Source organism: Lactuca serriola, chromosome 6 (genome assembly GCF_051521515.1).
Source record: "Lactuca serriola cultivar US96UC23 chromosome 6, Lser_US96UC23_V15, whole genome shotgun sequence".
Taxonomy (NCBI): Eukaryota; Viridiplantae; Streptophyta; class Magnoliopsida; order Asterales; family Asteraceae; genus Lactuca; species Lactuca serriola.
The window spans coordinates 189,180,818-189,252,906 of NC_136413.1; positions in this window are offsets into that span (position 1 = coordinate 189,180,818).

Genomic DNA, 72,089 nt, shown 5'->3' on the forward strand with positions numbered 1-72,089 from the left:
GGGTTCTTTTAAGTCTATGCATTTCATAAGGTTTAAAATCTTGCTTGATTAAGTCATCGGAATGGATAAAGTTTGAAACTTGATCCACTAAGACCATTGTGTAATTCTGATATAAGATTTGGAGGTTCTAGATTTAATGGATTAAGTCCTTAAAGTGAGAGGTTGTTAAGGCAGATATCACAGTGTGACCTGATGTAGTCACGATGCGATTTTGCCATTTTTTGTTCTCGACGTGATTAGTCATGGGTCATGGCGTAAAGGTCGTTGACCATTAACTTTTTACTAGTTTGACTTTTGGGTCATAGTTTGAGGTTTTATAGACTAAAGTTTAGCTTGTGTTTGGTTTAAGCGGTCCAAGTAACTGATTATTTGGGACTTCGGGTAGTCAGATTCAGGTATGGAATCCAGGTGGAGTTTATCACTATATTATATATTGTAGTACATGCCCTCCGTATGCTAGGATGGGTTGTGTTGTAGTATGATGTTAGGCAAGTAGACTAGTTTAGTTAGTTGCCTGTTGTGTTGGATTATTTGTCTATATCCCTATTTTATATATATATATATATATATATATATATATATATATATATATATATATATATATATATATATATATATATATATATATCAAAGTTGTAAAAAATGTTCGACGATACCTAGTCGATGGACAACGGTTAAGGAATTAATCGGCTAGGCGGAGATTAATCGGGGACCATTAATTTATAGTTTGTTGAATTTAAAAAAAAATTAAATATGACTAATAGCTTATTAAACTTCGTAATATCATAAAAAAATAGGTTAACGTGATTAATACAACATTAATCATATGTCAGATAGTTTCTATTGAGAGAGAAATTATTTAAGGTGTTAAAATTTCATTGTTTTATATTATTTCACTCATTATGTATGATGGGATTAATCGCTAGGCCCCCTCTAGCCGGTCGAGTAGCGCCTAGGGATTAACCAAGACCTAGTCGATCGAGTCCGCTTCCCTTGAGGCGGTCCAGTCTTATGCTTGAGGCTAAGATACTCGGGCGAACTAGCCTTATGCTGAAGTTCAGGAGTTGACCAAATTTATGTTGGAGGAAAAAAGGGCGCATACTGTCTATATGATGAAGGCCAAAGGGAAGCGGACCAACTTTGTACTGAAGGATAATTTTTGTGTGTTGATTTTTATATTGTTGTATATGATATTTTAGGGAACTCTCTAATCTTCATGTTTACAGTTGTGAATAAAATGTTTTTCAGGCACTTCATCAGATCGTGGACAGGCGAAGACATGACTGTACACACTTCAACAATTTGATGATTTGAGATTCCATGATGCTTTTCTTTATAACTTTGATTTTTAGGTATGGTTTATGTACAAATGGTTTTTTCTTTATTATAACGTTATGAAAGGGGTGTTATTCTAATTTAAAATGAAAAAAATTGGTTTGAAAAATGGAGCATTACAAAATTATTTTGGAATTAATTAAATAGTTTTACTTAATCAAATGGATTGAATATTAATTAATTCATCAGTAATTAATCGGAATAGTCTAGAAAGTCCCAAAAATGTATATTGGATTGATATTATCCTAGAGATAAAAGGATATAGACTAATTCATATAAGGATAAGGATTATCCTTAGAGATATGAATTAAACTAGAGACTATAAATCGGATGCTAGGGGTCAAATCCTGACTACGTTTATAGCCTCCAGAAAACGTCCAACCTACCCTCCATCTTTTTCCATATGGATGGAAACTATAAACCTTATAGGGTTATTGGAATTTTTGTTCCAAACCTCCTATTTCCTAAGGAGTTGACTTAGATGACCTTTTGGATGTGTTTGGCTCCCTTGTGTCAGAGCTGCTTGTTTTTTCTATCGTGACCGACTTTCTTTACATGATCTTTCTTTCCTCTACAAGTGGCTGTTTGTTCGATCCTCTATTGGCATGCACATTTGTTGGAGAAGGGTTATGTTTTGTTGGTTGAGATGGTGTCATTATTGGCTAGGTGGTACTTGGTGACTCCACTGCATTTTGGGTGAATGTTAGGATTAAACTAATCGGACTAAATGGTGAGTCTGATGAGGGACACATGCTTGTTGCTTATATTGTATTTTTATTTCAGATGGTGTCAATGATGCTATGTAGCTTCATGAACGGTTGGTAGGTAAGTTAATGAGCTTGCCCGATGGTACTACAAAGGAAGTTGCACTGCAAAATAAGTAAACACTAGGTTATGGATCACTACCAAGGGAGGGGCCCCAATATTGCTCTCTGATGTCTGAGTTAGATATCGACAATTAATAACTCTTAATTGTGTGGCATTTTCCAATTATCAGAACCAACTAAAATTTTTTCTTTATGCTTTAAGTTATTTTGTTGCGGAAAACCCTAATTTAATTAAAACAATTTGAGATACCGTACATTATTTCATTTTATTAAAACACAATGATGTAACCACTAATATCAAATCATATGTTACAACGTAAAAATAAAAAGGTCTTGAAATACTATGACATACACATCTCTTATTTCACTCGACATCCTCACTAGATTCCAGCAGCCTTAGTTCCACTACTTGTGATGCATAAAAATTGAGTGGGTCAGGTTTGGGAAACCTGATGAGATGCATAGGGCTTTCAAGCCCATAATATTTCGATGATAATAAATCATAATATCATTCCTGCAAAAACATTCATTGAAATATAGTATGGTATATGAAACCTGACATAATTATTCTTAGGACAATCTACCCAACCCATCTAATTCTCACGAATCCTAAATTAACGATTATTTGGAGAAATCACCCAACCTGATGAATCGTTTGAGCAACTGCATGACTACACAAATAGGGGAGTCCTAGGTCAGTGTTTGTCATATAAAGACCAATGTTCATAGATATTGATAAATATGGCATCTCATTTTATCTACGTGTGTGGGTTATAAGTCCACACTAGCAACGTAATTCACTAGACCAACTAGAATAGTCAAGTGGTGTCATCTATGACAACCCGAAATTTCTATCTTGTACAGCCATACAATTCAATCAAAGTCAGACTAGTTTCTGTTATCTTTTCAGCACTGTTAAGGATCTGTTTGAGAGTTTCTGAGCCTAGTGTAATGTATGGATGGATGCTAGGATGAGTTAGCTTAAGATCAGGAGGATAAATTCGAACCAGAAAATCACTCACAAGGTGTTCACGGCCGCAACCTAGGTTCATGGCCATGAACTACCTCCTATATATATAAGAGTGACCTCTTTTCTCCTCACTTCTCCTCCTCTCAACCGTGAACACCCCATTCTCTCTGAAAAAGCTTCGACCGTGAACACTCTAAAGTTCCAAAAACATAAGTGTTTCAACCTTAAACTTGTTACACTTGAAAGGTTACTAGATCCTAGCCTTGATTTCTCATGATTCATCATCGCCTTCATGAACTTGAAGGGATCACGGTTGTGAACCCTTCATAGGTTCATTGGGCCATGAACAACTCATGAGGCCGTGAACCTCATGAGGCCGTGAACTCTATAAGGCCGCAAACCCATCCTTGGGTGGCCGTGAAACCCTTCCAAGCTTCCATTAGTGAGCCTAACACTTCATTTAGGGTGTTTCCTACAATCTTAGGTGGTTTCCTATACTAATTAGGAGTTATAACCACTAATTGAATACACATATATGTGAATATATGCCTTATAGGATCCAACTGTGCTTCAAAACTTCAATTGTGAATTCAAGCATCCTATATCTATCTTACCTTATGTGATTAATAACTATCAAACAAGTAGATTTCTTATACTTCAAAACTGTGTTATCAAACAAACTATTTCAAAAACCTTTTTATAAACTGACATCAAGTCATTTGTAGCCATTCAAATGGTTAAAATTCCTTATATGTTAAAACTCTTTTATACGCTAAACTCTTTATCAAATTCTTTTAAACTTATATATTGTCAAAATCATGTCTATATAGATATAGTTATATAAATAAGGTTGAAAGGGATTAGGACTGATAACTCACTTTATTTCTTGCTCCTTGTTTGGTTGTGGACTTAGGGTATTCGGTTGTTTGTCCGAGTGTCGTTTGAATCATAGTTATATATTATGTATATGTGTATAGATATAAAAGTTCTTACATCAGTTCAACACCTTTGGGTAGCAAAGGTGTACAAACATACTCAGTCATTCAAACAACATTACTAGTAAACTATAATAGGTATAGTTTAGAGGACTACTACTCACTATTTCTAGTACAATGAAACATACAAGAGTCAGTTCATACATGATTCAGTTCAAACATACTATAATAAGAAACAAAGAGAACATACAATGCACTATACAAAGAGAACATACAATACACTATACAAAGAGAACATACAATACACTAGAACAGGGAGAACATATAATACTAATACAAGAACACTATAACATTAATGTGAGCCACTGCTTCATGGCATGGCAATATATTGTTGTGTCACATTTTGTAACCAGAGTCTCCTGGAGGGAGAGAGTGAATTTGTGTATAGATCTATACGAGATTGCCCATCCTACACCTTGCTGCTAGCTACAATGGGACCTGCAGGTCTACGGGTGACGAATGTCATACCATTTCGATGTCTTCGAACATCGTGTTTTACTAGTCAATCAAGTATGGTTACAACCATATCACATTTTACCTTAAATAAACAATTGGTTTAAGGTAGTTAGTACAACGGTAGTTGCTATATACAATACTACAAGTACATCTTTATTATTTTCCCATTACATTCAAATTGTGATGTTCTCACATAAACGGTAATGTAAACTATATTTTTGGTAAATGATAGTCAGTCTTTGGGAAAAACACTCACTTTTACAAAAGAACAAACATACAGAACAATCGTGTCTTAGTAGAAGACTACATTTCAGTTAAAGTAGAAAATATAGGATATTCTAGGAGATACAAACATTTACAAAAAACACTTACAACATTTACAAACACTTTCATTCAACTTATACAACAACTGACATTAAATACTTATGAACTCACCAGCTTAAATGCTGATCTACTCTTTTAAAACAACTTGTATTCTCAGGTCACCAATAGACATGTACACTGGACTAGGTTTTGAGAAGACGGAGCACATTCGAGACTTGTCTTTTATTTTGATTCATATTTTGGTGTCTTTCAAACTATACACAGAACATAATTGTATTAAATTATACTATTAATGCAATGGATGATGTTGTTGCTTGTTTACTATTATGCATTGATATGATACTGTACATGACGTCCTCCGCCCCCGAACGTTTCCGCCACTCTGGTTTGCGGGTGCGACAGATTGGTATCATAGCTCTGTTTATAGTGAATTGAGTATATCAACCCATAAAAGATATACAATTATAAACACATCGGGATTAAAATACTCTGACCAAGAGTTTATACTTTTAAATAATAAGATATTTAACCGAAATATACATACCTGCATTCATACTAGAATCAGTGTCATTGAGTATATCAACCCATAAAAGATATACAATTATGAACACATCGGGATTAAAATACTTTGACCAAGAGTTTATACTTTTAAATAATAAGATATTTAACCGAAATATACATACCTGCATTCATACTAGAATCAGTGTCATTCTAGGACAGAACAAAAGTATTGTGGTTGTTTGACAACACAAGTAGGCTTGGGGGCATATAATCAGATCTGGGAGTGATATAGCCTGATCAACTATATCTTTCCGAGAAGTGATTAACATGTGCCTAGGAATGGTTATGGTGTTGCAGCAAGTCTAAAAACTTACCAACACTACTATAATGAAAACATTAGAACAAAACATAATCTTAAAATACTATAGGAGTATTTTGTGTCACTATAGTTACTTATGTGCTAACTAAAAAGGTCTTTATTAGTATGTCAATAGTTGCTGAGTGGATACGCTAAAGTTATATGTGAATAAGGTGTCACAGACTTAGAATCTGTGATCTTTGCTTTACTTCCTGTTCCTTGTTTGGTTGTGGACTTAGAGTTAGGATCACTTATTCGAAGGTCTATCTTGTTTTGGTTACATATGACTGGTATGCACTATGCAAATATTGGAGTAACCGGTAAGGATCGTCTTATAATTATCTTAAGTAGTACGTCTATTAACTATTTCTTTTACCCATATTCTCGCGTAGATAACATGGTTGGATTCCATCCCCACGACGACCCATATTTTCCCAACCAAGGCAGTGGAGGATGACTCGATGTAGAGCCAAAAGAGAGTCATGCAATTCAATTAGATGATGACTTCGCAGAGAACTTCCCGAAGGATTCTAACTCCGAGCCACAAGTCAATGATCTACCCCTGGTAGCTCTAATCCTAAATCCTAACCCTTGTTCGGCTTTTCAAGGCCAAACGCCTCTGTGGGCGAAAAACTTGGGAAGATGGAGTCAAGAGCAGGGTCAACCCATACCATACAACGGAGATATAAGCTTTTATAATCTGAGCGAGGGAGGCTCATCAGACAGAGTCCTACCTATTCTGGTTCGTAGGGTTGCTAGAAATGACAAACAGGGTAGGGCAGACATCAACCGAATCATGGAAGTTGATGCCGATGCGGGAGTCAATATAGTCCGCATTTTCCATCTACAAGCTGCTCATGGAAGAAGTCTAGACCTCAATGTGTCCCTTCAGAGAGAACTTACTGCAACCCATGCTGAAGTCAGAGAACTTCGAGCACGCCAGGCAACGTTCGAAAGGCGTATGCTGGACATGGAACGTCACCAGGAAGAAGCAAAGGCTCATTCGAGCGGTTCACGTCGCAAGTAGAGTTTACTCTACTTTGTCATTTGGATATATTTAGGTCTATGTATAGACACTAGTATTAATTTCCCGCTTATTCTGAAGACCTTGAACTTTTAGTCTGTTAGGTCTATTTGCTGTCAAAATTTTCTTGTTTTGGTTTGATGTAAGACCTACTTCTAGGTCATTTTCCCCGAACTTAATAAATCTTTAATGCCAATATTATTGACAGACATCTAATTTATGGGAAATCTTTATTCAAATGCATTCATCATTCTACTGTTAGATCTCTATTTCAATCATACTCTCATTTGTTTTGTTGGACTATGGAGATTTAGTGCATGTATTACTCTCACTGTACTCACAATTGATTCTTACTATCATTTTCATCTTTGTAAACTTTTAGTTGAAATATGCCTCCATGCTGAACACCAAGACGCAATCCTCCGATAACTCCTATGCAACCACCAACTCCTCCACAATACAATCCTGCATCAATCCAAGCTGCAGTGGCTGCGACAGCCTTAGCCCAATTTAGTGCTAGTGGTACTAGCGGAAGTGGAACAACAAATCATTCCACTGAAGGTGATTCTACAGTGTGCTCTAGAGAGTGCTCGTATAAGGATTTCACCAAATGCAAGCCCAGGATCTTTAACGGGGCTGGTGGAATCATTGCCCTCTCACAATGGCTTGAGAAAATGGAATCGATCTTTGAGATCTGTTCCTGTCCGGAAGGGAGCAAAGTTAAATTTGCTACCTGCCCCTTGAAGGACCGAGCTCTGACATGGTCGAATAGCCATGTCAAGTAACTAACTCTAATAGCGGCTAATGCAATGGGCTGGGAAGCTCTGGAGGAGCTCATTATCGAGGAGTACTACCCGAGGGGAGAAGTTCAGAAACTTGAACAGGAACTCAGGAGCCTAACCATGAAGGGCTCCGACATAGTGGCCTATACTACCAGATTCAGTGATCTGGTGGCACTATATCCAGGAATGGTCCCTACTGAGGGAAAGAAAATAGAGAGGTATATATGGGGGCTGGTGCCTCCATTTCAGGGGAATGTCTTAGCTTCAAACCCCACTACCTTCGACAGTGCCAAGTGATTGGCACAACGGCTCATTGATCATGGAGTCCGTACCCCGACAACAATAACAACCCTAGCCATCTCAAAACCATCCAAAGCCGCTGACAACAAGCAGAAATTCTGGGATAACAAGAAGAAAAACGCGGCATAGAACTCTACTAAAAAGCAGCAGGTCGTGGCTGTTCATGCTGCGATAACACATTACTGCTACTGAGCCGATGAAGCAATATGCGTGAAGCTTTCCTAAGTGCAACAAATGCGGCTTCCACCACACTTGACCCTGCCGGGAAATGCAGTGCGCTAACTGCAAAAAGAAAGGGCACGCTGCCATTTCTACAAGTCTCCGGCAAGGCCAATCAACCAAGTCCCCGACATTGGTGTGGGCCAGGCCTGCTACGTGTGTGGCGAGGTAGGCCACTACAAGAGGAACTGCCCAAAGTCAGGGAATGACGAAGGCGTGGTAAGGGTTTTGGCTATAGGCCACGAGGAAGTAGTAGCCGACCCTACAGTGGTCACTGATACATTTCTCCTTGATAACTCATATGCATGCATACTGTTTGATAGTGGAGAGGAGAGGAGTTTTGTGAACCAGAAATTTGCTCACTTGCTTAAACAACAATCATGTGCACTAAAGGAACCATTCACTGTAAAATTGGCTAACGAAAAGACAAAGAGCGCTAGCTGTATTTACATAGGATGTACTCTAACTCTAGATAGCCATTCATTTCCAATCGACCTCATGTCGGTCTCAATTTAAAGTTTCGACGTGATTGTCGACATGGATTGGTTGAGTTCTCATCTTGCTGACATCATGTGTTATGAGAAAGCCGTTTGTCTAAATTTACCATCTAGCGAAACCCTGATGATCCACGGTCACAAACCTGACACGAACCTTCGTATCATCTCGAGCATACAAGCTCAGAAGTACTTCCAAAAGGAATGTCACACATTCCTTGCTCATGTTGTCGATATGAGCCAAGAGACAAAAAACATAAAGAACATCCCATAAGTACGCGAATTTCTCGACATCTTTCTAGAGTAACTGATGGGTTTTGGCCATATGAACATACCTATGTGCACATGCAAACCCTAATGCTTGGATCTAGGTTTCTCTAATTAAACATGCTTTGAATCCAAGACTTCTAATGACTAATTAGGTATAAGAACAATACAAAATCAGATCTAGAAGTTTACCTTTGAATCTCTTGTTTGATCTTGTTGTCTTGGAGCTCTAGAGTCACAATTGTCACTCCTCTAATGGCTTACAAACACCAACTAGCAAGGAGGATGATTTGAGAGAGAGGAGAGGGATTAGAAATCGGCCAGGGTTACTTTACTTTAGAAGAGATGCCGGTGTCCCTTGCCCTAGGGGTCTATTTATACTTGTAAGGCTCCAAGGATAATGCCTTGGACGAATTTGAGGCTATCCCAGGCCCTAGAATTCGTCCAACCTCGATCCCTAAAGGATTTACAGCCCAAAGTGTAACTATCAAACAATTGACAGTTTATACCCTCTTATTTAATTAATCTCTTTAAGTCACCAAATTAATACTAATTAATCTATGACTTATATTAATCAAATAACAATATTATTATTCCTTATATTATTCTCATAATATATTAATAATATCTATTCTCTCATGATAAATCATCCTATCAAGTTGCTATGGTGAAGGCAACCCAAAAGGACCATGCACAATCGGGTCAAATACTTGCCTAATATAGTTGCAGCCTTAGACACTATTCCAACAGTCTCCCACTTGGATAAGTCTAGTAACTATATGCACAAGTACAATTCGATTTGCAATCGTAGCTCTCAAAGACGCTGTCAAACTCTGATCTAATCAATCTTGTCCTTTAGATAAGGGATTGTACAGTCCTCTGTTAGATATCATGCTGACAATTCTATGGAATGATTAGTCAAGCATTTAGGTTTCTCGATCTCTGATTTATTTGACATAGAACTTAATCGAACACATCAATTCAATTCTGACCGGGCCCGGCACATAAGTCAAATCAAATCATCGAGCGGACGAGATATCGCTTTTACCCTCTTAGGATAAAAGTTACAGATAAACTTCGACTTATATGCATTTACTTATTCATTAATCAACTATACACAACAATGCGTTTTATAACATCGAGTTACCAATGCGTTTTCGCATTATCAATGTACAATCAATTAACAAATAACAAACCATATATCTAGGTTTTAAGACTATATGATATTATCGTCTTGCGATCACCCTTTTTTTTCGTATTCCATAAGGCGATTCCAGCAAGCGCGGGTTTGTTCCAATGCTCAAAACTAATTCATAAGCACTCATGAACGTTGCAGCAACCCTTTGCTATGTCTAATACCATTTAGACAATCTACACACCAATTCATGACAATCTTCATTCATATCTACTTCCAACATATGAACGATTGTGGACAATTTGAATAATTCGATTATTCTTAATAAACTCAATTATTCTGGAAGTCAAAACATGCAAAGAGAAACAATAGTTAAACAATTAACATAAGACAGTAACATTACTCATAAATAAAACTCCTTTATTTAATCATCAAATGTTAATTACATTTATCTATTACACGTTTCTAATACTATCTAATCTATGCTAATATCATCCTTCAGCCCAATACTCCTAGCATGCTGCAAGTGCTTAACCCTACTCAGTCCCTTCGTAAGCGGATCTGTTGGGTTATCTTCTGATGATATCCTCTTCACTACGAGTTGTCCTTCTTCTACGCAATGTCTAATGAAATGATATTTTCTGTCGATATGTCGAGATCTACCATGATCCCTCGGTTCCTTGGTCAAGGCAACCGCTCCTTCATTATCACAAAAAATCTCCATGGGCTCCTTTATGGCAGGTACAACTCCAAGATCACCAATGAAGTTCTTCAACCATATTGCCTCCTTCGACGCTTCGCTCACTACAATGTACTCTGATTCGCACGTTGAATCAGCTACGGTTTCTTGTTTGGAACTTTTCCAAGTCACTGCTCCTCCATTCAGGGTAAAGACCCAGCCCGACTGCGAACGGTAGTTGTCCCTCTCGGTTTGAAAGTTGGCGTCACTATACCCTCGCACCTTCAAGTCATCACTCCCTCCGAGGACTAAGAACCATTCCTTTGTCCTCCGAAGGTACTTAAGGATATTCTTCACCGCAATCCAATGGGCTCTGCCAGGGTTCCCTTTATATCTACTAACCATGCTCAAAGCAAAGACTACATCAGGGCGAGTACAAGTCATAGCGTACATGATTGAGCCAACCGCGGAAGCGTATGGAACTCGGCTCATTTCAGCTATCTCAGCTTCGGTACTCGGACTTTGAGTCTTACTCAACTTGGCATTACTTTGTATTGGTAATTCTCCCTTCTTCGATTTTTCCATACTAAAACATTTTAGTACCTTCTCTAAGTAAGTGTTCTGACTAAGTCCTATTAGTCTTTTACTTCTTTCTCTCACTATCCTTATTCCCAAAATGTAAGAAGCCTCTCCGAGGTCCTTCATAGCGAAGCACTTCCCGAGCCAGGACTTAACCTCCTGCAGAGTCGGGATGTCGTTTCCTATGAGTAATATGTCATCAACATATAGAACGAGGAAGCTTACTATACTCCCACTAGCTTTGACATATACACACGATTCATCTTCGCTTCGTATAAATCCAAACTCTTTGAGTTTCTCATCGAAGCAAAGATTCCATCTGCGAGACGCTTGCTTCAGTCCATAAATGGACTTCTCAAGCTTACACACTCTATTCGGATGCTTCGGATCCACAAACCCCTCTGGCTGAGCCATGTAAACATCCTTAGCCAACTTTCCGTTAAGGAAAATGGTCTTGACATCCATTTTCCAAATCTCAAAATCATGAAATGCGGCAATAGCTAGCATCACTCTAATAGATTTTATCTTCGCAACTGGTGAGAAGGTCTCATCATAGTCAACTCCGGGAGTTTGAGTAAAGCCCTTCGTGACCAATCGCGCTTTATATGTGTGTACGTTTCCATCCACGTCGGTCTTCTTCTTGAAGATCCATTTGCACCCAACGGTCTTACGTCCGGGCACATTATCAACCAAATTCCAAACTTGGTTATCATACATGGATTGGATCTCGCTATCCATTGCCTCTTTCCATTTTGCAGACTCTGGGCCTGCCATGGCTTCCTTATAGCTATTAGGTTCATCAAGGTTTATTAGTGTACCATCACTAATATACGTGTCCCCTTCGGTAGTAATATGAAAACCATAAAACTGGGGTTGAACTCTAACTCTTTCAGAACGTCTAAGAGGTAAGGACTCGTCAATCGGTTCAACCGGAGTTTCCTCCTCGGGTTGAGTGCCAGCGGTAGAGGTTCCTTCATCTATCGACTCTTGAATCTCTTCAAGCTCGATTTGCCTCCCAATGTCTCCTTGGGAGTTCTCGCTCTCGGAAAACTCCTCTCCTCGCAACAAAGACAACATTGTCCTTCGGTCTATAGAAGAGATATCCAAAGGATTTCTGCGGGTAGCCGATGAAAATACATCGCTCACTACGAGGTTCGAGCTTGTCGTGAGTATCTCGTCTTACGAAAGCCTCGCAACGCCAAACCTTGATATGTGCTAACGAGGGAGCTTTCCCTGTCCACATCTCGTGAGGTGTTTTGGCAACCTTCTTAGTAGGGACTCGGTTAAGGATATGGGCGGCAGTCTCTAAGGCATACCCCCAAAAAGAGATTGATAGTGAAGCACGACTCATCATAGAGCGAACCATATCCAATAAGGTTCGATTACGCCTTTCTGCCACACCATTCAACTGCGGTGTCCTAGGAGGCGTCAATTGTGAAACTATTCCACACTCTTTGAGATAATCGTGGAATTCAAGACTTAGGTACTCTCCTCCTCGATCGGATCGAAGCATCTTGATTTTCCTGCCCAATTGATTATCCACTTCATTCTTGAACTCTTTGAACTTTTCAAAAGTTTCTGACTTTTTCTTGATTAAATAGATATACCCATATCTACTATAGTCATCGGTAAAAGTCACGTAGAAGCGGTTCCCATCCTTCGTGGTTGATCTAAACGGTCCACATACATCGGTATGTATTAGGTCCAATAGACCCTCACCCCTTTCACAAGAACCAACGAAGGGTGACTTAGTCATCTTTCCAAGCAAACAAGACTCGCATGTGTCATCTTCCCTAAGGTCGAATGATTCCAACACTCCATCCTTTTGGAGTTTGGCTATGCGTTTCTTGTTGACATGTCCAAGACGACAATGCCACAAGGATGCTTTATCCATACTATTGTAAGAATATATGTTCAAAACATCATTTCCTAAGTTATCAACAATCATAAAAGTTTCATAAATTCCATTACACGGTATTGCTTCAAAATAAAAGACACCATTTAGATAAGCCAAAATAGAACCATTCTAATTATTAAAAGAAAATCTAAAACCTTGTCTAAACAAACCATGAAATGAAATGATGTTTCTAGCCATTTCTGGCGAATAGCAACAATTGTTCAAATCTAAACTTAAACCATTCCTAAGCACTAAAGAATACACTCCAATCTTGGTCACAGGCGACGATCTTTTGTTCCCCATGATTAGATTAATCCTTCCATGCTCCACATCCCTATTTCTTCTTAGTCCCTGCACATTAGAACAAATGTGGTAACCATAACCGGTATCAAGAACCCAAGAAATAGTATGAGATGAATCGTTAGATTTAATTGTGTATATACCTACGAAAGACGGCTTGATCTTTCCTTCCTTGATGGCTTGCAGGTACTCTAGGCAGCTTCTCTTCCAATGTCCTATCTTGTGGCAGTGGTGGCACTCTGCCTCCTTTGGGTTGGGGCAGGGCTTAGCAGGATCAACTTTGGTCCCACTAGAAGAGGCACCATCTCGGGCTTTAACCTTGCGATGGTTCTTAGACGAAGCCTTCCTCTTCTTTCCCTTTCCTTGTCCAATAGCCAAAACAGGAGCAGCGGGTGGATTGGGAGTTGGTGCAACAGACTTGTCCTTGAATTTGCTCTCAGCGACCCTCAAGAGACCTTGGAGTTTGCTTAGGGTGATCTCCTCTTTGTTCATGTGGTAGGTCATCCTTAATTGATTGTAGCTTGGAGGCAAAGAGTGAAGCACCATGTCGATCGCCAAGTCTTCCCCAAAGTCAACATTCAACTTGCGAAGACGGTTGACATACCTTTGCATCTTTTGCAGGTGCACGGTAAGAGACTCTCCATGACCCATCTTATCGGAAATCATGTTAGTGAAAATCTCATAACGCTCTTGTCTCGTGTTTTGGTGGTATCTCTCTAATAAGTCTTGATGCATCTCGTACGGGTTCATGTCCTCATAGGAATTTTGGAATTCGGAGTTCATAGTGGCTATCATGATGCAATGTACCTTCGTTGCATCACGCTTGTGAGTTTCAAAAGCGGTCATTCCATCCGGAGTAGCGATTTCAGGGTTGATTTTCTCGAGGTTCTCATCGAGGACATACTCCTTATCCTCATAGCGAGTAATAGTGCGAATGTATCTTATCTATTCGCTAAAGTTCGTCCCATCGAAGGTGACCTTTTGACAAAGGCTCATCAATGTGAATGAACTAGCAGCAGCTTTGTTCCTTTTCTACATCTACAAATAGAAAGGACAAAGATAGATTAGAATATGAATCCATAATTATCACCCAATAAGAAAAATTAGGGCTAGGATCCAACAACAATATTTACATATTAGAAAAGGGATGCCGTAATCTAATATGCAAACAATTTGAAGGTAAGTGAATGACGATTCACTAATTCTCCACTACAAAAACATAACTTTAAGTTCTAAATGTATTCGAGAATTCCTAGGTTTAGATGAGATTCATTGAAACTTTTCAATGGCATGTTTAAATCTCGATATGCCCATCTTGTTTGTGACTGGGATACCGAGGATCACAAAGCGGGTGTGAATTACCATGCAAATTCACATGGTGCCTTCATTGTAACGATCACCTATTTGATGTGCCGGTAAACCACACACGCTCCATCGAACTATGACAAACAATGAATCACCCTTTGCCACCTTTGCTTAGAACCAATTAGTGTGCCGATAAACCACACACGCTCCACTAACTTCTTAGCAAGGATGCAAAGTGTAATTTCATGGGATTGCATCAATTCACTTTTCCTAAAGTAACTAAGATTGGGAAATTTAAAAAACATGTAGTTACTTTGTATTTCATATTATACTTTTAATGAGAGGATGAGGTTGCCCTATCCTACCCGTTCGGCTAACGACCCTCCACCGATCAAGCAAGCAGTGGGTGTGAGTGTACACCCATTAAGTGCCATTTTATAGGCCGCAACCTTATATCGACCTTATAGATCGGCTTCGTGAATGAGGCCTACTAACGGTAAGACTAGCATTTTAGTTATACATATATATATATATATATATATATATATATATATATATATATATATATATATATATATGTATATATATATATATGTATATATATATACATATATATATATACATATATATATATATATATATATATATATATATGTATGTATATATATATATACATATATATATATATATATATATATATATTAATCTTGTAATATTATATTAGTATAGGGTTGTATTTTAAACTTGTAAAATTCTAGGGTTTGAAATTTAAATTGTCTAAATTAAACTTTTAATCACAAAGCATAAATTTCAAAACTTGAGGACAAGTTTTAAACATTTAAAACATGGAGGATCAAATAACAAATAATCTTAATTAACAATTAATTCCATAATTATCTATATTTGATTTATTTAAAGATTACTTGCAAAATAATTTACCAATTTAATCAAAATAATTTATTCATTATCACATAAGGAAATTAAATATTTTATTAATTGATAAATATCTTTAATTAGATCAAGATTATAGTCATATATATCAAAAAATCGGATTAGGGTTGATCTAATATGATAAAGGCAAGTTTCCATAAGATAAATATCAAAAAATCCTGAATTTGGCCCTTCCTGACGCTCGGACTCGCCGAGTGCCCAACTGGACTCGCCGAGTCAGGCCAACTCGCCGAGTCCATGACTCAGACACATAAAATTCGAATTTTTCAAGCAAGATTCAAACAAACAAGCAACAATATAATAGAAACCAATCTAGGCTCTGATACCACTGATGGGTTTTGGCCATATGAACATACCTATGTGCACATGCAAACCCTAATGCTTGGATCTAGGTTTCTCTAATTAAACATGCTTTGAATCCAAGACTTCTAATGACTAATTAGGTATAAGAACAATACAAAATCAGATCTAGAAGTTTACCTTTGAATCTCTTGTTTGATCTTGTTGTCTTGGAGCTCTAGAGTCACAATTGTCACTCCTCTAATGGCTTACAAACACCAACTAGCAAGGAGGATGATTTGAGAGAGAGGAGAGGGATTAGAAATCGGCCAGGGTTACTTTACTTTAGAAGAGAAGCCGGTGTCCCTTGCCCTAGGGGTCTATTTATACTTGTAAGGCTCCTAGGGTTTCACCCTTAAACCCTAGTTAGATAATCTTTCCTTAAAGCAATCCAAATCCTTTCCATGATAATGCCTTGGACGAATTTGAGGCTATCCCAAGCCCTAGAATTCGTCCAACCTCGATCCCTAAAGGATTTACAGCCCAAAGTGTAACTATCAAACAATTGACAGTTTATACCCTCTTATTTAATTAATCTCTTTAAGTCACCAAATTAATACTAATTAATCTATGACTTATATTAATCAAATAACAATATTATTATTCCTTATATTATTCTCATAATATATTAATAATATCTATTCTCTCATGATAAATCATCTTATCAAGTTGCTATGGTGAAGGCAACCCAAAAGGAACATGCACAATCGGGTCAAATACTTGCCTAATATAGTTGCAGCCTTAGACACTATTTCAACAGTAACTACCAGTATTACCACCACAGCGTCAAGTCGAGTTTAGAAACGACTTAGTTCCAGGGGCTACCCCAGTAGCCAAATCGCCCTATCGTCTAGCACCAGTTGAGATGCAGGAACTATCCGGTCAACTTAACGAATTGCTCAGAAAGGGATTTATTAGACCAAGCTTCTCACCCTAGGTAGCACCGGTCTTGTTCGTAAAGAAGAAAGACAGATCATTCTGTATCTGCATCAACTACAGAGAACTGAACAAACTTACCGTCAAAAATCGTTACCCTCTGCCTCGCATAGACGATTTGTTCGACCAACTATAGGGGCGAATTATTTTTCAAAGATTGATCTGAGATCCAGGTATCACCAGTTACGAGTGCTAGAAGAGGATGTTCCCAAGACATCCTTCTGAGCTCGTTATGGACACTATGAGTTTATACTGATGCCTTTCGGATTGACCAATGCGCGCATAATATTCATGGACTTAATGAATAGGGTGTGTCGTCCTTACTTGGATCATTTCATCATTGTGTTCATCGATGACATACTTATCTACTCTCGAAGTAAGGAGGAGCATAGTCAACACCTACGACATATCTTAGAAACGTTACGATCAGAGAAGCTCTACGCGAAGTTCTCTAAATGCGAATTTTGGATTCGAAGAGTCAAATTCTTGGGTCACGTTGTTAGTGAAGAGGGAATTCACATGGACCCTTCTAAAATAAAGGCTATTGAGAATTGGTTAGCACCGAAGACGCCAATAGAAATTCATCAATTTCTAGGTCTCACTGGATACTACCGCAGATTCATTCAGAACTTGTCTAGGATCGCGAAACCGCTTACAACATTGACCCAAAAAGGCGTGGCCTTTGACTGGGAAAAGAAATAAGAGAAAGTGTTCCAAATGCTAAAATAAGCCTTATGCACCGCACCGATACTATCCCTCCCCGAAGGGATAGAAGATTTCGTGGTTTATTGCGATGCATCCAACCAAGGGCTTGGCTGTGCTCTTATGCAACGAGGAAAGGTCATCGCATATTCCTCAAGACAGCTAAAGAAACATGAAGTCAACTACACCACACACAATCTTGTGTTAGGAGCAGTGGTATTTGCTCTGAAGATCTAGAGACACTACCTGTATGGTACAACGAGCACTATCTTTACAGGCCACAAGAGCCTTCAACGCATATTCGACCAGAAGGAGCTCAATATGAGACAACGACGGTGGGTCGAGCTACTCAATGACTACGAATTCCAAATTTGTTATCATCCCGGCAAAGCCAATGTAGTAGTTGACGCCCTAAGTCAGAAAGAATACTCTGGTCGTAGAGTCAAATCATTGACTATGACTATCTGTTCACATCTGTCCACACAAATTAAAGAGGCTCAACTTGAAGCCTTGAAACCTAAAAATGTGGCAGGTGAATCCCTAAGAGGGATGGATAAAAACTTAGAAGTCAAGGGTGGCGGAGCCTTATATCTCATGGATCGGATCTGGACACCAAGGCACTGTGGTTTCAGAGACTTGGTCATGACCGAAGTGCACAACACTCGATATTCTGCCCACCAAGGTTCAGATAAGATGTATCTAGATCTAAAAAAGTTATAGTGGTGGCCTAACATGAAAGCAGAGATTGCTACCTTCTTGAGCAAGTGCTTTACTTGCGCCAAGGTTAAGGTCGAATACTAGAAACCCTCAGGTTTACTTCAACAACCTGAGATACCTGAATGGAAGTGGGAGCGGATCACGATGGACTTCATAACTGAGTTGCCCAAGACAACGGGAACCAAAAACTACACGGGCATAGCTATGACCCAGTAAATTCTTTTTCTCTGGTTATCTGACGTCGCAGGGCCTCGCTAAAGTGACTGGGAACTAGGGAGTAAAAGGGAACAAGTGGTATGAAGAATTCCAGAGAGAATTTGAAGGAATTGTGTGGAAAATGAATAAGAGGACTAAGGTTATATATAGGCCCGAAAATGGCACGCGCGTAGCGCCGCGCAGGCGGTCAGATCCGATGAAGTGGCTTCTTCCTAGTGTGTCACATGGTGAGATTCGGGTGGGGCAACATAGCTATGTCGGTGCGTGCTGCGCAGGCTGTCTGTGCGCTCAGAAACTTAATTTTCTTAGAAAATTCATATATTTTTCAGACAAGCTCCGTTTTGATGTTCTTATCTCCAAACGCAGCTATCGACGAGATATACAACTTTCATTTAGACTCCTTCAGCTAATTCTCAATTTATTTTTAAAGATATGTTTTTAACAGGCTTAGACTTCTAAAATCCTTATAAAAATCATTACTTTCGCATATGATATCCGTTCTCGACTGTCTTTATATAGACAGATAGGTATTGATGATATCTTCAATTCTCATTTTAGATTATTTTTCCTAACAATCGACTGAATATAATCTCGATTTTTGAGCCATATATTGCTAGGCTGAAACTTCGAAAAATCATAACTACCGTGTTGGTTAAACCTTCTTTGTGTTTTTGTGTAGCCGTTATGTATGGGTTAACCCCATACACCATCATTATCTATAACTAGTAAAACCTAAGATCCTAGGGTGCATGTACACATAGGGATTGTTTTAATTATTCGTTGTGTAGATCTAGTGTGTATAAATTGCAACATAACTCAACAATAGTGAAAGTGAATACTTTCATGATGAAATGGACTCAATCTTATCCGATGACTTATTGGTTGAGCAACAATTGTTTTTATTCAAGATCAAATATAGTCGCATATGTAGTTGTAAGAGATGGTAATAACACACTAAACCCCAAGTGTATCCTTATCATATTTAAATCAGACATAATATATCATGGTACCCATCATCGCTATGAGATTTTATGACCTAAAAGAACTTAAGCTATTGTTAAGAAATTATGTTATTGCTAATAACCTACGTATGAAAAATGGATACAACTAGATTGTTAGTTAGGTGTTATAATAATGAAAAATAGGTTTCATGTCCTTTTAGATTATAGGAAACTTGAATGAGTAAAGAAAAATCCTTCATGATTAAATCCTTAATTGTATAACATAACAATTATTGGGTGTGGTGGCCCAAAATTGGCTTGGCTTCGCCAGAAGGCCTCATCTCTAAAAGTGTGGCTTGTGAGGCATCCCTCTCACAGATAAATGTATTTAGATTTTGACGCATTCGTAGAATTCATTCTTTTCCTCTCCACAAATACCGATATCTATCCTTAGATAGATGCACTAGAAAGTACTAGGACCGATAGGTCAAAAATGGATTTGTGCCGCAGGTGTCGAACGATCTCTCTGAGTCTCGGTTGCAGTACTTGTATATGAAATACATTGAAATACCATGAAATCAAAAGAGGGAAACACGCAAACAAATCAACTGAGGCTTAGAAGATAACTATGATGGAACCCTCAATTTTAGGTCAATTGCCACATATGCATTTTACTAATGACATTTTGGAAAACCCCATAATAGTTATAAAAAATTGAAATATGAAATTAAAAAAAAAATGAACAAGGTTAGTGTTGAGCAGTGTGGAAATGCAAATAAATATACATCAAATGAGATTTTAGGGACCTTGATTTCATGCTAGGAAAAATTAAAGAGTTATGGTGGGATTTGAGGTCTAATACACGATCAACAGTGAACTATATTTATTGTTTTTGAAGTATAGTTACATAGGTGATCTATTACCAAAACAATGACAAAATTTCAAAACCAAATAAACCACATATTCATTATAATTTACAAACCAATACCTTTGATACCATTACACACACACAAAAAAAAAAAAAAAAAAAAAAAAAAAAAAAAAAAAAAAAAACCTAATATCATGATTTGATAGAAGACTTTAATTACAGACAAATTAAATATAAAACACCCAACATATATGAGTAAACAAACGAATTCATGCTTATTTGATCCAATTATCTTTTAAAATTCAAAGACTACTTTTCAATTTTCATTTTGTACATTTTCAACTCATTTTCCACAGTGGTTAATAATTTAGGAGGGTAATAAGGTTTTAACTTTATCCATATTATGTTATTAAGTTTTTTTTTTATTTTTTGTGTACATATTACACCCATATAGTTGTATATAATCGTTTAAAAAAGGTAATAAGATTTTAATTTTGTGTCGTTAAGGTCTTTTTTTTTGTACACTTTACACCAGCCAGAGATGGGCAACCCTGCCAGGGGCTGCCGCCCATTAGACCTCGCTCCCAGGAGCGCTGTCCCCGGACTCCCATTCGTTCAGGGGCTTCATCCATAAATGACAGTCTATTTTTAATTTTGAATAAACTTAAACAAATGTACACTACACACCTTCCTTATTTGTTTAATATTTATCAAGATTGATTTTTGGTTGACAAGTCAACTCATTACACTTAAATACAATTAGTGAAACAAATCACCAACAAAGAATTAGTCCTTCTTATGGAAATTTATGCAATTCCTTTTTCACTAAACTTTGATAAAAAAAAAAAGGAATATCTTCAATAGTTAGTCAATACAATTCGAACTTTCAAGGACACAAGACATATATAAAGAAGATTTGAGGCATCATCCAATATCCATCGTAGTTGAAAAATGTATGATGGATGCTTAGGTTATAAAAAAGAAAGAGGGAAAAGAAACTATTAGTTCATGTTTACAAGTTCCCACATTATTTTATATTTTTATTGGGATAGTTGTCCACACTACTTTTAGTGTGTGTCCATCGTAAGCATTAACCCTTTTATTCCCGATAACAACAATGTTTTTTGAACATCTAAATAAGTTTAATAATATAATTTATAAAGAATAAAGTTGAATAGTATTATTTAAACAAAATTAAAATTTTATCATCCACATAAGACATTTTCCTTAGGTTGACTCATAATTTATCCCATGTTAACTATTAATAAGGAGACGTGCCACCCTACTCGTGCTCTTGGTGTGGGCCTCCATGCTTGTAGTTCTTTAATAACAAGACACAAAATTCCCAAACAGGAAATTGGATACATAAGAAGAACAATTGAAGTTGCTAGTCAAGAAATCTATACTCTAAGATTCTATTTCCAATAACATGAGATATTTGTTTCAAATTTTAGTAGGTGCCATCACTTGTGTTTAAGCGTCACATTCATTAGATAAGACATCTTTAATTGTCTTGTTGTAATCAACATTTGAAATGTATCCTATTAAAATACAAAACAATATCATGAAAAATATAAAATATATATGTATATATAAATGAATGATGATTTGCAGTGAATAATACATCCCTAACATGGGAAAAAAATGTGGTGAAGAATCTTGCCTTCGTAGACAACCAACCACATCTTCCACATGTAATAATACATACATATCTTTTTGGTTAACAAAGATCCAAGGGTAGGTCGACTTGCGGATCTTTGAATAAGATATTGTTGATATGAAGGCTCATCATCATGTCCATTCACAATCAACAAATGAAGGATGTTTTTTTCTTGAAATTCGTGGTTTTGTATTTTATTTTTACTTTTTATTAGTTAATTTATTCATATAAGAATAAGGGTTCATCCTCCTCGCCTCAATTTGAACATGATAACTACCTCTTCCTAAGTAGATGTTGATGTCGGCGGACTCAAACAATCTTTTGAAGTGGGGAACAAAAGTTGAGGGTTGATTGTTTGTCGATGGATGATTACATTAAAACTCTTATAAAATACTTAGATAAATTACATCATTTATCTTTGTTTTTATTGATAGAAAAACATTTTTATATATTTTGTATGATAAAATTATAATAAAAAAATCTATTTTTATTATAATACTTTTTAGGTAGGAATAGGGGTGAACACACGAGGGTATGGCCGAATTCATTGGAAACGAAATAGGTTACATCGGTTCTTAAGAGATTGGACCTGTTTTCGGAACCAGTTCTGATTGCGGATACCCAATTTCAAGAGGATGTTAACTTTTTTTATTAAAAAAATAAATAAATAGCTAGCTATTACAAATTAATAAATAAATTGTATTTTTCTAGAAACGACAAATGACATTAAAAAAAGCACCACGATTAGCAACCGACTAAAACGTGGGCAAAAAATTGGTAAGAGTTACAAAGAGAACGGAGAAACACTCCAATCCACCAAACTATGATTGGCTAAACCACCACTATATTTACACGAAGTAAAAGAATCATACATGACATTGTTGGCTACCTTGGTGGAAGAGAAAAAGATAAGTTCTTCAATACCTACACCAAGTAAAAGAATCATATATGATATTGTTGGCTACCTTGGTGGAAGAGAAAAAGATAAGTTCTTCAATACCTTGTTGCACTCCTTCAATATACACCCTACCAGACGATAAGTAATTGTGATGAATTTCTTGCATTTCCTTGGGCAATTACCCTATTTGGGCATTTGGCTGCAAAGTCGATTAGATCAGAGGCATCGTAGAAGCTCTAAGAGTAAATTACACTTATTGTCATTTGTGTAGGTGTTAAAATGCACGTTCAATCCCTATTTTCAAAAAATTAACTCGAACCATCCATCGTGATTTTAATTACTACACTTTTCATCCCTCTAGACACAAAACGAATATTTTGCCCTTATTTATTTATTTATTATTTTTCTTTTATTTATTTATTTATTATTTTTAGATTAAAAAGAAAATAAAAAACCAATAAATATCCACATCCCAACCCTTCACCCCTCCGTTCACCTCCTTCCCTTTCCGAGCTTCGTTTCTTTCTTTTTTTTTTTTTTTTTTTTTTTTTTTTTTTTTTTTTTTTTTTTTTTTCTATCACCGCTATAACTCGATTTTCAAACACCACCATCAACATCCCCTTTAACCTCCATCGACCACCACCAAGTGTTTAAATGGGAGCTACCTTGCTTATCTTTACAATTTCCCTACTTTCCCTCTTTACAAGATTATCCTTCTCTCTCTCTCTCTCTCTCTCTCTCTCTCTCTCTCTCTCCCTCTCCCTCTCTCTCTCTCTCTAAAAAAAAAAAACCACCAGGTGAACACATCCATTGTTTCCAGTCACCCTCAACACCTCCATTGTTTTCGATCTCTCTAACACCTCCACCAGGGCCAGAACTTCCACCACCATCCTAACTATCACCTACTACTTTGGACCAACTGTTTTTCCATGAAAACCCAAATAGAAATACCCCTTTTTAATAAACACAAATCAAAGCAAAACGAGAAAACCTATGAGGTATTGTTCGTATTGATCTGATAGCAGAGTAGATCTATGTGTAAAAGACAGGGGAAGAAAAATACGGTTACATGTTGTGATATCCGTTGCTTCGGTTTTCGATCGGACATCTCCCTCACTCAAACCTCAAAGAACGGTGACAATAGGAATATAGGGGATTCCCAGAGATTCTGGTGGTTTCTTTAGGGCCGGGGGGGGGGGGGGTGGTCGTGGCTTGGATTTCTACACATAAAGAGAGGGGGAAGAGTTTCCGGAAGTGGTCATGGTGGTGGCCGGATTTTAACTTGAAGGGGTGTGCTCTGGTGGTGGTTGTCCGAAAGTGGTTCTTGGGTAGTTCTTCTTATATGGTTAAGAGAAAAGGGAGGAAGAGAGCTGATCAATAAAAAGGAACCATTTCGGTGGGTGGTGTGGGGGTGTTGGGTTATGAACGTGGGGCCGTATTTTTTTATTTTATTTTTGAATTAAGAATAACAATAATAACTTTAAATTAATTGGAAAAGAAATACAAAAAAGACATAACAGTCATTTTATGTCTCATAAGGGATGAAGCATGCTTAACAATTGTGTTTCTCCGCCATTAACCACGTCTATCACTTTGATACCAAATGTAAGGTATTAAACTAGTAATACCTTGATTCCCAAGACCAAACAAAGGCTTTTATTGCTATAAATCTAAACTAACGAATACATGTCCTTATTTAAACTAATGAAATCATTAACTAAACCAATATATAATACTTGTTAAGCAAGTTGACAACTTCCTAATCTAAATCAAATACTTACAATAAAAAGGATTTTTTTTTCCAAAATACCCCTGCACTCATAAATCCGATTATCCCATCTCGAGTCTCGACCTTTCCCGGACACCGGATCTTCACCTCAGTCACATCCAAGTCTTCTATCACCCCATTTTAATTGGCGACAACAAATGTAACATGGCATCACGTTGGATACGTTCATTACCATCTAGACTTTTCTCGGATTCACGACCTTTCTCATCCAGATCCAAAGCCATCTGATTTGAACTTTCACCGCCATAATGTCCACACTGTGTTGTTTCTCCAATCTCTTCCTTTGTACCGATCACCTTTGCTCAAAGAGGCATCTCCACTGACCAAGAAAACAAAGCCACCTGCTTAACTGTTTTCTTTCAATCATGCCAAACGAATTGAATCCAAAGCCACCTGCTTTGATGGGTCCTTCCTGCTCGCTTTTCATGCACCTACGTCGGTATCCCCTTATCACGAAAAAGTTTAACATTCTGTTGGATAAGGTGTCTAAGTCCATAACTATTTCTGGTATGTACTTGACCCGACCCGACATGGTCCATTTGGGTTGCATGGCACCATGCAATTGGATAGACTAAATGAGAGAAATAACACTTGTGGTTTATTAATATATTATAAGTTCTAATATATTGATAGTATTATTTAATTAGTTTGATCAAGAATTAATTTAGAATTAATTAAGTGATCAAAAGATAACTAATTAAATATATGGGTTGATTATGTAAATCATCCATAACTTGTATGGTGGGCTAAGAGGCTCCATGTATTATCAAGTTGGGTTAAACCAATAGGATGCTCCATGGGAGTTACAAACCCATGGGTCATGGAAATGAAGATCAATGACACATTAGGGTTTACATGGTGTAACCCTAGATGTGTCAACACTATATAAGGAACCTATTCTCCACCAAAATCGGCTACACAAGAACAAGTGAGGGCTAGGCCAATTTTTCAAGTGTGCATTCTCTCAAAAAGTTTACTCCTTTGCATTTGGTGTTGTGTGAAGCATTTGAGGCATCACACTTGGGGTGCTAGGCTCACAAGGTTTCAAGGATCATAATCAATAACAAGGTAAGTTATTCTATCTTTCATTCAAGTTAAAAATGTTCCCCATGTATGCTAGATAGGAATATAACCTTGGAATTCAACTTTGCATGATAATTAGACAAACATAGATCCAAGGTTATTAGGGTTGCATGTACACTTAAGAAGTGATAGAATGCTCAAAACCCATCAGTGGTATCAGAGCCTAGGCTTGTTTGTTGATTTTTTGTGCAAACTGCTTGAAAAAATCGTTTTGCTGTTTTTTGCTCGTATGAACTCGCCAAGTCCATGGGGGGACTCGACGAGTCCATGAACAAATGCAAGCTACTCGTCGAGTATGTTCTTGCACTCGACGAGTAGAGGCTGCAGTTTTCAGAATTTCGACATTTGTTGCTGGAAATGGACTAGAAACATTACCCTAAACTGTTTTGGTGTTTTTAAAACTTGTTTTACATGGTGTAATGTCTATGCTAATCCATTTACAATGGCAATTATCAAAATTACAAGTTTTTTAAGTGTAATTTTTGATTCTTGAAAGTGTTCATATTCATGTTCTTGAATTTATGAAGATTAGATGATCATAGGAATTGTTTGTAACCTTCATGGTAGTTTAATTCATGATCATAATGTGTTTTAATGGAGTCCATAACTTGTCCTCAAGTTATGGAAAACCAAAAGTCTCACTTTTATTAAAGCCATTAAAAGAACACAAGAGTTATAAAAATGAAGAGTCTTCATTTTTATTACTCAATTAACTCATAAGTTATAAGAAATGTAAAGTTTTGGAAGTTTGCAAAACTTGCCCTCAAGTTTTGCAACAAGTAAAGTCTTGATTAAAACTTTAGTTCCAACCCTTAGAATTTTAAAAGTTAAAATTCAACCCTTATACTTTATAATATTATAAGTTAATAATATATATATGTTTAAGATCAAGTCGTCTTACCGCTAGTACGCCTCATTCACGAAGCCGGTCTATAAGGGGGGTATAAGGTTGTTGCCTATAAAATGGCAACTTAATGGGTGTCCACTCTCACCCACCGCTTCCTTGATCGGTGTAGGGTCGTTAGTCGAACGGGTAAGACGAGGACTTATAAATTCTCATTAAAAGTATGATGAATATTATAAAGTTACTTTAGGAAAAATGTGAATAAGGTGCTTATCCATGAAATTACACTTTACACTTTGTTTAAGTCGTTGGTGGAGCGTGTGTGGTTAACCGGCACACTAAATTGGACTTAACAAGGTAGGTAAAGGGTGACTTAAGGTTTATCATAGTATCGGTGGAGCATGTGTGGTTTACCGGCACATCAATTGAGTGATAAACATTAAGGGTACCAAGTGATTTGCATGGTTACTTCACACCTCGTTTTGTGATCCTCGGTATCCCAGTCACAAAACTTGGAGGGCACACTCGAGATTGAAACATGCCTTTGAAAAGTTCATTGAATCTCAAAAGAATCTAGGAATTTATAAGAACCAATTAAAAACCTAGTATTTATATTTCGTTTTTCAAGGTGGAAATTGGTGAATCGTCATTCACCTACCTTTCAAATATGTTATAGCTTGGATTACGACATACCTCTTCTAAGTTATAATATATTGTGATTGGATCCTAACCTTAATATTACATTTGGGTGTTTTATTAAGGACTCTCTTAATATCAATACTAATCTTGTTCTCTTCTTTCAGATGTCTTCAAACAATGCTGCTTCTGGCTCTAATCCTAATGGCTCCTTTACCCTTATGAACTTGTGTGGGAAAGTCACTTTTGATGGATCCAAATTCAATGAATGGATCAGAAACATCAGGATGATTACCCGCTACGAGGACAAAGAATATGTCCTTGACAAGGAGCTTAAGGAGATTGATGAGACCACTACAACTCCTCAGGAGATCGCTGACTTCCAGGCACATGAAAGGGATGCTACAAAAGTGGCATGCATCATGTTGGCCACCATGACAACGGAACTCCAAAAGTCCTATGAGGACTTCTACCCTTTTGAAATGCACCAAGATCTTATGGAAAGATACCATCAAAGTGCACGACAAGAGAGGTATGAAATCATTTTCTCCATGACAACAACCATGATGAAGGACGGGGAATCTGTTACGAGCCACATGCAAAAAATGCAAACGTATGTGGATCGATTGCTGAAGCTTAATGTGAACTTCCCTGAGGAGCTTGCAATAGATATCATTTTGCACTCCTTACCATCGTGCTATGATCAATTCCGCATGACATATCACATGAATAAGGAAGAGGTCACACTCAGCAAACTTCAGGGACTCCTCAAGACAGTAGAAATAGGTCTTAAGGGTAAGTCGGTTGTTAACACTCCTACTCCAAACTCCGCCCCGGTTTTGGCAATCGGGAAAGGTCGAGGGAAGAAGAGGAAGAGCTCTTCGAAGGGTACCAAGGCTAGGACCCTTGATGGCTCTTCTTCAAGTGGAACCAAGAAAGGTTTCGTCACTCCTTCTTCTGACCCAAAAGAGGCTAAATGCTTTTATTGCCATGAAAAGTCACATTGGAAGCGGAACTGCCCAAAGTACCAGCAAGATGTGAAGGATGGGAAAGTTAAACCCAACCATGCAGGTATTTACACTATCTTATCTAATAACTCACCCCATTCTAACTCTTGGGTCCTTGATACCGGTTGTGGTATTCATATATGTTCTAATTTGCAGGGACTAAGAAAAAGTGAGAATGTGGAGCATGGAAGAATAAACTTAATCATGGGGAATAGGAAAGCTTTACTTGTCACCAAGTTTGGAGTTTATACTTTATCGCTAAGTAGTGGGTTTAGTTTAGATTTGAATAAATGTTGTTATTCGCCAGAAATGGTAAGAAATATTATTTCCTTTCATGCATTGTATAAACAAGGTTTCACCTTTTCATTTGATAATGAAGTTGGTTCGATTAATGCTTTCTTTAATAATGTTCTTTATTTTAAAGTATTTCCTTGTGATGGTGTGTATGAAACTGTATCTGTTACTGATAACTTAGGAAATAATGTATTGTGTATTGATTCTATTAATGAAAATAACTTGGATAAAGCATCTTTATGGCATTGTTGTCTTGGACATATAAGCAAGAAATGCATAGGCCAACTTCAAAAGGATGGAGTCTTGGAGTCATTTGACCTAAAGTCAGATGATAGTTGCGAATCATGCTTACTTGGAAATATGACAAAGTCACCCTTCACAGGTTCGTGTGAGAGGGGTGAAGGTTTGTTGGATCTTATACACACAGATGTGTATGGACCTTTCAAACATGCCACAAGGGATGCTAATCGTTATTATTTGACTTTTATTGATGATTACAGTAGATATGGATATGTCTACTAAATCAAACATAAGTCAAAGACTTTTGAAAGGTTTAAGGAATTTAAACAGGCAGTCGAGAATCAATTGGGCAGGAACATTAAGATGCTTCGATCCGATCGAGGTGGTGAGTATCTTAGTTCAGAGTTCCTCGACTATCTTAGGCAATGTGGGATTGTCTCAAAATTGACACCTCCCAGGACACCACGGTTGAATGGTGTAGCTGAGAGGCGTAATCGAACCTTGTTGGATATGGTTCGTTCCATGATGAGTCGATCTTTGCTACCAATCTCATTTTGGGGGTATGCCTTTTAGACTGCCGCCCATATCCTTAATCTGGTCCCTACAAAGAAAGTTGCCAAAACTCCTCATGAGATGTGGACTGGTAAAGTACCCAAGCTAGACCACATCAAGATTTGGGGTTGCGAGGCTTTTGTGAGATGCGAGACTCATGATAAGCTCGAACCTCGAAGCGAGAGGTGTATTTTCATCGGCTACCCACAACAATCCTTTGGTTACCTCTTCTACAGATCAACTGAAAATATGGTCTTTGTAGCTAGGAGGGTTGTCTTTCGAGAGAGAGAGAGAGAGAGAGAGAGAGAGAGAGAGAGTTCATAAGCCAAGGAAACAGTGGGAGGCAAGTTGACCTTGAAGAAATTCAAGAGTCAAGTGGTGAAGGAACTTAAAACCCTAGCACTCAACTTGAGGAGGAAACTCCTGTTGAGCCAATTGACAAGTCTGTACCTCTGAGGCGTTCCACAAGGGTTAGGAATGCACCTGAGCATTACTATGGATTCCATATTACTCCGGAAGGTGATACACTTATTAGTGATGAGACACTGATTGGTCTGGATGAAGCTAACAGTTATGCGGAAGCCATGGCAGGCCCTGAGTCAGCCAATTGGAAAGAGGGAATGGACTGCAAGATATAGTCCATGTATGACAATCAAGTTTGGAACTTGGTTGAGAATGTACCAGGTCGTAAGACTGTAGGGTGCAAATGGATCTTCAAGAAGAAGACCGACATAGATGGTAATGTACACACTTATAAGGCACGACTGGTTGCAAAGGGTTTCTCACAAACTCCGGGAGTTGATTATGATGAGAACTTTTCTCCAGTGGCCAAGATTAAGTCTATTAGGGTTCTGTTAGCCATAGCCGCATTTCATGACTATGAAATATGGCAAATGGATGTCAAAACCGCTTTCCTTAATGGAAAGTTGGCTGAGGATGTTTACATAAGTCAGTCAGAGGGTTTTGTCAATACAGAGTACCCTAATAGAGTGTGTAAGCTTGAGAAATCCATTTATGGGTTAAAGCAAGCACCTCGCAGATGGAATCTTTGCTTTGATGAGAAAGTCAAAGAATTTGGCTTTTCTAGGAGTGAAGATGAATCTTGTGTATATGTCAAGGCTAGTGGGAGTATAGTTAGCTTTTTGGTATTGTATGTGGATGACATACTACTCATAGGAAATGACATCCCAACTCTATAGGAAGTTAAGTCATGGCTTGGGAAGTGTTTCTCTATAAAGGACCTAGGAGAAGCTGCCTATATTCTAGGGATAAGGATCTTGAGAGACCAGAGTAAAAGACTAATTGGACTTAGTCAGAGTACCTACTTGGATAAGGTGTTGAAGAGATTCGGCATGTAGGACTCCAAGAAAGGAGAGTTACCCATCCAGAGTAACGTCTGATTGAGTAAGACAAAAAGCCCTAGTACCGAGGCTGAGATAGCATAAATGAGTCGAATACCTTATGCTTTGGCTGTAGGATCGATCATGTATGCTATGACGTGTACTCGACCTGATGTAGCCTTTTCCTTGAGCATGATTGGCAGGTATTAGGGGAACCCTGGCAAGGCACACTGAACTGCGGTAAAGAATATCCTCAAGTACCTACAGAGGACTAAGGATTGGGTCCTTACCCTCGGTGGAGTGATGACTTGAGAGTTGTAGGGTATAGTGATTCTAGCTTCCAGACTGATAGGGATAATTTCCGCTCTCAGTCAGGTTGGGTCTTTACCTTAAACGGAGGAGTAATTTCTTGGAAGAGTTCCAAGCAAGAGACAGTGGCTGATTCAACTTGCGAATCAGAGTATATAGCAGCGAGCGAGGCAGCAAATGAGGCGATATGGCTGAAGAACTTCATTGGAGACCTTGGAGTTGTACCAGCTATTATAGAGCCAATGGAAATTTTTTGTGATAGTGAAAGTGCTATTGCCTTAGCCAAGGAACCAAGGGATAACGGGAGATCCAGAAACATCGACAGAAATTACCATTTCATCAGACATCGAATAGAAGAAGGACTCCTCGTGGAAAAGAGGGTATCATCGGATGAGAATCCAACAGATCCCCTCACGAAGGGACTGACTCGGGTTAAGCATCTCCAGCATGCTCGGAGCATAGGGCTGAAGGATGATATTAGATTTCGTAGTTAGATAACCTTGAAATTTGTAAAGTGTAATTGACATTAGCTGATGAATAAAAGGTGTTTTATTTATGAGTAAAGTGTTGCAATCTCTTTTCGATCGTTTACTATATTTCTTTTGCATGTTTTGACTTCCAGAATAATTATGTTTGGTATATCATATTATTCGAACCTCCACAGTCGGTCATATGTCAGAAGTAGGTATGAATCAAGACTGTCATGATTGGTTGCAGAGGTCTAAGGTGTTGGACATGGCTACAAAAATCATGAGTGCTCATAAGTTCTGAGCATTGGACTCAACCCACGCTCACTGGAATCACTTCATGGAATTTATCTCGAGTGATCATGAGACGGTAATATCATATAAGTCTTCAAACCTAGAGATATGATTTGTTACTTATGAGTTGGTTATGCATTGATTGTACGAAAACGCATTGGTAACTCGATGTTATAAAACGTGCTTTTGTGTATAATTCAATGAGTAGTAGAACAAACATATGAGTTGAAGTTTATCTGTTCCTTCTTGGATTAGAAGCTGATATCTGGACCCCTCAATGATTTTGTTTTGACCTGTGTACCGGGCCCGGTCAGAACTAAGTTGATGTGTTCAATTAAGTTCTTTGTCAAACAAATCGGAAATCGGGAAACAAACTGTTGGACAATAAGTAAGACATTGTTCCACGTATTTGTCCGGCTCATATCTAGAACAGAGGATTATATGATCACTTATCTTAAATGGTGTATCATCATCTTCTCAATTCCGAGAGACCTTGAAAGAGCTACGATTGCCGATCGGTTCCTGAAGTCATACTTGCAGTCATAGTTATTAGACTTATCCAAGTGGGAGACAGTTGGATAAGATGTCTAAGTCCATAACTATTTCTGGTATGTACTTGACCTGACCCGACATGGTCCATTTGGATTTCATGGCACCATGCAATTGGATAGACTAAACGACCGAAATAACACTTGTGGTTTATTAATATATTATAAGTTCTAATATATTAATAGTATTATTTAATTAGTTTGATCAAGAATTAATTTAGAATTAATTAAGTGATCAAAAGATAACTAATTAAATATATGGGTTGATTATGTAAATCATCCATAACTTGTATAGTGGGCTAAGAGGCTCCATGGATTATCAATTTGGGTTAAACCCATAGGATGCTCCATGGGTGCTCCATGGGAGTTACAAACCCATGGGTCATGGAAATGAAGAGCCATGACACATTAGGGTTTACATGGTGTAACCCTAGATGTGTCAACACTATATAAGGAACCCATTCTCCACCAAAATCAGCTACACAAGAACAAGTGAGGGCTAGGCCGATTTTTCAAGTGTGCATTCTCTCAAAAAGTTTACTCCTTTGCATTTGGTGTTGTGTGAAGCATTTGAGGCATCACACTTGGGGTGCTAGGCTCACAAGGTTTCAAGGATCATAATAAATAACAAGGTAAGTTATTCTATATTTCATTCAAGTTAAAAATGTTCCCCATGTATGCTAGATAGGAATATAACCTTGGAATTCAACTTTGCATGATAATTAGAAAAACATAGATCCAATGTTATTAGGGTTGCATGTACACTTAGGAAGTTTTAGAATGCTCAAAACCCATCACATTCTTCCTCGCTAATCATTGTTGTCCGATTAATGTGGACATAACTCTTTAAATTTTCTGCCTTTTGATTTCAACCGATTAGCGTCTTATTCTCTTTTTTAACAACCCCGACCTAATAAAAATGTTCCGAGAGCACTTTTCCACCGAACAACAAGACAAGGTCACCACCACCTTTACCGTCTTCCGTCACCCGCAAAACGAACCGAATAAGACGCGATCAAGAACAATTCACACCCCCTTAAACCGAACCCGGTTCCCGTTGCATCTGACCTTGTAAGTCCCTGATCTGCTTGTGTATCACTCAGATCCAATTGATGGTGCGGAATCCCAATCAATTGGATGATGTCAGATGAAATTAGAAGAGAAGGAGAAGAAGAAGAATATGAATCTTGTGATGTATTCAATGATATGAATGATGCTCCAACACATAAGATTCTCTTTCACACACAATTCTTCTCTCTAGTTTCTCTCTCTACAATATGCTCTCCTCTCTCTCTCTCTCTCTCTCTCTCTCTCTCTCTCTCTTCTAGCCTTACACTCACATGTACTCCTCACCCTATATATATGAGAAACCAGACGTACACCCGTTGTAACACCCGGAGTTTCAGGTATTTTGTTCGATTATTTATTTTTAGTTAAGAGAGGGACTCGATGAGTCGAGTCGTGGACTCGTCGTGTAGGACCGCGATTGCTGACTAGATTAATGAACGGATTCGACGAGTCGGCAAGGTGGACTCGACGAGTCCGTGCTGTGGAGTGAAACCCTAATTCTCTGGGTCTGTGCCTGGTTTAAAGGCCTTTATGGCCTCCATTTGCGGCCATTACTCCCCTGAGAAGCCCTAGAGAGCAGAGAGATCGTTTGTGGTACAAGAGGAAGGCTATATCACCATTTCTTGTGTGTTTTAGCAAGAAGGAAGGAGGTAGAACAAGCTAGGCGGGTTGAGGAGCTTGGATCCACTTCTATTCGGTCAGAAGAAGCTGTTGGAGGTAACAATCTATGCCATTCTCGTGTTTATAATGATTCTAGTGAAATCTAGGGTTTTCTTTATGCCTCTTTTAGTTGCATCTGGAGTATGTGAGGTCCCAAAGTGAGTTGGTTCATAGATCTGGACCTTAAGAGGTCCAGAGAGCATACCTTTTGAGTTATGAGCCTAGGAGGCCATTTTAGAGGTTATTTCACCAAAAGAAGCTTTGGGTGTGTTGCATGTGTACCAAGATTCGACCTTTATGTGATTATCATGCTTGGGAAGATCAGATCTATAGATTAGAGAAGCAGATCTGACCTTAGATGGTCATTTGAGTGTGGCCATGGAAGCGACTCACCGAGTTCATAAGTGGACTCGACGAGTCGAGTCGAGGTTGCCCTGCGATTCGTGACAGGAGGAACCCGTTGAGTGGAAGGATGACTCGACGAGCCAACAGAGGCTGGAAGGGTTTAGAGGACCCGCATGGACTCACTGAGTCGCCCATGTGCACTTGACGAGTCGGGTCAAAGTTTGACCGTTGACTTTCATTAACCTTAGGGTTCCGGTCAACACTGATTCAAGAGAGTTCGGTCAGGGGTAGAATGGCCTTCTATCCAATCTTTAGAGATGAGACTATGAGAGAGTATTGAATGGGGATGTTATTTGTATGATAGGAGGAGGCTACGTCGGGACGGTGAGCACAAGAGTTATCTGACTTCATTGAGGTGAGTCTTCTCACTATACTGTACCCGGAAGGGTACTTATGCGTGACCGGAAGGTCTTATATGTGCTATATATGTTGATATGTGATATGTATGTGTTATGTATGCTATGTATGAAAAGGACCGGAAGGTCAAGATGATATGGACCGAAAGGTCAAGAGGACATGGACTAGAAGGTCAGGAGATTACGGATCGGAAGGTCAATACGGGTAGGACCGGAAGGTCTACCGGGATTTGGGACGGAAGTTCCCTAAGATAGGGGTGAGCATGGGTCGGTTTGGGTCGGTTTTGACCTAAAACCGAACCCAACCCAATAAAATCGGTTTTCAAAAATATAAAAACCGAACCATGAACCCAAACCGTCGGTTTTCAGTTTCTTCATGGGTCGGTTCCGGGTTTAAACCCGAACCCAATGATAATCCCAATTATACTGATTTGAGGCTTGATAGAGGTTAACAATTCCTTATATTAAGGGTGAAGCATGCGCAACTTTCATACACCCATCGATGTGGGATAGATCAAATTGCAAATTAAAATAGAAAACTTAGGGAAAACTTTTGTAACGACCCGTTTCCGGTATGTTAATCCCTTGGTAATTGTTGTAAGTTTTGCAAGAGGAACTCGGCGAGTTCATAGCCTGACTCGCCGAGTAGGGTCGTGGCTGCGAGCACGCGTGAGCCGGGGACTCGGCGAGTCCATATCCTGGACTCGGCGAGTCCATCCGTCTGGGTGAAACCCTAACTCCCCGGGTTGCCCACTATTTAAACCACCTTATAGCCCCATTCTCGCCTCCCTCACCCTGAGAACACAGTGAGAAAACCCTAATCCTCCCTTGAGAGCTTATAAGTGATTTGGTGCCATTTTTGTGAAGGTGTGAAGAAGGAGAAGAAGAAAGAAGCAAGGAAACGAGTTGTAGTGCAAAGATCCAAGGGCAAATCTGAGTTTATTGAGGTATTTTCGGAGTTCCCTTCTTGTTATATGCTTTAAACTTCCATTAGAACTCTTCTAAGAGCTATTTGATGTTTGTTCCAAGCCTTATGATTGCATGAATGTCTTAATAAGTCGAAATACCTTTGGATCTGAATGTTGGGGTGTTGTAGAGCCCAGATCTACTGTCTTTTTGGAGTTACATTGCATATTAGCCATGGATCTACTCATTTTGTGCATCTTTTAGCCTTATTTCCCTTATTCATGAGGTTGTGCACGTAAAGTTGGAAACTTTACGTGGTAAAACAGCTTATTGGACCCAGATCTATCATTTGCATGTGTTGGATTCAAGTGAAATCGAGTAAAAACTAGCTGCATGGCAGCGACTCGGCGAGTCGGGATGAGCGACTCGGCGAGTCGGGTCGCGAGTCCCCGATTCCTTCGTTTTTAGCAGTGCCGAGTGCACCCAGTGAGTTAGAGAGTGGACTCAGCGAGTTGAGGGTAGACTCAGTGATGGAGGGACTCGACGAGTTGTTCATACAACTCGGCGAGTCCAAGGCAATCTTCTTAGGATCATGAACAACTCGTCGAGTTTGTTCATACGGCTCGGCGAGTCGGATGAAGATTGTCTGAGTTCTTGGATCAAGAGGGTACTCGTCGAGTCGATGCCACACTCGACGAGTAGCAGCGTGTAGAACTAAGAAGTGAGAGTAGGACTCGGCGAGTTGGGTGGCCCAACTCGGCGAGTCAGCCCAAAGAGAGTTGACTTTGACCAAGGGTAAAAGAGTCATTTTTACCCCAAGTGCAGTGTTTAGTATTTGATTGAGTGTGCTTATGGACTTGTAGCCGAGGAGATTCAGGAGCAGCAGCCGTTAGCTTCCCGAGCCACACACTTAGCAGCCAGCTTACGAGGTGAGTTTCCTTCCAGTAGGGACGGGTCTAAGGCCACAATGCCGGCCCGTCCAGTTAGCAGTAGTTTCCGGACTTGATCCGATGCAGAAGTTAGTATGTTTGATGCCTTCGTGGTTCAAACAGGATTTGTGAGCTATGTTTTATGTGTTATGTATTATGTGTCCCGGGCTACGGCCCGATGTAGTATGCAGTATATGTGTTCATGCTAGTTGTTATGATATGCTATGCTATGTTCAGTCCCAGACTTCGGTCCGATGCAGCCAGTTCCGGACTTCGGTCCGATGCAGTTAGTTCCGGACTTTGGTCCGATGCAGGGGACAAGGTCCCAGTCAGTTCCGGACTTCGGTCCAATGCAGTTAGTTCCGGACCTTGGTCCGATGCAGGGGACAAGGTCCCAGTCAGTTCCGGACTTCGGTCCGATGCAGTTTCCGGGCTTCGTCCCGATGCAGTGGGCAAGGCCCGATATGTGTTTATATGATATTGCTATTGTATGGTATGTGGTATTTTGGGGGAGCTCACTAAGCTTCGTGCTTACAGTTTCAGTTTTGGTTTCAGGTACTTCCGCAAGCAAAGGGAAGAGCTCGGGATGACGACATCGCACGCACCACCGCCTCAGCTTTAGCCTGGGATTGATTTAGTTGTTTGATTTGACGTAGTATGATACAGTTTTCCGCACAGTATTTTATTATGTTTTGGAATACATTACGCATGGTTTTATTATATGATGCTCTGATTACAGTTTTGATTATATTAAAAACAAAAATTTTTGGGTCGTATTTTTGGGTCGTTTCAACTTTGGCAAGCAGCAAGATTCGAACTCTTGACATAATGTTCAAGGGGAAGGCGCTCAACCACTGGGCCAAGAGTATGTTTGTATATCTAATTCGCGCCTTAGATATATATATATATTCTTATGATTACATATAAAAAAAACATGGCACTCAACCATTGAGTCGGTTTCTCGGGTTGGGTGGGTCGGTTTCTAGGCAAAAACCGAAACCGAACCCGATTTTTCGGTTTTTAAAAATTTGAAACCCTAACCGTCGGTTTTGCTTCGGTTTCGGTTTTATCGGTTTCGGTTTCGTCGGTTTTCATCGGTTTCCCGGTTTCTTGGTTCGGGTTTGCTCACCCCTACCCTAAGACACTTGGACCGGAAGGTCCCACAGAGTTATGGCATGGAAAAGAATATGTGTTGTATGTGGTATTTTGGGAAACTCACTAAGCATTTATGCTTACAGTTGTTGTGTTATGTGTTTTAGGTACTAGCGAGGATCGCGGGAAGGCGCAGACATGATCTGTATACACTCATAGAGATTATGTTTTGAGATACTGGTAATTGTTTTGTTATTATGACATTGGATACTTTATGTTTTGATATTATTTGATGATTAAAAGTATGGTTTAAAAATGAAAAATTGTTTTGGAAATTTACGTTGTTACAAGTTGGTATCAGAGCCTTGGTTTGAGGGATTCGGGTACATCTTCGGGTGTATCTGAACTCAAACTGAGGAGTTGAGAAAGTTTTTCATAAAATAAACAATTTTTCCAAGAGAGTAAAAGATTTTGAGAAAGGCAGAATGGAGCAGTGTGTACGATCAGCCAGCGCCCGAATGGTGATTTCCCAAAAAACCCTTACATTATGTGTTATGAGATATGTTATGATATGATACGCATGCTAGAGTAGGCTAGGTATTCATATTAGGACTAGAGTGGCCTGATTTGTGATGCCTTAGCCTAGGAGGATTTTTGTTGCTACTAGATGCTTTAGAGTGAGTAAGTAGCAGTGAGGAGCTTATGAGAGGTCTACCGAAGAGTGGCCTATGCTAGCGAGATATAGAGTACTTGTGAACTGGGATCCAAGGAGGAGGACTTAGGGTGAATACTGATGCGGTGTGGACGGTAGTATAAGGGCCCGTACTACCAAACACACCGTATCAGTACGCAGTCCAAGCAAGAATCCTTAGGGCACTAGGGGAACAAGTAGGTTTGTATTATCGAGTGCGAGTATGCTCGAGTGGATCTATGATATTTTATGTTGAATTTCAGAGTGACATCATGGTTGGGACACGCCACACACCGGAGAGCAGTGGTGTTAGTGATGAGGAGATCCGCAGGTTGATTCATGAGGAGGTGGTTGCAGCCATCTGAGCTGAGATACCAGAGATGTTCAGGTCTATCAAGACCATGTTGATCGAGACTTTCGATGAGCGGTATGCCGCTCTTACTGATGCTGCTGTTGCTGCGGCCACCATAGCTGTCGGTGCGGCCAGGCCACAGAGGGGTGACTCGTTGCTGTACCGAGAGTTCAGCAACACGAAGCCACCAGAGTTCGATGGGACGCAGGATCCAATCGCTGCGATGAGATGGATTGCTTATATTGAGGGATGTTTCTATACCTGCTCGTGTCCAGAGCATTCGAGAGTACGGTTCGCGACGGCGAGCTTCACTCCTGCAGAGATTTTAGAGGTGACCTGGGAGAGGTTCACCACCATGTTCAGAGATGAGTATGTTCCCTCAGTGGAGAGGGAACGGTTGGCTCAGGAGTTCTTAACCCTCCAGCAGGGTACTGATTCTGTTACTGTGGTTACCAGGAAGTTTCATGAGAGGGCGGTGTTCTGCCCTGAGCAGGTGTCTACTAAGCAGGCACGCATGAGTCGGTATTTGGGCATTCTGAGGAGGGATATTCGGGAGTTTGTATCGAACTCGACTTACCAGACATTTTCCGAGCTCCAGGAAAATGCCCGGAAGAGGGAGATTGAGTTGGAGACTCAGGCCAGGGAGGAGGTCGAGTCCCGGGGAATGGATTGGTGACTGGTACAGTCTCAGCCGGCAGCCAAGCATGCAAAGCCTGCCGATTCGAGATTTGGAGGCCAGAAGGGCCGCACTTGCAGAAAGTGCGGCAAGGGACATGAAGGGGTTCGTCGATCGGGTGATTGCTACAAATGTGGCAAGGAGGGGCATATCGCCAAGGATTGCCCCAAGGGATTCATGGTTTACTTTCATTGCGACCAAACAGGCCATCGGAAGGCCGAGTGTCCGCAACTGCGGGGGACAGCACAGGGAGCACCGCAGGGATCTTCCCCTGCCGCCGTGCAAGCTACTGAGGTTCGGACGGTGAAGGCCGAGGCACCGAAGGCTCGCGGGAGAGCCTTCCAGTTGACAGCGGAGGAGGTTCGCGCAGCGCCTGATGTCGTGGCTGGTATGTATTCTTTCATTTATTTATGTTGAGTTTAAGGTGTTGTGCTTATATCATGATATGCGTAGGTACTTTTCTTGTGAATTATGTACCTGCTTTGGTGTTATTTGACTCGGGTGCGAGTCAGTCGTTTATTTCCTTAGCATTTAGTCAGCACATCAGTATCCGGTGAGAGGCGTTGAGTCGACCTCTTCGGGTTTCCATAGCTGACGAGCGAGCAGTTTATGCTACTGAGGTGATTCGGGGGTGTGTACTCGAGATCTTCGGTGTTGAGTTCCCGGTTGATCTGGTCCCGATTGCGATGGGGGACGTTTGTGTTATAGTGGGCATGGATTGGTTGAGCCGTTTTGGGGCTATTATAGACTGCGAGTGACAGTTGGTGAAGATACGAGACCCTAGTGGGGGAGTACTTATGGTGTACGACGAGGGTACCCGTTCTAAGACAACATTCTGTTCGGCTGCTAGGGCGAGGCAGAGTTTACAACAGGGCTGCAGCGGGTTTGTAGTCTATGTGATGGACACACGAGTGGCCGCCAGGAGGCCAAGTTCGATTGATGAGGTTCCGATAGTGCGCAAGTTCCCGGATGTTTTCCCGAGGAGTTGTCAGGCGTGCCTCCCGAGAGGTAGGTAGAGTTCCGCATCGATCTAGTTCCAGGAGCAGCACCTATCGCCAAGGCACCTTATCACCTTGCGCCGCCAGAGATGCAGGAGTTGTCCTTGTAGCTTCAGGAGCTGCTGGGGAAGGGGTTTTTTAGACCGAGTTGCTCGCCATGGGGAGCGCCGATCCTTTTTGTCAAGAAAAAGGATGGTTCACACCGGATGTGCATTGATTTAACGGGAGTTGAACAAGTTGACGGTCAAAAACCGTTATCCTTTACCGAGGATCGATGATCTGTTTGATCAGTTGCAGGGGGCGTCTTGGTTCACCAAGATAGATTTAAGGTCGAGATATCATCAGATGAGAGTGCGGGATGAAGATATCCAGAAGACGGCATTCTGAACTCGTTATTGGCATTACGAGTTTGTGGTGATGCCTTTTGGGCTCACCAATGCACCGGCAACGTTCATGGATCTCATGAACAGGGTGTGCAGACCGATGCTAGATCGGTCATTGATCGTGTTCATTGATGATATTCTGGTGTATTCGAGATCTAGAGAGCTACACGAGGAGCATCTGAGAGAGATTCTCGGGGTATTAAGGTCGGAGAGGCTTTTCGCCAAATTTTCCAAGTGTGATTTTTGGTTACGAGAGGTCCAGTTCTTGTGGCACCTCGTTAACCAGAATGGAATATTGGTCGATCCATCCAAGATTGAGGCAGTTATGACATGGGAGGTGCCAGGATCACCCTCTGAGATCAGGAGTTTTCTAGGACTGGCCGGCTATTATCGGAGATTTATCAGGGATTTCTCCAAGATCGTCGCGCCTCTCACCTGGTTGACCCGGAAGGGTGCTGCTTTTTCATGGGGTCCGGAGCAGCAGACTTCGTTTGAGACACTACGCCAGAGATTATGCGAAGCCCAGGTGTTAGCCCTGTTGAAGGGATGGAGGATTTTGTGGTGTATTGTGACACACCGATTTCGGGGCTGGCTGCAGTGCCTATGAAGAGGGGTCATGTGATAGCGTATGCATTGAGGCAGCTGAAGCCTCACGAGGCGAGGTATCCCACCCACGATCTGGAATTGGGGCAGTGGTGTTCGCCCTCAAGATATAGCGTCACTATTTATATGGGGTTCGATTTACCATATATACGGACCACAAGAGCTTGAAGTATTTGATGGATCATGTAACACCCGTAGATCCGGACTAGTCAATTTAGAGGCAATAGGGGTCGAAAACGACTTTTCGACAAAAGATTATTAAGAATAAATAATCTCAACCAAGTTTTATTATATGTTACAAGGTTTTCGTGCATATAAAGAGCGTCGAAATCCGAGTTATAACAAAGAAGTTATGACCCGTCGAAGTTTCGTGATGGAACCGACAAGATACCAGGAGGCGTAAATAGTGAATTTACGATAGAGCGAGATTTAGCCTTAGTGATCTAAACAAAAGTCGTAGTATATGTTAAACCGATAGTGTGCATAAAAAGAACATCCAAATCGTAGGATATGTTTAGTTGTTCTAAAAAAACAATATATATATATATATATATATATATATATATATATATATATATATATATATATATATATATATATATATATATTATTTAGTTTTTATTATATTCTCTTTTTTAAATTTTAAATTAAATTTAATAGATATCCTTTGGGTTTAGCCATAAATTTACATGCTAGGAATATATAATTAAATGAAAAGTTCAATTTTTGTTATCCACTAACTTAATTTCATTTTAAGCGGTTTACAATTTAATTAAAATATCAATTTTAAAAAGTATAATCAACGGTTACAACATTAACTTACGTAAATCTTTTATTAATTTATTATTATGAACAAATTGTTACACATAATAAACATATCTTAATAATATGTTTTATGTTTTTATTTTATTTTATATATCTAATTATAATTCTTACAAAACATTAACACATAGTTTATCAATTGACTAAACTACAAATTTGGTTCTTGTGGTTGGAAAAAAGTATGGATGGAGTCCAAAAAGTTTCCAATTTGTACCATTGGTCGAATTTCGGATCTTTTTGGTGATTTTGGTCCCTATGGTTGGCATGTTTTATGGTTTTGGTCCACACCAAAACCCCTTCTACTTAATTAAAACAAAATCAAAAAGAAAATTACCCCCACCAAAACCCCTTCTACTTTCCTTCTCTCACTCTCAAAAAAGCCACACCTTCATCTTTTCATCTTCTTCCAGCCGTCACCACTTGGATCATGACCATCTCTCTACATCTTCAAGCATCAATACAAAAAAACCACCACTGCAACCATCATACACACCATCAAAACCCATGTTCATCATCTTCAATCTAATAACCACGTTTACTGCATCAGACCATCGACCACCACCAACTCTTCATCATCTCTAAATCAGCAAACCTAACATCAATAGCCACCGTTATCTTCATCCCGTGTTCTGATTTAGATGCCCTCACTAACATCAAGATCACCATTAATGTATCTTCTTCCTTCCCAAATTCTTGATTTTAGGGTTCCAATTCTCGATTTTAGGGTTCTAATTTTTGAGTTATAATTGAGTATCGTCTTAGATATCAGTCAACTGATGTATTTTACTGGTGGTTGTATTTTACTGAGAGGTGTTTGTTTGGTGGTGTTTTAGATATCAGTCAATTGATGTATTTTACTGGTGGTTGGATGATGTGGTTAAGTCAGAAAAACAAGAACAATGATGAAGATGGTGATAATGGTCCAGGTGGTAGTCTGCGACAGGGGAGATGAAGTAAGGGCGAAGCTATGGCTGGAGGAGATGAACTGGCGATGGTGGTAGGAGGGATAACACCGTGAAGTGATATAGGTGTGGGAGGAAGTAGCTCCTACAAACCGTGGTCGATTTCATCTCTGGCTCCAGCGATTCCTCTTTAGAGAGAAGGTAGGGGCTCTGGCGTTATGTTGCGGGCAGAAAAGAGGATGAAGAGCAAGAGATCATGAGGAGTTAAGGAGTGAGGGTGTAGCACCCGGTTCCTGGTATGTATTTCATTCAAGTTTTTTTCATAATTTGGACTAAGACTCGGCGATTTGATGGCCCAACTCGTCGAGTAGTAGCGACTTGGACCCGGGGGTTAAGTGGCGGACTCGTCGAGTCGGCGGCATGACTCGACGAGTAGACTCTGGTTGGACAAAACCCTAATCCAAGGGTTTGCACCATATTTAAACGTCTTATCCAGCCTCCCTCACCCCTTATGCTCTCAGAACCCCCCTCACATCAAACCCGAATCGTCCTTGGTGAAGATCTAAGGCCTTTTTAGTGATTCTTGGTGGTTTGTGGTGGCAAGAGGAAGGAGAAGCTTAAGGTACCAAGAGATTGGCCAGAGGAGTCAAAGTTGTGCATCATCTACAGTCCTTGGAAGGTATAAAGTCGTCACCTTGCTCCTTCTTGTATTAGATCCCTTTTGGGGAGATTTGGGGCTTTTATAAGCCATTCTTGGTGACCAACCATGATTGCAAGCATTGTGGGGGTTAAGGTTTCAGATCTAGGCTCATTAAAGGGTTAGAAGGCAGAAAGGGACTGCCTTTGCACCCATGGAAAGCCCCATGCAACTCAAGAGCTTCTTTTAGGGTCCTTTTAGCTCATAATCCCATGCATGCACGTAAAGTTCGTAACTTTACGTGCTAGATCGATCTTAGGAGCCTAGATCTATCATTTGGACCAATGTTGTACATTAGAAATCGAGAAATGAGACTTGGACAACCTCGACTCGGCGGGTCCGAGGCTTGACTTCCCTTTTTCTGTTAGGGTTCAAAGGAACCCAGTGAGTGTTAGAATGGCCTTAGAAGGGTCCGGGGAGTGACCCAACACATTGGACTTAGCCATAGACCTGGAGTTCATAGGAATCGACGAGTGCATGAGCAGACTCGGCGAGTCCAAGGCAATCTCCCAACTGTTGAAGATGAAATTGTCGAGTTGTTCATACAACTCGGCGAGTCAAGGACATGACTTGTTTGTAGAACGAGGATGAACTCGACGAGTTGTTCATACAACTCGGCGAGTCGGATGAAGGTTCATTCGAGGTTGTTTTAGAAGGAGAGCTCGTCGAGTCATTGCTAAACTCGACGAGTAGAGGCGAGATGAAGGATAGATGGATGGTAGGGACTCGACGAGTTGGAGGCCCAACTCGGCAAGTCAGGTCAACTGGAAGTTGAATTTAACTTTAACTTTGACTTTGACTTGGTCAGGGGTAAAATAGTCATTTTACCCTAAGAACAGTTATCAGTGTCTGACTAAGTGTTTTATGGGGATTATAGCCGGAGGATCACCAGAGCAGCAATCAGATATCTGTCGATCATCTTTTCAGTAGTCAACCTTATGAGGTGAGTTACTTCCAGTAGGGGTGGGTCTAAGGCACCAATGTCGACCCACCAGTAGGTGATTATGGTCGAGATGGTTATCTATGTGATAATTGTCTGGTTGTTATATCTGTATTGAGTATATGTTAAGTAGTAGTAGGGCACACTAGCCCTGGTTACCGGTTGAAAGATACCAAGGACGATTATCGGTTGAAAGATACCGAAGGGGTGGATAAAACCCATGTATGTATAGTAGTACGATTATGATATGTCATTATGTTACTCCGTATGCTTATGTATGTTATTATGAAACCAATATGTTTATGACCTGTAATATGTGATAGGGATAGGGGTAAAGTAGTCCCCAGATACTGGTTGAAAGATACCAAAGGGGAGGTTAGTTCCCGGATACCGGTTGAAAGATACCGAAGGGGAGAGTAGCCTCCAGTTACCGGTTGAAAGATACTGAAGGGGAGGATAGGTCCCGGTTACCAGTTGAAAGATACCGAAGGGGAGGGTAGCTACCGACTACCGATTGAAAGATATCGAAGGGGACGGTAGCTCCCGGTTACCGGTTGAAAGATACTGATGGTTATGTGCTATGGGTATGATGGGGGAACTCACTAAGCTTTGTGCTTACTGTTTCAATTTTGGTTTCAGGTACCTCTTCGTGTAAGGGGAAGGAGCCGGCGGTGTAGCAGCGCATCACACACATCCACATGTTTTCCGCATGGAGTTTCCTGGGAGTGTACTCTGATTTATTTCACTTTTAACAAAATGGTTTTTATGGTGACATGTTTTGGATTATTGAGACATTGGTTGCGACATGAGATATCATTATGAATGTTTTTAGAACGATGGTTTTTATGTTATAATTTATTTTAAAACAAAATTTTTGGCCTTGAAATTTGGGGTGTTACAAGTTGGTATCGGAGCCCTGGTTTGAGGTATTCGGACACCCCCTCGGGAGTGTCTGGACTCAAACCGTGGGGCTAAAGGATTTTTTTTAAAAGAAATGGTTTTCCAAATTTAAGAAAAAGAGTTTCAGAAGAACAAGGTGTGTGATGCGTGCGACCGACCGAGCTCAAGTAAGTTTTCCCCAAGATACCCATACTTGTTATGTTATGTTATATTATATATGACTCTAAGAACTGCATGCTAGATTAGGGCTAAGGATCTACGAGGATGCCTTTGATGCCTAATATATGTTTCGTGAACTCCATGCTAGATTAGGGCTGAGGATCTAGGATGCATGCCTTATATGCCTGTTGTATGAGCTGTATGCTAGGACTACCTAGTCAGCAGTAGGATAGCCTAGTAGGTAATGCTTGATATGGTTACTCGATGCAAGAATACTGCTTTCTTTGTGCTATAGGGGTCCTGGCTAACTTCAACTGACTAGTGAGCGGATATGTAACAATATCCGCAAGCTAGTTAGGGGAGGATGGTAAGGACTCCTGGTGCAGCTGATGGCGGAGAGTAGGTCGTAGAGTACCCTAGGGAAGCCTAGTATGAGAATAGTTGGAAAGGGATATTTGTTAAAGGACTTGGTGAAGTCGAAGCAATCCTTGAGGAAAGTACGGATAGATGTGGAAGGTAGTATGGGCCCGTACTACTGAAAGCAGAGGATCCGTACTCGAGTCAAGGAGGGCCGAGATGGAATCAGGAATCTTGGATAATGTGTGAGACCTCTTAGAGTATGTTTTGATCCTGACATTTATGTGTTTATTCTCAGTATGGTGGTCACATGACATGGAGCGGGAGGCTCAAGATCTGGGTCAGGATCGGGATCAGGATCGGGCTCGGGCGCGAGATCCGAGCAGGTTGATGATGGATTACGTGAGTTCATCGCGTCTGATATTACGAGAGGCATCCTTGAGTCAACCCCGGTCATTTTCGGATCGATCAAGGAGGGGATCATCGAGCTGATGGAGGATCGCCTCCAATCATTCAGGAGTGATTTGGCGTCTGGCCAGGCGAGTACGTGCACACTATCCTTCAAGGACTTTAGAGGGAGTGGTGCGCCGGATTTTCATGGGGTGAAGGACCCCATTGCTGTCAGGAGATTCATTGTAGACATTGAGTCTGCACAGTTGATGAGCTTCTACCCGGAAGGTTCGAAGGTCCGCTTTGCGGCGGGATGACTGAGAGACAGAGCTAAAGATTAGTGGGAGTCGGTTGGTGACTCATTGGGAGCCCCAGCCGTCAAGGCTATGACCTGGTTAGAATTTGTGACCAAATTCAGGGCGGAGTTCGTGCCAGCTGTAGAGCTTCAGCAGCTGGCCAGAGAGTTTTTGGACATGAGACAGACTACGGAGACTGTGGCGGAGATCACCACCAAGTTCCGGGAAAAGGCCCTTTTGGTGCCCCAGTATGCAGGAGATGAGGACATGAGGAGGACCCGCTATCACGACATGTTGAGAGCCGACATCCAGGAGCATGTCAGCTTCTCGGCATGCCCAACCTCAGACTCTATTATTGCCAGGGTGCGGGAGAGGGAAATTTATTTGGAGCACCTCAGGAAGAGGAAGGCTGAGACTAGGCAGGTTACAAGGGTTTGGGGGAAGAAACCCAAGGGATTCGACTCTAGGTCGAAGGGCCAGTAGGGTCGGGACCGCTGTGGAAAATGCGGTCGGTCACACGAGGGAGCTTGTTGCACTGGGTCGGGTTCTGGCTGCTATAAGTGCGGCAAGGCTAGGCATTTTGGTAGGTATTGTACTGCCCCCACCCCCACAGTACAGATGATGGACCTGATTTTCTTTCATTGCAATTAGAGGGGCCACAAGAAGGCCAATTGCCCTAGATTGACAGCAGCAGCACCGACCCCAGCAGCAGGACGGGTTACGGATGGCCAAAAGGCCAAGGTAGAGGCTCCAGTGGTGTGGAGCCGACCATTTCAGTTGACAGCCGAGGAGGCACACGCTGCACCCGATGTGGTGATAGGTATGGTTTCTTCTCTTATTTCTTTATGATTATTTCGTTGTGGTTTTGATATGTTATGTGTATGTTCTATTTAGGATCGTTCTATGTGAACGGTATCCTGGTTCAGGCGTTGTTTGACTCGGGTGCTAACCGATCGTTTATTTCTCTTGCGCTTTGCAAGAAGCTTCCTGAGTCTTCGGCTATGCTAGATTGCCCTCTAGAGGTCGAGATTGCGGACGACCGGTCAGTGCGAGCATCAGAGGTCTACCGGGATTGCGTATTAAGGTTGTTCGAGGAACGTTACCCGGTAGACTTAGTTCCCATACCTTTTCGGGGGAAAAGGTTATTATTGGTAGGGATTGGCTAAGCCCCAATTGGGTAGTGATCGACTGTGCTCAGCAGTTGGTGCGGATTAGGACCCCAAAGGGGGGAGAGCTGGTGATCCAAGGCGAGAGCCACAGTGAGGACCAACTTTATGTTCAGCAGCGAGAGCGAGGCGCAACCTCTAGCAGGGTTGCGAGGATTTGTCGCCTATGTTACGGATACCCAGGAGGCGGGTAAGGCGACGGTGGGCGATGTGCCCATAGTACGAGAGTTTGCGGATGTATTCCCCGAGGAGTTGCCTGGGATACCTCCAGAGAGGCAGGTGGATTTCAGGATCGGCCTCGTCCCTGGTGCGACTCTGATAGCCAAGGCACCGTATCGGTTAGCTCCTCCTAAGATGCAGGAGTTGTCTACACAGCTACAAGAGCTGTTGGACAAGGGATTCATCAGACCGATCAGTTCACCCAGGGGATCCCCGATTTTATTTGTGAAGAAGAAGGATGGGTCGCATCGGATGTGTATAGATTACCAGGAGCTGAATAAGGTAATAGTGAAGAACCGTTACCCACTCCCCGAGGATTGATGACCTCTTTGACCAGCTATAGGGAGCGTCTTGGTTCTCCAAGATTGATCTGCATTCAGGATATCATCAGATGAGGGTCAGAGAGGAGGATGTGCAGAAGACCGCGTTCCAGACGCGCTATGGCCACTATAAGTTCGTGGTGATGCCTTTCGGGCTCACCAATGCTCCTGCCGCATTCATGGATCTCATGAACCGCGTGTGCAAACTGATGTTGGATCGGTCTGTGATAGTTTTCATCGATGACATCTTGGTTTATTCCAAGATGCGAAAGCAGCATGAGGAGCATTTACGGGAGGTTTTGGGTACTTTGAGGAGGGAGAACTTGTATGCTAAGTTCTCCAAGTGCGAGTTTTCGTTGCGCGAGGCGTAGTTTCTTGGGCACCTTGTCAATCAGGACGGGATTTCAGTGGATCCGGCCAAGGTGGAGGTCGTGATAAGGTGGGAGGTCCCGAGGTCTCCATCTGAGATTCGGAGCTTCTTGGGACAGGCAGGATACTATCGGAGATTCATCCAAGACTTCTCCAAGATAGTCATACCTCTGACCAGGCTGACAAGGAAAGCTGTGGTATTTCGGTGGGGGCCTGAGCAGCAAGTTGAGTTTGAGACATTGAGACAGAGACTGTGCGAGGCGCCAATCTTAGCCCTGCCGGAGGGCATGGAGGATTTTGTAGTGTATTGCGATGCGTCCATCTCGGGCTTGGGCACGATATTGATGCAGAGAAGGCATGTTATTGCTTACACTTTGAGGCAGCTGAAGCCTCACGAGGCGTACTACCCGACGCATGATTTGGAGCTGGGGGTGGTTGTTTTTGTCCTCAAGATTTGGCGTCATTACCTCTATGGGGTTCGTTGTACCATTTACACGGACCACAAGAGCCTGAGGTATCTCATGGACTAGCTGAATATGAACATGAGGCAGCGTCAGTGGTTAGATGTGGTGAAGGATTATGATTGTGAGATCCTTTACCACCCGGGAAAGGCGAATGTGGTCGCCGATGCGCTCAGCCGCAAGGCAGCGCCTATTAGAGATATCTGTATGCGGATGACCATGGTGACTCCGCTGTTGGAACAGATCCGAAAGGCCCAACAGGAGGTTCTGAAGGAGGAACATCGGAAGAGCGATCATACTGTGGGTCAGGTTTCCTCCTTCGACTATGATAGCCGAGGGCTGTTGACCCTCCACCGTAGGGTGTGGGTCCCCTATCATGGAGGCGTTCATCAGACATTGATGGAGGAGGCGCACAAATCCAGGTTTTCTATCCATCCCGGGGCGATGAAGATGTATAGGGATCTTCGTCTTGACTATTGGTGGCCCTGCATGAAGCGGGACGTAGCATGCTGTGTGGAGCGGGGTTTGACCTGTAGGAAGGTCAAGGCCAAACATCAGAGGCCATATGGCAAGACGCAGCCATTGAATATTCCCATGTGGAAATGGGAAGATATCACCATGGACTTCATCACCAAACTTCCTACCACCGCACGGGGAGTGGATTCCATATGGGTCATTGTGGATCAGCTGACCAAGAGCGCCCATTTTATACTGATCCAGGAGATTATATCGGCCGAGAAGCTGGCCGACATCTACATTCGAGAGGTGGTGGCGCGGCACGGGGTGTCAGTGTCAGTGATTTCAGACAGGGACGTACGGTTTACTTCCAGGTTTTGGAAGAAATTCCACAACGATTTGGGTACTCGTCTCCACTTTAGCATCGCTTTTCATCCGCAGACGGATGGTCAAAGTGAGCGGACCATTCAAACTCTAGAGGATATGCTACGGGCATGTGTGCTAGACTTCGGTGGTAACTGGGATACTTACCTCCCATTGGCTGAATTCTCCTACAACAACAGCTACCACGCGAGTATCGATCGTCCTCCCTTTGAGATGTTATACAGGAGGAAGTGTAGGACCCCGATATGTTGGGGAGAGGTTGGCTAGAGGATCATGGGGAGCACCGAAGTGGTGCTCAAGATGACAGAGAGGATCCAACAGGTCAGGAGCAGGCTCCGGACTGCACAGAGTCAGCAGAAAAGCTATGCCGACAAGCGCCTTTAAGACCTGGAATTCTGGGTTGGGGATATGGTTCTTCTGAAGGTGTCGCCTTGGAAAGGCGTCATTCGATTCAGGAAGCGGGGCAAGTTGGGCCCCAGGTACATTGGACCCTTCAGGGTTATAGCCCGGGTGGGAAAGGTGGCATATCGACTAGACTTACCAGCCGAACTCAGCCAGATCCACAACACTTTCCATGTCTCCCAGCTGCGGAAGTGTGTGGGGGACAACTCAGCGGTGGTTCCCCTAGAGGATATTCAGGTTGGTGACAGCCTGAGCTACACTGAGCGACCTGTGGCGATCCTCGACCGGAAGTCGAAGGACCTGAGGAACAAGAAGGTCGAGCTGGTGAAGGTGCAATGGCAGCATCGGAAGGGCTCGGAGTGGACGTGGGAGCCGGTGGATGAAATGAGGGAGCATTATCCGGAGCTTTTCTAGGATCAAGCAGCAGACTTCGAGGACGAAGTCTAAAATAAGTGGGGGAAATGTGTAGCACCCGGTTCCTAGTATGTATTTCATTCAAGTATTTTTCATAATTTGGACTAAGAATCGGCGAGTTGATGTCCCAACTCGTCGAGTAGTAGCGACTTGGACCTGAGGGTTAAGTGGCGGACTCGTCGAGTCGGCGACATGACTCGACGAGTAGACTCTAGTTGGACAAAATCCTAATCCAAGGGTTTGCACCCTATTTAAACGTCTTATTCAGCCTCCCTCACCCCTTATGCTCTCAGAACCCCCTCACATCAAACCCTAATCGTCCTTGGTGACTTAAAGAGATTAAGTATTTGACCCGGTTGTGCATGGTCCTTTTGGGTTACCTTCACCATAGCAACTTGATAGGATGATTTATAATGAGAGAAGAAATATTATTAATATATTATGAGAATAATATAAGGAATAATAATATTTTTATTTGATTAATATAAGTCATAAATTAAATAGGAATTAATTTGGTGACTTAAAGAGATTAATTGAATAAAGGGGCATAAACTGTCAATTGTATGATAGTTGTATTTTGAGCAGTGATCCCTTATGGATAAGGAGTGGAAGATTTTAGGGTTTGGAAGAGCCTAGAAATCGTCCAAGGTTATAAATAGGGATATTGGATTGCTTAGGGCCTAAGTTATCCAATTAGGGTTTAAGGGTGAAACCCTAGGAGGCTCACTAGTATAAATAGACCCATAGGGTCAAGGAAATCGGCACTCTTGCTTTTGAAGAAACCTTGGCCGATTTCTTACCCTCCTCTCTCTCTCTCTCTAATCATCCTCTTGCTAAGTTGGTGTTTGTAAGCCATTAGAGGAGTGACATTTATGACTCTAAGCTCCAAGGACAAGAAGATTCAAGCAAGCAATTCAAGGTAATCTTTCAGATCTGATTTCATGTATTATGATATGAATTTTATCATTAGATCTATCAATCAAAGTCTTGGATACGTTGCATGTTCAATTAGAGAAACCTAGATCCAATCATTAGGGTTTGTATGTGCACATAGGAATGTTCTTATGGCTCAAACCCATCAGTGGTATCAGAGCCTTGATTGGTTTCTATTGAATTGATGCATTGGTTGCTTGATTGTTGATTGCAAAATCGTTTTTTGTCCTTCTGCCTGATGAACTCGGCGAGTACCATAGTGTACTCGGCAAGTAGGCCTCAACTCGGTGAGCACATTGTGGTACTCGGCGAGTTCGAGCGTCAGAAGGAGCTAGTTTCAGGATTTCTTGTTGTTTATCTTATGGAAACTTGACTTTATCTTAATGGGTCAATATAAATCCGATTTTAACATATATTTGAGTATATCCTTGACCTAATTCAAGATATTTACCAATTAATTGAATAATAATTTCCTTATGTGATAATTGATTGATTATTTTAATTAAGTTGGTAAAGTGTTTTGCAAGAAACATTTAAATAAATCAAATATGGATAATTATGAGATTAAATGGTTAATTTGAATTATTTGTTATTTGATCCCTTATGTTTTGAAAAGTTTAAAACTTGTCCTCAAGTTTTGAAATTTATGTTTTGTGATTAAAAGTTTAATTTAGACAATTTTAATTTCAAACCCTAGAATTTTACAAGTTTAAAATTCAACCCTATACTCTATATGATTACAAGCTTAATATATATATATATATATATATATATATATATATATATATATATATATATATATGTATGTATAATTAAAAATGCTATTCTTACCGTTAGTAGGCCTAATTCACGAAGTCGGTCTATAAGGTGGGTATAAGTTTGTTGCCTATAAAATGGCGCTTAATGGGTGTACACTCACACCCACCGCTTGCTTGATCGGTGGAGGGTCGTTAGCCGAACGGGTAGGATAAGGCAACCTCATCTCCTCATTAAAAGTATAATATTGAAATACAAGGTAACTACATGTTTTTCAAATTCCCAATCCTAGTTACTTTAGGAAAAGTGAATTGATGCAATCCCATGAAATTACACTTTGCACCCTTGCTAAGAAGTTAGTGGAGCGTGTGTGGTTTACCGACACACTAATTGGTTCTAAGCATAGGTGGCAAAGGGTGATTCATTGTTTATCATAGTTCGGTGGAGCGTGTGTGGTTTACCGGCACATTGAATAGGTGATTGTTACAATGAAGGCACCGTGTAGATTTGCATGGTTATTCACACCCAGTTTGTGATCCTCGGCATCCCAGTTACAAACGAGAGGGGCATATCAAGATTTAAACATTCCATTGAAAAGTTCAATGAATCTCATTGAAATCTAGGAATTCTAAATGCATTTAAAACTTAAGGTTATGTTTTCATGATGGAGAATTAGTGAATCGTCATTCACTTACCTTCAAATTGTTTGCATGTTGGATTACGGTACCCCTTTTCTAATATGTAAATAATGTTGTTGGATCCTAGCCCTAATTTTTCATATTGGGTGATAATTAGGGATTTAAAATTCTAATCAATCTTTGTCCTTTCTATTTGCAGATGTCGAACACGAACAACGCTGCTGCTAGTTCATTCACATTGATGAGCCTTTGCCAAAAGGTGACGTTCGATGGAACAAACTTTAGCGAATAGATAAGATACATTCGCACGATTGCTCGCTACGAGGACAAGGAGTATGGCCTTGACGAGAAGCTCGAGAAGATCAATCCAGAAATCGCAACTCCGGCTGAAATGACTGCTTTTGAGACTCATGAACGTGATGCGACGAAGGTTCATTGCATCATGATAGGCACAATGAACGCCGAATTCCAAAAGTCCTATGAGTACATGTATCCGTACGAAATGCATCAAGACTTATTGGAGAGATACCATCAAAACGCGAGGCAGGAACGTTACGAGATCTTCACTAACATGATCTCCGCTAAATGGGACATGGAGAATCTCTAACAGTACACTTGCAAAAGATGCAAAGGTATGTTGATCGTCTTCGCAAGTTGAATGTCAACTTTGGGGAAGATTTGGCTATCGACATGGTACTTCATTCCTTGTCTCCGTGTTACAACCAATATAGGATGACCTACCACATGAACAAGGAAGAGGTCACCCTAAGTAAGCTCCAAGGTCTCCTAAGGGTTGCTTAGAGCAACCTCAAGGACAAGTCTGTTGCACCAATGTGACAACCGGAAATTTCCATTTGTATGAACCTCATCTATTCAATAGAAGCTAGTTCAGTTTCAGTGAATTTCAAGCTTTTCCGAACAAGTTCGTGTACATTAGGGTTTATGTTTTAGATGATATCAGGAGAGTGGATACTCCTGGTTTTGTGAAACTTGGGCATTTCAAGTTTCATAATGTTACAGTCCAATATTAGGAATAAAAATATTTTCTGCCAAAATATTCCAGGACTATAAATAGTTTTTTGAATTAAATTAATTCATTATTTACAATTCCAAATAGAGAAAAGCCATATTCTCTCTGACGGATCTTCGGGTTTTCATCCCATATTGTGAGTTTACTTTTCTAAATGTGTTTCAATACTTGTTAGGTGCTTATTAACATAAATTTCATGTCTATATATCAAGATCCGGGAGTTTACCGCCCAAGAACGTTCTTGGGGAGTAAACTCCAAAATGGAACATAAAGTCTTCCTAGTCCCGATTCCTTGTTAGACAACTTGTTTAGGGGTTAGGGTATGATTCTTATAGGCCAAAAAGCATCCAAGAAACACAAGTTCTAGGAGTTTACGGCCAAGGAACTTCCTTGGGCCGTAAACCCCTTTTCAAGGGCTTAAGTGCCCTAAAACTTCCCCAAATGCTTAAGGACTTTAACTACTAGTACTTGTGCTTATTTAGAACATCAAAAGCTCATCAAAATCACAAGTTAGTAGGAGTTTACGGCCAAGAACTCCTCTTGGGCCGTAAACCCCTTTTTGTAGGACAAAAATCATTCCAAGCACACCTAAAGCCTTAAGACAATTTACCTTGAACCCTTGGGACTAGAATGGAGAGTAGAACACATATAAATCACTCCTTAAAAGGAGTTTACGGCCAAGGAACATATCTTGGGCCGTAAACTCCAAGTGAAGGCACAAAAGTGTGCCTCTTGTCCCCATTAGCCTTAGATAAATTCATGGAAGCCATCCTTGATGTTTAAGAGCCTCAAAACAATTAAAATCCAAGAGTTTACGGCCGTAAACTCTAGGGTGAATGGACTTTAGGCCGTAAACTCCATTATGGGGTATTCTAGGGCCTTAAACTACTTCATGTGTTATTCCAACAAAGCTAGGAGTGTTTTAGAAGCAAGATAGCACCACAAAACACCCAAAACCACCCTTTGAGGAGTTCACGGCCATAAACCCATGAGTTTACGGCCGTAAACTCCAAGGTGTGGGGTTTGTTGGTTGGTGAACTCCTATACAAGGCCATTTGATGTTTCAAACCCTTTTGCCTTGTCCCGTAACAACTTAGATGCAACCATTTGAACCTTAAACACTCATAAAAGTGTTTACATGTTTTCTAAGTGTTTTAACTTATTTATTTAAGTTATTATTTGTCTAATTAGTTATATATATGCTTATTATATGATAACTAGGCTCGTGCGTGTAAACCAGTCTCCGTTTGCCACCTAGCACGGTAGCCGACACTGCAATTCAAATGACTCACCACAAGTGAGTTCATACCCCTTGAATCAACCTTTGAGATGATTTTAAATGTTTTATAACACTTTATGGGGGGGAATACAAGTCAAATACTTATAGTTATTGTTTCAATCACATGTGATTGCATTTAATCACATGTGATTAATAACTAGGAAAACAACGATTTTCACTACTGTTCAAACTGTTCTTCAAACTACTTCACTTTGAAATGTTTTACAAACTGTTTTACTATCCAAACTTACTTATGGACTGTGATTCAAACAAATGCCTCTTATACTTAAACTATTTTATCAACTTATGCCTTCAAAATGTTTTATAGATCGACATCAAGTCAATCTTCTCCTGAAATTATATTTATGCTTCAAATGTTTTATGAAAACTTATTTATGCTTTTATATATTCAATTGCATGCCTATATATGTATAGATATATAAATAATGTTCAAAAGGCTTAGGAATGCCATCCGCCCTATTTCCTTTTTCTCGATTTGGATGTGGTCTGGTGGGATTTCGGGTGACCATCCGAAGGTCGTTTCCATATTACTTATATATCATATATACATGTATAGACATAAAAGTACTTCCATATTCATACTCATCAGTACATCATTAGCTGGTTACCATCGGGGTAACGCAGGACAATACATATACAGATATACTAGAAACAATACATATACAGACATACTAGAAACAATACATATACAGACATACTAGAAACAATACATATACAGACATACTAGAAACAATACATATACAGATATACTAGAAACAATACATATACAGATATACTAGAAACAATACATATATAGATATACGAGAAACATTACATATACATGAATACAATATCAATTGTGATCCACTGTGTCGGAGCATGCCTTAAATGTCATGGCCCGAGTTGTAGCCAGAATTCTCTTGGAGGGAGAGCGTGAGTTTGCGTATAGATCTATACTGGATTGACTATCCTACACCTTGCTGCTAGCTACAGCCGGACCTGCAGGTCTGCGGGTGCCAAACGTCATTTCTTTTATTACGACCATTCATTATGTCGTTGTTACCAGTCGATAGCATGGTGCAATTTGTCACAATATACCTTAATATAAATCCGGTTTAAGGTAGTAGTATTTAGTACAGCAGTAGTCTTATTATACAAAGCTACAGTACTACAATGATTTACCCATTACATATTTTAGTGATAATCTCACTTAAGCATTAATGTACAAACTATATTTTTAACAAATGATAGTTATACTTGGGTAATTACACACTTTTACAACAGACAAGTTTACAAAACAGTCTAGCCTTGGTAGAAGGTTACTTTTATAGAAAATATAGGATTTTCTGAGAGATTCAAACTTTTACAAAACACTTTCAAACATTTGCTTACATTTTTGCAAACTTATACATTGAGACAGGTTCAAACGTTTTTACAAGAAACATTGACACTAAAATACTTATGAACTCACCAGCTTAATGCTGATAAACTCTTTCAAAATAACTTGTATTCTCAGGTCATCAGTAGACAGGTACCGAGGCCAGTTTTTGAGAAGATGGAGTGCATACAAGACTCATCTCATATTATTTTGTGTTTTGTTATTTTTGGTGTCTATACTGTACAGAACACACTTGTATTAAAATTATATATTTAATGCAATGGATGATGTTGTTTGCTTATTTACATTTACTGTGTTGTGATAGTATACATGACGTCCTCCGCCCCAGAACGTTTCCGCCGTTCTTGGTTTTGGGGTGTGACAGATTGGTATCAGAGCATTGTTTATAGTGAATCAAGTATATCAACCCATAAAAGATATACTAATCTATAAACCCAAAAGGGACTAAAACACTCTGACCAAGAGTCTATACTTTAAATAATAAAATATTTAATTAAGTATACTAGTCTGCATTCATACTAAAATCAGTGTCACAATGACAAGAACAAAAGTATTACGATTGTTGAATATCACAAGTGAGCTCGGGGATGTATGGTCAGTCCTGGGAATGGCATAGCCTGATCAACTATGCTGGTCCTAGGAGTGATTAGCATATGCCCTAGAATGGTTGTGATATGTTAACAAGTCTAAGAACTTACCAACAATACCACAAGAAGATCAGTAGAACTTAAACTTAAAATACTATAGGTGTATTTTGTGCTGCTAGTTACACGTATACTATATTCTTATACCTCTCTTCTCGCGTAGATCTAAATGGCTGGATTCCATCATGGCGACCCGTACTTTCCCAATGAAGGCAATGCAGGGTGGATCGATGAAGAGCCCGAAGATGATCATCCAATCCATTTGGATGATCACCTCGCAGAAGGCTTTTCGGATGGATCCGACTCCGAGCCTGAAGTCAACAACCTACCGCTTGTAGGTCAAGCCCCGAACGACAACCCTCGACTAGCGTTTCCAGGTCCAACACCCATGTGGGCAAACAACCTAAATCGCTGGAGTGATGAGCAGGGTCAGCCTTTACCATACTTTGGGGACCGAACCTTTTACAATGTTAGCGATGGTGGCTCTGCTGACAGAGCCCTGCCGGTAATCATCCGCAAAATAGCTCGTAATGTCGAGCAAGGTCGAGCAGCCATCGACCGGGTCATGGAGATTGATGCCAATTCAGGTGTCAACACAGTCCGCATTCGCCGTCTGGAAGAAGACATGGAACGGACCCGGAGAACCAACGAAACTCTGCAGCAACAGCTGGCTGCCTCCCGTGCTGAAGTCTTAGAACTTCGAGCTCGTCAGAGAACTCAGGACCGACACCTTCAAGAGGTGTTTCGCCAAGTGTCCGACCTCAGGGCTCGCCCAAGGAACTCCCATCGCCATTAGATGATGTCTAGTACATCTCTGTCTTTTGATTTAGGGATAGCCTTGAACTTATGTGCTCTAAGTAGCACTTGTCTGTAAAATATTCCTAACTTTCGATACTCTAATTAGGAATCTAGGACTGTCAGTATTGTCCTTATTGTATGATGTAAGACCTACTATTAGGTCGATTTTCCTTGAACTTATTACATCAGTAATACCCGTACTATTGAAATCTATCTAATCTGTGGGAAAAATTTGTACACTTGTGTATTCCTACTAATATTTCTTATGGTGATTTCAAACACTCATTCAATTGTTGGGCTATGGTTAGTTAGTCCATGAGTCACTCTCACGTTGCTTACAAATTGATTCTTATCATCCTTCTTGTCTTTATAAACTTATAGCTGAAGGATGCCTCCTCGCAAATCTCCCAGGAATAGGAATAATCCTGTACCTCCACCGCCTCCACCACCTGCGGTCATCGATACTGTAGCTCTGAATGCTGCCGTAGCTGTAGCAGTGGCAACTGCCATGGCTCAGTATCACTCATCCGATGCTAGCAGAGGTGGAACCCCTGTTGAATCTATCCCAGTTGAAATCCCTGTGCGCTCGAGAGAGTGCTCTTACAAGGATTTCACGAACTGCAAGCCGAAGCCTTTTTATGGCACCGGCGGAGTCATTGCTCTCTCGCAATGGTTCGAGAAGACTGAATCAGTCTTCGAAATCTGCTCATGCCCTGCTGCGTGCAAAGTGAAATATGCCGCATGCACCTTTGAGGGTAAAGCCCTAACGTGGTGGAACGGCCACGTCAAAGCCCTAACTCTCGTCGTGGCTAACGACATGGGCTGGGAAACGATGAAGGACCTCACGACTGAGGAGTACTGCCCTAGGGGCGAAGTCCAGAAGTTGGAACATGAACTCTGGAATCTGACCATGAAGGGCCCCAACGTGATCGCTTACACTGCCCGCTTTAGCGAACTGGTGGCCCTATGCCCCAATATGGTTCCCACTGAAGGGAAAAAGATTGAACGGTATGTATGGGGGCTAATGCCTTCGTACCAGGGGAATGTCTTAGCATCCAACCCCGCTACCTTCGACAGTGCCAAGCGATTGGCACAAAGACTCATTGACCATGGAGTCAAGACCCCTGCATCCACAACCACCCAAGCCATCTCAGAACCCTCCAAACCCGCTGGCAACAAGCAGAAGTTCTGGGATGAGAAGAAGAAGCAACGAGCTTCAAAGAAACAACAAATCGTAGCAGTACATGCTGCGGTAACCCCTACTGCTGTTACTGCTCCGGGGAAGCAGTATTCTGGAAGCTTGCCGAAGTGCAACAAATGCAACTTCCACCATAACGGCGCCTGCCGTGAAATGCAGTGTGCTAACTGCCACAGAAAAGGACACACCATCCGATTCTGTAAGTTCCCGGCGCAGCCGATCTCCCAAGTTCCTGGCTCAGGCGCGAGCCCAACTTGCTATGGATGTGGCGAAACAGGCCACTTTAAGAGGGACTGCCCCAAGGCGAGGAATACTGGAGGAGCAGGGAGGGTACTAGCAATAGGCCACGGGGAAGCAGTTGCTGACCCGACAGTGGTGACTGGTACGTTCCTCCTTGATAACTCCTATGCATGCATTCTGTTCGATAGTGGAGCGGAGCGAAGCTTCGTAAACCACAAATTTGCTCGCATGCTTAAGCAACAACCACACGCACTTAATGAACAATTCATAGTAGAAATGGCCAATGGGAAAACTGAAAGTACTAATAGCATATACTTAGGTTGTCTTCTAACCTTAGATAACCATTCATTCCCAATCGACCTTATGCCGGTCTCAATAAAAAGTTTCGACGTTATTATCGGAATGGATTGGTTAAGTCTTCATCGCGCCGATATCATGTGCTACGAGAAAGCAGTCCGACTAAACCTCCCGTCTAACGAAACCCTTATAGTCTACGGCGACAAACCTGGGGCGAGTCTTCGCATTATATCTAGTATTCAAGCACAAAAATATCTGCGCAAAGAATACCACGCATTTCTTGCTCACGTCGTCGACACGAACCTAGAAACGAAAGAACTAAAGGACCTCCCAGTAGTGAGCGACTTCCCCGACATTTTCCCAGAAGAACTACCCGGGTTACCTCCGCAACGACAAGTCGAGTTCAGAATCGACTTAGTCCCAGGAGCTACCCCAGTAGCCAAGTCGCCCTACCGTTTAGCACCAGCCGAGATGCAAGAACTCTCTGGTCAACTTAACGAACTGCTCAGCAAGGGCTTTATAAGACCAAGTTTCTCACCTTGGGGAGCACCGGTCTTGTTCGTTAAGAAGAAGGACGGATCATTCCGTATGTGTATTGACTACAGAGAACTCAACAAATTGACGATCAAAAATCGTTACCCTCTGCCACGCATAGACGATCTATTCGACCAACTGCAAGGGGCGAACTATTTTTCCAAGATTGATCTGAGATCCGGATATCACCAGTTACGAGTGCTCAAGGAGGATGTGCCAAAGACAGCCTTCCGAACTCGTTACGGACACTACGAGTTCGTGGTGATGCCATTCGGGTTGACCAATGCGCCCGCAGTCTTCATGGATCTGATGAATACAGTATGCCGACCTTACTTAGATCAGTTCGTCATTGTTTTCATTGACGACATCCTGATCTACTCCAAAAGTAAGAAAGAGCATGGCGACCACCTACGACAAGTTCTAGAGACATTACGGAAAGAGAAACTTTATGCGAAGTTCTCAAAATGTGAATTTTGGATCCGAAGAGTCGAATTCTTAGGACACGTGGTAAGCGAAGAGGGAATCCACGTGGACCCATCCAAAATAAAAGCCATTGAGAACTGGTCAGCACCAAAGACACCTACAGAAATTCGTCAATTTCTAGGTCTCGCTGGCTACTACCGCAGGTTCATTCAGAACTTCTCACGAATAGCGAAGCCTCTTACGACCCTGACCCAGAAAGGCGTGGCCTTTGACTGGGAAGAGAAGCAAGAAAGAGCGTTCCAAACGCTCAAACGAGCCTTGTGCACCGCACCAATACTATCCCTTCCAGAAGGAATAGAAGACTTCGTAGTCTATTGCGATGCATCCAATCAAGGACTCGGATGTGTTCTGATGCAGCGAGGTAAGGTCATCGCCTACGCCTCGAGACAGTTGAAGACACATGAGGTTAACTACACGACGCACGATCTTGAACTAGGAGCAGTAGTGTTTGCTCTGAAGATCTGGAGACATTACTTGTATGGAACGAAGAGCACTATCTTTACCGACCACAAGAGTTTACAACACATTTTCGATCAGAAGGAGCTCAACATGAGACAACGACGGTGGGTCGAGCTACTTAGTGACTACGAATGCGATATTCGTTATCATCTGGGTAAAGCCAACGTAGTAGCAGACGCCCTAAGTCGGAAAGAATATTCTGGTCGCAAGGTCAAGTCATTATCAATAACCATCCATTCACACCTGACTAAGCAAATTCAGGCGGCTCAACTTGAGGCCATGAAACCTGATAATTTGTCGAGTGAATCCCTTAGGGGAATGGACAAGAACTTCGAAGCCAAGGGTGACGGAGCTTTATATTTCATGAACCGGTTCTGGACACCGAAACACGGTGGGTTCCGAGACTTGGTCATGACCGAGGCGCACAACACTCGGTATTCCGTCCACCCAGGTTCAGATAAGATGTATCTGGATCTTAAAAAGCTATACTGGTGGCCTAATATGAAAGTAGAGATTGCTACCTTCGTAAGTAAATGCCTTACTTGCGCAAAGGTTAAGGTCGAGTACCAGAAGCCCTCTGGTTTACTGCAACAACCAGAGATCCCGGAATGGAAGTGGGAGCGGATCACTATGGATTTCATAACCAAGTTGCCCAAGACAACGGGTGGACTTGACACCATATGGGTCATCGTTGATAGATTGACCAAGTCTGCACACTTCCTGCCTATCAAAGAAACCGACAAGATGGAGAAACTTACGAGAACATACATTAGGGAAATTGTACGGTTGCATGGTGTACCTATTTCCATTATCTCTGATAGAGATAGTAGGTTCACCTCAAGATTTTGGCAATCCCTACAACATTCCCTAGGAACAAGGCTGGACATGAGCACAGCCTACCATCCACAGACCGACGGACAAAGTGAGAGAACCATTCAAACATTGGAAGATATGTTGCGAGCCTGTGTGATTGATTTTGGGAAAGCATGGGATACTCATTTACCCCTTGTCGAATTTTCCTATAATAACAGTTATCACACAAGCATCAAGGCTGCTCCATTCGAAGCTCTCTACGGCCGCAAGTGCAGATCCCCTCTGTGCTGGGCTGAGGTTGGTGATACCCAATTAGCTAGGGAGCAAGCTTCCGACAGTACTCTCACTGGTCCGGAAATCATTCGGGAAACGACAGAGAAAATCGTTCAGATCCGTGAACGATTGAAAGCCTCTAGAGACCGACAGAAGAGCTACGCCGATAAACGAAGAAAACCTTTGGAATTTCAGGTGGGAGACCGAGTCCTTCTCAAAGTCTCACCCTGGAAAGGCTTGATACGCTTCGGCAAGCGTGGGAAGCTTAATCCGAGGTACATAGGGCCTTTCGAGATTCTTGCCAGAGTCGGCCCCGTAGCTTACAAACTTGATCTACCCGACACACTTCGTAACGTACATTCTACATTCCACGTATCTAACTTGAAAAAGTGTCTGTCCGACGATACTCTCGTAATCCCACTCGACGAGATCGAGATCAACGAGAGCCTCAACTTCGTGGAAGAACCTGTAGAGATCATGGACCGTGAGGTCAAGAAGACGAAACAAAGCCGTATCCCTATCGTGAAGGTTCGTTGGAACGCCAAGCGAGGACCGGAATTCACTTGGGAACGCGAGGATCAGATGAAGTTTAAATACCCTCATCTTTTCGCTTAATTGTTTGTAACTTTTATTTGCTTAAATTCTAATTTCGGGACGAAATTCCCTCTAACAAGGGGATGATGTGACAACCCGAAATTTCCATTTGTATGAACCTCATCTATTCAATAGAAGCTAGTTCAGTTTCAGTGAATTTCAAGCTTTTCCGAACAAGTTCGTGTACATTAGGGTTTATGTTTTAGATGATATCAGGAGAGTGGATACTCCTGGTTTTGTGAAACTTGGGCATTTCAAGTTTCATAATGTTACAGTCCAATATCAGGAATAAAAATATTTTCTGCCAAAATATTCCAGGACTATAAATAGTTTTCTGAATTAAATTAATTCATTATTTACAATTCCAAATAGAGAAAAACCATATTCTCTCTGACGGATCTTCGGGTTTTCATCCCATATTGTGAGTTTACTTTTCTAAATGTGTTTCAATACTTGTTAGGTGCTTATTAACATAAATTTCATGTCTATATATCAAGATCCGGGAGTTTACCGCCCAAGAACGTTCTTGGGGAGTAAACTCCAAAATGGAACATAAAGGCTTCCTAGTCCCGATTCCTTGTTAGACAACTTGTTTAGGGGTTAGGGTATGATTCTTATAGGCCAAAAAGCATCCAAGAAACACAAGTTCTAGGAGTTTACGGCCAAGGAACTTCCTTGGGCCGTAAACCCCTTTTCAAGGGCTTAAGTGCCCTAAAACTTCCCCAAATGCTTAAGGACTTTAACTACTAGTACTTGTGCTTATTTAGAACATCAAAAGCTCATCAAAATCACAAGTTAGTAGGAGTTTACGGCCAAGAACTCCTCTTGGGCCGTAAACCCCTTTTTGTAGGACAAAAATCATTCTAAGCACACCTAAGGCCTTAAGACAATTTACCTTGAACCCTTGGGACTAGAATGGAGATTAGAACACATATAAATCACTCCTTAAAAGGAGTTTACGGCCAAGGAACATATCTTAGGCCGTAAACTCCAAGTGAAGGCACAAAAGTGTGCCTCTTGTCCCCATTAGCCTTAGATAAATTCATGGAAGCCATCCTTGATGTTTAAGAGCCTCAAAACAATTAAAATCCAAGAGTTTACGGCCGTAAACTCTAGGGTGAATGGACTTTAGGCCGTAAACTCCATTATGGGGTATTCTAGGGCCTTAAACTACTTCATGTGTTATTCCAACAAAGCTAGGAGTGTTTTAGAAGCAAGATAGCACCACAAAACACCCAAAACCACCCTTTGAGGAGTTCACGGCCATAAACCCATGAGTTTACGGCCGTAAAATCCAAGGTGTGGGGTTTGTTGGTTGGTGAACTCCTATACAAGGCCATTTGATGTTTCAAACCCTTTTGCCTTGTCCCGTAACAACTTAGATGCAACCATTTGAACCTTAAACACTCATAAAAGTGTTTACATGTTTTCTAAGTGTTTTAACTTATTTATTTAAGTTATTATTTGTCTAATTAGTTATATATATGCTTATTATATGATAACTAGGCTCGTGCGTGTAAACCAGTCTCCGTTTGCCACCTAGCACGGTAGCCGACACTGCAATTCAAACGACTCACCACAAGTGAGTTCATACCCCTTGAATCAACCTTTGAGATGATTTTAAATGTTTTATAACACTATATGGGGGGGAATACAAGTCAAATACTTATTGTTATTGTTTCAATCACATGTGATTGCATTTAATCACATGTGATTAATAACTAGGAAAACAACGATTTTCACTACTGTTCAAACTGTTCTTCAAACTACTTCACTTTGAAATGTTTTACAAATTGTTTTACTATCCAAACTTACTTATAGACTGTGATTCAAACAAATGCCTCTTATACTTAAACTATTTTATCAACTTATGCCTTCAAAATGTTTTATAGATCCACATCAAGTCAATCTTCTCTTGAAATTATATTTATGCTTCAAATGTTTTATGAAAACTTATTTATGCTTTTATATATTCAATTGCATGCCTATATATGTATAGATATATAAATAATGTTCAAAAGGCTTAGGAATGCCATCCGCCCTATTTCCTTTTTCTCGATTTGGATGTGGTCTGGTGGGATTTCGGGTGACCATCCGAAGGTCGTTTCCATATTACTTATATATCATATATACATGTATAGACATAAAAGTACTTCCATATTCATACTCATCAGTACATCATTAGCTGGTTACCATCGGGGTAACGCAGGACAATACATATACAGATATACTAGAAACAATACATATACAGACATACTAGAAACAATACATATACAGATATACTAGAAACAATACATATACAGATATACTAGAAACAATACATATACAGATATACTAGAAACAATACATATACAGAGATACGAGAAACAATACCTATACAGATATACTAGAAACAATACATATACAGATATACTAGAAACAATACATATACAGAGATACGAGAAACAATACATATACAGATATACTAGAAACAATACATATACAGATATACTAGAAACAATACATATACAGAGATACGAGAAACAATACATATACAGATATACTAGAAACAATACATATACAGATATACTAGAAACAATACATATACAGATATACGAGAAACATTACATATACATGAATACGATATCAATTGTGATCCACTGTGTCGGAGCATGCCTTAAATGTCATGGCCCGAGTTGTAGCCAGAATTCTCTTGGAGGGAGAGCGTGAGTTTGCGTATAGATCTATACTGGATTGACTATCCTACACCTTGCTGCTAGCTACAGCCGGACCTGCAGGTCTGCGGGTGCCAAACGTCATTTCTTTTATTACGACCATTCATTATGTCGTTGTTACCAGTCGATAGCATGGTGCAATTTGTCACAATATACCTTAATATAAATCCGGTTTAAGGTAGTAGTATTTAGTACAGCAGTAGTCTTATTATACAAAGCTACAGTACTACAATGATTTACCCATTACATATTTTAGTGATAATCTCACTTAAGCATTAATGTACAAATTATATTTTTAACAAATGATAGTTATACTTGGGTAATTACACACTTTTACAACAGACAAGTTTACAAAACAGTCTAGCCTTGGTAGAAGGTTACTTTTATAGAAAATATAGGATTTTCTGAGAGATTCAAACTTTTACAAAACACTTTCAAACATTTGCTTACATTTTTGCAAACTTATACATTGAGACAGGTTCAAACGTTTTTACAAGAAACATTGACACTAAAATACTTATGAACTCACCAGCTTAATGCTGATAAACTCTTTCAAAATAACTTGTATTCTCAGGTCATCAGTAGACAGGTACCGAGGCCGGCTTTTGAGAAGATGGAGTGCATACAAGACTCATCTCATATTATTTTGTGTTTTGTTATTTTTGGTGTCTATACTGTACAGAACACACTTGTATTAAAATTATATATTTAATGCAATGGATGATGTTGTTTGCTTATTTACATTTACTGTGTTGTGATAGTATACATGACGTCCTCCGCCCCAGAACGTTTCAGCCGTTCTTGGTTTTGGGGTGTGACAACCAACTCCCAATCCACCCACTGCTCCTGTTTTGGCCATTGGGCAGGGAAGGGGCAAGAAGAGGAAGGCTCCGTCTAAGAGCCACCGCAAGGGAAAGTCCCGAGATGGTTCCTCTTCTAGTGGGACCAAAGTTGATCCTGCTAAGCTTAACCCTAACCCAAAGGAGGCAGAGTGCCACCATTCCCACAAAATAGGGCATTGGAAGAGAAGCTGCCCAGAATACCTGCAAGCCATCCGGGAAGGAAAGATCAAGCCATCTTTCGCAGGTATTTACACAATTAAATCTAATGATTCATCTCATGCTATTTCTTGGGTCCTCGATACCGGGTGTGGTTACCACATTTGTTCTGAATTGCAGGGACTAAGAAGAAATAGGGATGTGGAGCGTGGAAGAATAAATCTAATCATGGGGAACAAAAGATCGTCGCCTGTGACAAAGATTGGAGTGTATTCTCTAGTGCTTAGGAATGGATCAAGTTTAGATTTGAATAATTTTTGCTACTCGTCAGAAATGGCAAGAAACATCATTTCGTTTCATGGTTTGTTTAGACAAGGATTTAGATTTTCTTTTAATAATGAGAATGGTTCAATTTATGCTTATCTAAATGGTGTCTTATATTTTGAAGCAATGCTATGTAATGGAATTTATGAAACTGTTATGATTGTAGATAACCTAGGAAATGATGTTTTGTGCATGGATTCTTCCAATAGTATGGATAGAGCATCCTTGTGGCATTGTCGTCTTGGACATGTCAACAAGAAGCGCATAGCCCAACTCCAAAAGGATGGAGTGTTGGAGTCATTCGACCTTAGGGAAGATGACACATGCGAATCTTGTTTACTTGGAAAGATGACCAAGTCACCCTTCACTAGCACATGTGAGAGGGGTGAGGGTTTATTGGACCTCATACATACCGATGTATGTGTACCCTTTAGATCAACCACAAAGGATGGGAACCGCTTCTATGTGACTTTTACCGATGACTATAGTAGATATGGGTATATTTACTTAATCAAGCAAAAGTCAGAAACGTTTGAAAAGTTCAAAGAATTCAAAAATTAAGTGGTGAATCAATTGGGCAGGAAAATCAAGATGCTTTGATCCGATCGAGGAGGAGAGTACCTAAGTCTTGAATTCCATGACTATCTCAAAGAATGTGGAATAGTTTCGCAATTGACGCCACCTAGGACACCACAGTTGAATGGTGTGGCAGAAAGGCGTAATCGAACCTTGTTAGACATGGATCTTTCTATGATGAGTCGTGCTTCACTACCTATCTCATTCTGGGGGTATTCCTTAGAGAATGTCGCCCATATCCTTAACCGAGTCCCTACTAAGAAGGTTGCCAAAACACCTCACGAGATGTGGACAGGGAAAGTACCCTTGTTAGCACATATCAAGGTTTGGGGTTGCGAGGCTTTCGTAAGACGAGATACTCACGACAAGCTCGAACCTCGTAGTGAGCGATGTATTTTCATCAGGTACCCGCAGAGATCCTTTGAATATCTCTTCTATAGACCGAATGACAATGTTGTCTTCGTTGCGAGGAGAGGGGTTTTCTGAGAGCGAGAACTCATAAGCCAAGCAGACAGTGGGAGGCAAATCGAGCTTGAAGAGATTCAAGAATCGATTGATGAAGAAATCTCTACCGCTGGCACTCAACACGAGGAGGAAACTCCGGTTGAACCGATTGACGAGTCCTTACCTCTAAGACGTTCCGAAAGAGTTAGAGTTCAACCCTAGTTTTATGGTTTTCATATTACTACCGAAGGGGACACGTATATTAGTGATGGTACACTAATAAATCTAGATGAACCTAATAGCTATAAGGAAGCCATGGCAAGCCCGGAGTCTGCAAAATGGAAGGAGGCAATGGACAGCGAGATCCAATCCATGTATGACAACCAAGTTTGGAATTTGGTTGATAATGTGCCCGAACATAAGACCGTTGGGTGCAAATGGATCTTCAAGAAGAAGACCGACGTGGATGGAAATGTACACACATATAAGACGCGATTGGTTGCGAAGGGCTTTACTCAAACTCCCGGAGTTGACTATGATGAGACCTTCTCACCAGTTGCGAAGATAAAGTCTATTAGAGTGATGCTAGCTATTGCCGCATTTCATGATTATGAAATTTGGAAAATGGATGTCAAGACTGCTTTCCTTAATGGGAAGTTGGCTGAGGATGTTTACATGGATCAGCTAGAGGGTTTTGTTGATCTGAAGCATCCAAATAGAGAGTGTAAGCTTGAGAAGTCCATTTATGGACTTAAGCAAGCTTCTCGCAGATAGAATATTTGATTCGATGAGAAAGTCAAAGAGTTTGGATTTGTACGAAGCGAAGATGAATCATGCGTATATGTCAAAGCCAGTGGGAGTATAGTCAGCTTCCTCGTTCTGTATATCGATGACATACTACTCATAGGAAACGACGCCCCGACACTGCAGGAGGTTAAGTCCTGGCTCGGGAAGTGCTTCGCTATGCAGGACCTCGGAGAGGCTTCCTATATCTTGGGTATAAGGATAGTGAGAGAATGAAGTAAGAGACTACCGATACAAAGTAATGCCAAGTTGAGTAAGACTCAAAGTCCGAGTACCGAAGCTGAAATAGCAGAAATGAGCCGAGTACCATACGCTTCCGCAGTTGGCTCAATCATGTATGCTATGACTTGTACTCGTCCTGATGTAGCCTTCGCTTTGAGCATGGTTAGTAGATATCAAGGGAACCCTGGCAGAGCCCATTGGATTGCGGTCAAGAATATCCTTAAATACCTTCGGAGGACCAAGGAATGGTTTTTAGTCCTCGGAGGGAGTGATGACTTGAAGGTGCGAGGGTATAGTGACGCCAGCTTTCAGACCGACAGGGACAACTACCGTTCACAGTCGGGCTGGGTCTTTACCCTGAATGGAGGAGCAGTAACTTGGAAAAGTTCCAAGCAGGAAACCGTAGCTGATTCAACGTGCGAATTAGAGTACATTGCAGCGAGCGAAGCGTCAAAGGAGGCAATATGGTTGAATAACTTCATTGGTGATCTTGGAGTTGTGCCTGCCATAAAGGAGCCTATGGAAATTTTCTGTGATAATGAAGGAGCGGTTGCCTTGACTAAGGAACCAAGGGATCATGGTAGATCTCGTCATATCGACAGAAAATATCACTTTATTAGACATCGTGTAGAAGAAGGACAACTCGTGGTTAAGAGGATATCATCAGAAGATAACCCAGCAGATCCGCTTACGAAGGGACTGAGTAGGGTTAAGCATTTGCAGCATCCTAGGTGTATTGGACTGAAGGATGATATTAGTCTAGATTAGATAGTTTTAGAAACTTGTAATAGATAAATGTAATTAACATTTGATGATTAAATAAAGGAGTATTATTTATAAGTAAAGCTACTGTCTTATGTTAATTGATTAACTATTGTTTCACTTTGCATGTTTTGACTTCCTGAATAATTGAGTTTATTTAGAATAATCGAATTATTCAAACAATCCACAATCGTTCATATGTTGGAAGTAGGTATGAATGAAGATTGTCATGAATTGGTGCGTAGATTGTCTAAATGGTATTAGACATAGCACAAGTTTGCTGCAACGTTCATGAGTGCTTATGAACTAGTTTTGAGCATTGGAACAAACCCGCACTTGCTGAAATCACCTTATGGAATGTGATAAAAAGGGTGATCGCAAGACGATAATATCATATGGTCTTAAAATCTAGATATATGGTTTGTTATTTGTTAATTGGTTGTACATTGATAATGCGAAACTGCATCAATAAATTGATGTTATAAAACACATTGTTGTGTATAATTGATTAATGAATAAGTAAATGCATATAAGTCGAAGTTTATCTGTTACTTTTATCCTAAGAGGGTAAAAGCGATATCTCAGCCGCTCGATGATTTGATTTGACTTATGTGTCGGGCCCGGTCAGAACTGAATTGATGTGTTCGATTAAGTTCTATGTCAAATAAATCTGAGATCGAGAAACCAACTGCTGGACAATTGATTCCATAGAATTGTCCGCATGATATCTAAACAGAGGACTGTACGATCCCTTATCTAAAGGACATGACTGATAAGATCAGAGTTTGACAGCATCTTTGAGAGCTACGATTGCTAATCGGATTATGCTTGTATATATAGTTACTAGACTTATCCAAGTGGGAGACTGTTGGAATAGTGTCTAAGACTGCAACTATATTTGGCAAGTATTTGACCCGGTTGTGCATGGTCCTTTTGGGTTGCCTTCACCATAGCAACTTGATAGGATGATTTATAATGAGAGAAGAAATATTATTAATATATTATGAGAATAATATAAGGAATAATAATATTGTTATTTGATTAATATAAGCCATAAATTAATTAGGAATTAATTTGGTGACTTAAAGAGATTAATTGAATAAAGGGGCATAAACTGTCAATTGTATGATAGTTGTATTTTGAGCAGTGATCCCTTATGGATAAGGAGTGGACGATTTTAGGGTTTGGAAGAGCCTAGAAATCGTCTAAGGCTTATAAATAGGGATATTGGATTGCTTAGGGCCTAAGTTATCTAATTAGGGTTTAAGGGTGAAACCCTAGGAGGCTTACTAGTATAAATAGACCCATGGGGTCAAGGAAATCGGCACTCTTGCTTTTGAAGAAACCTTGGCCGATTTCTCACCCTCCTCTCTCTCTCTCTCTAATCATCCTCTTGCTAAGTTGGTGTTTGTAAGCCATTAGAGGAGTGACATTTGTGACTCTAAGTTCCAAGGACAAGAAGATTCAAGCAAGCAATTCAAGGTAATCTTTCAGATCTGATTTCATGCATTATGATATGAATGTTATCATTAGATCTATCAATCAAAGTCTTGGATACATTGCATGTTCAATTAGAGAAACCTAGATCCAAGCATTAGGGTTTGTATGTGCACATAGGAATGTTCTTAAGGCTTAAACCCATCACTTAGAAGGGTCCGGGGAGTGACCCAACGCATTGGACTTAGCCATAGACCTGGAGTTTATAGGACTCGAAGAGTGCATGAGC